The following is a 62,484-nucleotide window of genomic DNA, read 5'->3' on the forward strand; positions in this document are numbered from 1 at the left end:
GACAATTTGGACCCGACACTGTAAAAAATAGAGTTTCATTAACATTAAGACTACTTTTTTGTAACACGTCAGATCCAAGTAATGAGTGATAAATACAAATGTATTTAAAATTTGATTCATGCATTTTAAATTTATTCCATGTCGAATTCAAATTAACATTTAACACCTAAGTTGATGACTAAACTAACAGAAAAACCTAACTGATAGCTTAAGCGCTAGTTTAAAATTTGGACCATAATTTAAAAACATCTAATATAATTAACCCATGATATTTGTTTACACCTTTTTGGAACGTCACTTAAATCAATAAGGATAAAAGAGGAAATGGAAGATTTAAAAGAAATAGGGAAATGATCAAATAGTAAAGAATGAGTCCCCAAAACATTTCCTTTATAATTGATGTTGGCCTTCGGACCTTAAGTTATTTTTGAACTATATCATCTTGCATTAGAATGCATGGTCCCCTCCTGATTAGTTGTGCTCTTATCTATCAAGATCATACTCTTATAATGAGATAAAAAATGATTACAAAGGACGCGGCAACATATAAAATAAGATTGAAACTCATTTTTAATCTCGATGGTAGTAAACCTTAGAAAGGCAAGATTGGTGATCCGGCTTAACTTGGGTGAAACTTTAAAGTTTCCTATTATCTTTTTTGGTAAAATAAAACAGACAAAATAAAATTAACTACACAATAATGCTCTGAACAAGACTAATATTTGCTTGAGCAATAGGAGAAAGAGCTAGCACTTCCTTTGGAATCTCCTAAAAAATCTTCCATCTTTGGTTTGTATCAAAAGCCATTTTGGACAAGCAATCAGTTGTTTTATTACGGTCCCAAGGAAAATTTTGAATGACACAAAATCTTACGTTCAACAGTAGATGATGAATACATCTAATGAGGGCAGAGTTCGAACTTGTCAGAGAGGAATCTTGAATGGCCTTAACCACCTCCAAGCTATTGATTGAATCATCACACCATCATATTTCCTGTTTTAGATGAGAGCCAATCCATCAAGAATACCTTACAATTCAACATCAACGACTGAGCATTCGCTTAAATATCTGTTATATCCCATAATTAACTCTTAATTTCCATTTTATATGACTCCTCCCACTATAGCATTTTTAGAAATAATCTGAACCGCCCCATCAGTATAAAGACTGATCCGACTTTTCGATACATAGGCTGTTGAAATTTGTTCCTTCTGTCTAAATACATCCTTGTAATATCTCAAGTCAACGTTCAAGCGTGACCTAGGTTGACAATGGATAAATTTATTTTGGGGTTGTGTTTTGTTGGAATTAATTTGGGTGAATTTTGGACCTTTTTATAAGAAATTAAGGATGCTAGGAAACTTGTGTGAAGTAGGGAGAATATGGATCGCTAAATGGTGATTTTACCATTTTTGAATAGAAGTCATCTCCCAATTAATGGGAAAAGATGGTTTGGCAGATTGAGGTATGGAATAAAGTAGGTTTGTCCCCATTTTTTTCCTATACTATAATCACCCTATTTTTTTCTTTCTACATTTCTTTATTTTTTCTTCTTTTCTCCATCTATTTTCCTTAGCAAGCAGTGTACAGGGAGAGAGATTTGAGTGAGTTCTCATCATTTTTCATCTTTCAAATCTCAAAGAATGTAAGGGTCTTGACCTAGCTTTTTTTTAAAGTTCTATGGAAAAAAAATCTATGTTCTTCAAAGATGAAGGTGGAGGTTATTGGGTGTTTGGGAGGGTTTGAGTTTGAGGAAGTCTCTACCGATCTTGTTATATTTTATTTATTTATTTAAAACATGTATTTTTGCATTCTATCTACTCTCTTTTTTTTTGTGGGAAATCTTGTGTGTTACATGATTATTAGTTTAAGAGGGTGGTGAATCTTCTAAAGCTAAGGGTAAAGGCAAAGTGGTGAAGAGCTAGGCAAGAAACTTTGGTGGTGCTCTTCTATCAATGTAGTACCCTCTAACTTTCCTATGCTTCTTGATAAGTAATATATATTATGCTTGAGTGATAATGCATGCATGTTATATGTCTTTGGGTGGAAATCATGTTTGGATGATTTAAAATGAAGCTAAAAACTTAGTTGTGAAATCTGTTAGAAACAAATTATTACATGAATAGTAAGTTTGAAAGTTCTCCATAAATTCTGTAAAAGTCATTAAGAAGTGATCTATCCATCGTTGTAATCGTAAGACAGTCTAGTTTTGTTTAGAATAAACAGAGATTGATTTTGATTTGTATTTTAAAAGTTATTATTTTTTTAGTGTTGAAAGGACATAAAAATCTGGCAGCAGAATTCTTATAAAATAGATTTATCAGTGACTTTGAAAAATCACCAAAAATTTCACAAGATAAAATAGGAAATGAGCCTTATATCTATATAACCATGTCGAAACCATTTTTTTATTTGAATAAAAATGGGGATCGACTTTTTGAAAACAAAACATGGAGTCGCCACCAATCCTTTTTGTTTAGGTGTGATTAGATCACCTAATAAAGTATTTTATTCTATTTAAACCAATTTTGGCCTACGGGTTCGGGAGTCGGTTACGTATGAGGAAGGATTAGCACCCTCACTATGTAATGCCCCTAACCCGAATCCGTCACTGGAATAGAGTTACGAAGCATTACCGGAGTTACCGATTCATGTATAAGATATTTTATTAATCCGATATCTTTTCTTTTCCACGTTCAAGTCTCGTATTCAAGTCATCCGGATCTTTATAAAGAAATTTGATCGTCGTTTTCATTTATTTCATGTTATAATACATTCAACTAATGCTCTAAACAAAATTATCATTTTACCCCTAAACTTTTAATTAATGACGATTTCATCCTTAGGTTAAAATAAAATAAAATTATTGCAATTTAATCCTTATTTCCAACCGTTATTCTCACAAAAATTGATAAAAACCTATGAATTCTATAAAATGTCAGAATTTTCCATAATTTCAACACTTTTCAATTTAATCCTTAAAACATGTTTTTCCCTAATCTTGAGCTAAATTAATAATTTCATTCAATTTTGTAATTTAAATAATAAAATAATCCATTTCATGCAAATTGGTCATTTCTAACATTTTTTTACAAATTTCCCATAAATTTTACTTTTATTCAATTTAGTCCATGAGCCTAAAACATACAAATTAGCCATGCTAGCTGAATATTCATACATATTTTCCTCCTCCTCCTCTCCATTCCACATCCTTAATTTATATAACATGCAACAAGTAACATTATCAATAATTTCACTACTTACTTATGTATATTCAAAACTATCCATTTGCGTCATAGTCACTAAATTATTTATATATTAAGCTAAAGAACTCGAAATTAAGATCCGCTAATTTTCCCTAAAACTATACTTACTTATCTTATTACCATAAAATTTTCAGAATTTTTGGTTTAGCCAACAAGTACAGTTTATTCTTTAAAGTTTCCCCTGTTCTGCTGTCTAACAGTTTCGACCCTTCTTCACTAAGAATTAATTATCTCATCGTACGAGATTCGGATGATATTCCTGCTTATTTCTATTGAAAATAGACTCTTTAAGGATTTTAAAAATATAAATTTAATCCCTTAATTATTTTTCTCCAATTTTTTATGATTTTCCAAAGTCAGAACAGGGGAACCCGAAATCATTCTGACATTGTCTCACAAAACTTATTACATCTCCTGATTTATAATTCCATTGCTTACACCGTTTCTTCTATAAGAAACTAGACTCAATAAGCTTTAATTTCATATTTTATTCATCCTATAATTATATTTATACAATTTTTGGAGATTTTTCAAAATTAGACTATTGCTGCTGTCCAAAATTGTTTTAGTGCAAAATGTTGATTTTCATTTTGCCCCAAATTTCACAATTCATACAATTCAGTCCTTACTTAATTAACCCCTCAATTAAACTAATTTTCTCAATTAATACTTTTCCTAGACACTATAAGTTATTTCATAACTATTGAAATTCAGAATTTCCACATAAAACTCTAACTTCAAACTCTTTTACAATTTAGGTCCCAAACATTCACTTTCTATTCAATTGTTTCAATAAAATCAGCATATAAACAATTTAAAGCTCTAATTCTATATCAAATCATCATATACTTCCAGCACATATTCATAGAAACTTTCAATTTCTTTCATAGAATCAAGAACTAATGAATTCAACAAATGGACCTAGTTGTAAAAGTCACAAAAACACAAAAATTTCAAGAAATAATCAAGAATTGAACTTACTTGCAGTAAAAATATGAAAACCCAGCTTAAGGGAACTCTTCCATGATGTTTTTGCTGATGAGAATGCAGAAAAATAAAGAGAAATCTAGATAATTCCACTTTAGTCCTAGCTTTATTAAGTAAATTTTGCAATTTTTCCCTTATTTTCTTGGTGATTTCATGCTCTTGCCGTCCAGCCCAAATAGACCTTGGGTCTATTTGCCTTTTAAACCCTCTTTCTTTTATCATTTAAGCTATTTAATCATTTCCCACAATTTTACATTTGATACAATTTAGTCCTTTTTGTTCAATTAACTATCAGTACTTTAAAATTTCTTGACGAAACTTTAATACTAACTTATTAACACTCCATAAATATTTATAAAAATATTTATGGCTCAATTTAAAATTCCCGAGGTCTCGATACCTCGTTTTCAATTCTAATTATTTTAATATATATATTTTTTGTACATTTCACTATTTCAAATTTTTTCCTAACTTCACATTTAACTTATACTCACTAAATTAATAATATTTCCTACTCATTTTTCGGATTTAGTGATCCCGAATCACTGTTCCGACACCACTGAAAATTAGGCTGTTACACACTACGCCCAAAATTGGTACCAAATTGATTAAATTGTAACATCTCGAATTAGGGCCTAATCGGAATAGTGGTTTCGTGACCACAAATTTGAGATAGAAATAATTATTTTATAATTATTTTGATGTTTATGATATGATTGCATGATTGTGTGAAAATTTCGTGATGAAATCCTATGCCTAAAATGCTTAAATTGAAATTAGGGATTCAATCGAATAATTTGCAAAACTTGCATTCTAGGAGTTTTTAGTATGAAATTGTTTTGGAATATTAATGAGGAGGTCTTAAATAGAAATTTGACCAATTTCTAAGTCTATGGACAAAAATTGGACATGGATGGAATTTTTGGAAAGTTTAGTAGTAAGGGCATTTTGGTAATTTAGTTATTAAAATGAATTAAAAACAAAATTAAAAGCCAATTTTTGTCCATCTTCTTCATTAGGCCGAAATTTCAAGGGTTCTCCATAGTTAGGGTTTGTTTCAACCTTTCAAGCTCCATAGTAAGTGATTCCAAGCCCCGTTGTTAATGTTCTTTACGTTTTTGGAATCCTGGTAGCTCGATTAAGCTTATACTAGCAATAATTCAACCTAGGGTTCATATTTGGAAAACTACCCATAGGTGAAATTTGTGTATTTTGGTGTTTTATGATAGAATATGAGGTTTTGAATTATGTTAGACAACTTGTACTACTCGGTTTTAAGCGAAAACGAGTAAAAGGGCTTAATTGGTAAAAATACCTAATAGTCATAAGTGCATGTTAGAGTGTGAATTTGATGTTGCCATAGAAGGGAAAAATGATCAGCATGTCATAAAACATAAGAATAAGGGATGAAGTTTAATTCCTGAGCCTAGGGGCAAAAGTGTAATTATGCAAAAGTTTAGGGGCAAAAATGTAATTTTGCCAAAGTTCGTATTAAATGCTGTTTTGATGAATGTGTGTATTAAATAAGATTAATTTGGCATTATATATCAAGAGAAACGAGATTTAAGTCGCGATCAAGGGAAAAACAAAGTTTACGAAGAATAGGCTCGATTGCTAATAATTTTGTACCGAGGTAAGTTCATGTGTAAATGTAGTAACAGAATTGTCATTTTAAGCAATTTAATGTTGTTTATATGATATGATGCTGACTATTATCATGAAATATTATGCTTTGTGGTTATTGTTGAATAATATGTAATTATGTGAATTACTTGATGAGTATGAACTATCACCGAAGTATCGATTTCGATATTCCGTGGAAGACGGCAAAGATGTGTGATTGAGGAAAACGCCCGTTTGAACCTTGGGAATAGATTAGAATACAAGTGACATGTCACTAGGATATTTGAGTTCTGAACTCGTTGAGTTGAGTCCGAGTTCGTGAGATGTAACTAGGCATCCGAGGTCGTTGAGTTGAGTCCGAGTTCACTTATGGATGCGAACGCCCGAGCTCGTTGAGTTGAGTCCGTGTTCACTTATGGGCGGGTTACATGGTAGCTTGGCTACATAAGTTCCGCAGGCTATTGAGTTTGTCTAGCTGCGGGTATGGCTCTTATGTTCATGAGATCCGCGTATTCGAATTATATTCCGATGTGTTCAACGGGTGAATCTTACGTGAATAAGAAGAAGGCCTAAAACGAAGGTGACATGTTGGTAAGTATGGTAAATGAGAAAATTTGACAGGTATGTGCTTAAACCCTCAAGTTGAAAACTTGGTATGATGAAATCGTAGAAAGATATTAAATACAAATCAAACATGAATGTCTTGGTGTTGTTTATGCAAATGATGTTTTATGTGGGATTGTGTGATTATGTTACTTGCTATTTGCATGTGAACTTACTAAGCATTTGTGCTTACTCCCTCCTTTTCTTTCATTGTAGTTTTGACCAGTCGGATTGAGAATCGGGATAGGTCGAAGACTCGTTCACACTATCCGAATGCCTAAATTGGTAAAATGGCTTGTGTGTTTTGAATGTGGCAGGTATGGCAAAACACTCACTTTGTGTAATTGATCTTATGATATGGCTATGGTTTGGTAAGAAAAGGGTTTGTAAATGATTAGCCATTGGAATGACCAATCTAAGTCATATTTGATGTTATGTATGTTTAAAATGCTATTTAGTCCATGAAAATCTTTAGTAAAGTGAAATTTGCCATAAAACAGAATCTGACAGCAGCAGTGATGTAAATTTGAAAAATCACTAGAAATAGTAGAAATAGAATTAAATGATGAGTAAGTTATGAAATTGAAGCTTAATGAGTATATTTTCATATGGATTGAAAAAAAATAGGTATATGAATTATATTTTATGAGATATTTGAATTTTTGTGAAACAGGGCTAGAGTGATTTCTGGATCCCCTGTTCTGACTTTAAAAATTCATCATAAATTGAAAAAAAATAATTAGAAGTCATTCTTTATATGTACAGATTCCTTATTTAGTCTAGTTTTAATAGAAACAAACTTCATAGTCATTGAAATTCTATACAGAGAGATATCTGATTCGTAATATACAGAGGTCAGAGCAGTCGAACCCTGAAACAGAGGAGACTTTAACTAATAAACTGTACTAATTGGATTGACCAAAAATTCTATAAAAAAATTAGTAAATATATATATGAGTCTAGTTTCAGGGAAAATTTATGGAATTGGATTTCAAGTTTCGGAACTCGAGATATGAATTTTTAAGCGACTTTGACGTAGATTGCTAGCTTGACTGGAAATTTTAAAAATAAATTGTTTGAGCTGTTTAAGTAATGAATTAAGTCTGTTAACACCTCGTGTTCGACTCCGGCGATGGTCCCGGGTACGGGGTGTCACATTTGGTGGTATCAGAACAGGTTTAGTCAGTTCTCGGACTAATGTGTTGTATGTACGGGTTTTGCTATACATGCCATATATATATTGTGATAGTGTGACGACTTCTGACCTTTTAAAAGATTTTTTTTATAGTAAATGGATCCCGATCCAGTTGCGACTGATGATGTAGAGAGTAATGCACCAGCTCCGGCTGAAGGGGCGGTGCCAACTGAAAATTCACCTCCTACTGTTGGTCAAGGAGGAGGAGAATGGGCTCGGGAAGCCTTTCTCCAGATGATGAGTGCCTGGTATACTGAGTTCGTTCGTACGAACCTGAATGCACAACCTCCTCTACCTCCCCCGATTCCTCAACCTGTACCCCCGATGCCTCAAGGTGTAGATCTGATGAAATTTCACAGAACTTCAGTTGACAGAATCCGTAAACAATGGGCCGAAGAATTCAGGGCAAATATTGATGATGATGCCGAGAAAGCAGAGTTTTGGCTCGAGAATTCTATTCGAGTATTTGATGAATTGTCTTGTACACCTGAGGAATGCTTGAAATGTGCTATATCATTGTTGAGGGATTCAGCTTATCGTTGGTGGAAGACATTGACTTCAGTAGTACCGAAAGAGAAAGTAACTTGGGAGTTCTTTCAAGAAAAATTTCGGAAGAAATATATCAGTGAAAGATTTATTGATCAGAAGCGTAAAGAGTTTCTTGAATTAAAGCAGGGGAACATGACAGTTACTGAATATGAAAAGGAGTTTGTCAGGTTGAGTAAGTATGCTAGAGAATATATTCCTACAGAAGCTAAAATGTGCAGACGATTTGAAAACGGACTCAATGAAGACATCAAAGTATTTGTTGGGATTCTTGAATTAAAAGAAATGGTAGTACTGGTTGATCGAGCTTGCAAGGTTGAAGAACTACTTAAAGAGAAGAAAAAGGTAGAGGCTGAGACTAGAAATTGGAAGAAAAGACCGACGAGCAGTTCATTCTCACAGCAATCCAAAAAATCTAGAAATATGAATCCTCGTTCACAGGTTTCGGCTGGACAATCATATGGAAATTTTAAGAAGCAAAATGTGGGTCCTAAATCTCAGACTACTTCTACGGCTAGTATGGGAAATACGAGCTTTGTTAAGCCCGAGTGCAAGCGGTGTGGCAGAAATCATTTTGGCCCATGTAGAGCGAATGAATGTTTTCGGTGTGGTTCTCCGGATCATTTTATTAGAGACTGCCCAAAGAGAGCTGAGAAAGAAAAATTTCAGAATGTAAAAGCTAGTGGTGCAGACTCGAAGGGAAGATATTCGAGAAAAGATGGAAATGAAGCAAGCAGCAAAAATGTAGTCAGAGATTCAACAGCTAAATCTGAAGCAAGGGCTCCAGCTAGAACTTATTCTATAAAGGCACATGAAAATGTTTCATCACCCGATGTGATTACTGGTATATTTTCTCTTTATGATGTTAATGTTATTGCTTTGATTGATCCCGGTTCTACTCATTCATATGTATGCATGAAACTGGTGTCTAGTATGAATATACCTGTTGAGAACACAGAATTTATGATTAGAGTGTCGAATCCGTTAGGCAAATGTATGATAGTTGATAAAGTATGCAAGAAATGCCCTTTAATGATTCGGGGTCATTACTTTCCGGCCGACTTGATGTTGTTGTCGTTTGATGAATTTGATGTTATTTTGGGTATGGATTGGTTGACATTACATGATGCTATAATAAATTGCAAAGAAAAGGTTATAGAATTAAAGTGTGAAAGTGGTGAAATTCTGCGGGTTGAACCAGACAAATCAGAGGCATTATCTAGTATGATTTCTTCGATGTCGGCTCAGAGATATTTGAGAAAGGGTTATGAAGCTTATTTGGCTTATGTAATTAATACAAAAGAAATTGAAAAAAAAGTTGAATCAGTGCCGGTTGTGTGTGAATTTGCAGACGTATTTCCAGAAGAATTGTCGGGTTTGCCTTCAGTCAGGGAAGTAGAATTTGGTATTGATTTGATACCGGGAACAGCTCCGATATCGATTGCTCCATATAGAATGGCACCAGTAGAGTTGGAAGAACTAAAGTCGCAGTTGCAAGAGTTGACTGATAAAGGCTTTGTGAGACCAAGTTTTTCACCTTGGGGTGCTCCCGTGTTATTTGTGAAAAAAAAGGATGGTCCTATGAGATTGTGTGTTGACTATCGGTAGTTAAACAAGGTGACAATCAAAAACAAGTATCCGTTGCCAAGGATTGATGATTTGTTTGATCAGCTAAAAGGAGCGACATGGTTTTCAAAGATTGACTTGAGATCTGGGTATTACCAGCTACGAGTAAAAGAGTCGGATGTGCCTATAACTACTTTTAGAACAATGTACGGTCATTATGAAATTTTAGTTATGCCATTCGGGTTGACAAATGCTCCTACTGTGTTTATGGATTTAATGAATCGCATATTTCGGCCATACTTGGACAAATTTGTTGTGGTGTTTATAGATGATATTTTAATTTATTCAAAAGATGAGACAGAGCATGCTGAGCATTTGAGGATAGTTTTGCAAACTTTCAAAGATAACCAGCTGTATGCTAAGTTTAGTAAAAGTGAATTTTGGCTCCGGGAAGTTGGATTTTTGGGTCATATTGTTTCAGGTGATGGTATACGGGTTGATCCTAGTAAGATTTCAGCCATTGTTGATTGGAAACCACCGAAAAATGTAACCGAGGTTAGAAGTTTCTTGGGGCTAGCTGGGTATTATCGGCGATTTGTAAATGGATTTTCTATAATTAATGCTCCTATGACTAGACTACTCCGAAAGAATGTTAATTTGAATGGACGGAAGAATGTCAATAGAGTTTTGAAGAATTGAAAAAGTTATTAACTGAAGCACCAGTGTTGGTACAACCCGAATCAGGTAAAGAATTTGTTGTGTATAGTGATGCTTCTCGAAATGGCTTAGGATGTGTACTTATGCAAGAAGTAAAAGTGGTGGCTTATGCTTCGAGGCAGTTCAAATCTCATGAAAGAAATTATCCGACTCATGATTTGGAATTGGCTGCTATAGTGTTTGCTTTGAAGATTTGACGACATTATTTGTATGGTGAAAAGTGCCGAGTATATACCGACCACAAAAGTCTTAAGTACTTGATGTCACAAAAAGACTTGAATTTGAGACAGCGAAGATGGTTGGAGTTATTGAAAGATTACGAGCTTGTTATTGATTACCATCTGGGAAAAGTGAATGTGGTTGCCGATGCTTTAAGCAGAAAATTGCTATTTGCTTTGAGAACTATGAACACTTGGTTAAAGATATCAAATGATGGTTCAATTCTAGCAGAGTTAAGAGCAAGACTGATGTTTTTACAAGAGATTTCTGAAGCTCAGAAAAATGATCAAGATTTGCAAGACAAGAGAAAGCAATGTGAAGTTGATATGGGATCAGATTTCAGAATCGGTTCTGATGGTTGCTTGATGTTTAAAAATCAGATTTGTGTACCGAAAAATGATGAGTTGATTCAAAAGATTTTGCATGAAGCACATAATGGTTGTTTGGCGGTTCATCCGGGCAGTACGAAAATGTATAATGACTTGAAGAAAATGTACTGGTGGAGTGGAATGAAAAGAGATATTTTCGAGTTTGTATCAAAGTGCTTAGTTTGTCAACAAGTGAAAGCTGAACACCAAGTACCTTCGGGATTACTCCAGCCTATCATGGTTCCTGAATGGAAATAGGATCGGATTACTATGGATTTTATATCAGGGTTGCCATTAACTCCAGGGAAGAAAAATGCCATCTGGGTAATAGTTGACAGACTGACTAAATCGGCTCATTTTATTCCAGTACGTATGGATTATTCTCTTAATAAGTTGGCTGAATTGTATATCCGTGACATTGTTAGACTTCATGGAATACCTTTGTCAATCATTTCGGATAGAGATCCGAGATTTACTTCACGGTTTTGGCAAAAGTTACAAGAGGCATTAGGTACAAAGTTAAATTTTAGCACTGCCTTTCATCCACAAACTGATGGACAATCAGAGAGAGTAATTCAGATTCTTGAAGACATGCTCAGATGTTGCGTATTGAAATTTCAAGGTAGTTGGGAAAGGTACTTACCGTTGGTAGAATTTGCTTATAATAATAGTTATCAGACGAGTTTGAAGATGGCACCTTATGAAGCATTGTATGGTCGTAAATGTCGGATGCCATTGTATTGGATTGAACACGAGGAAAATCAAATTTATGGAGTTGATCTAATAAAAGAAACCGAAGAAAAGGTGAAAGTGATTCGAGATTGTTTGAAAGCTGCTTCAGATAGACATAAATCTTATGCAGATTTGAAACGAAGGGAAATCGAGTTTCAAGTTGGTGATAAGGTATTTTTGAAAGTGTCTCCATGGAAGAAAGTCCTTAGATTTGGACGGAAGGGCAAGTTAAGTCCGCGTTTTATTGGACCGTATGAAATAATTGAAAAAGTTGGACCGGTAGCATATCGGCTAGCATTACCACCTGAATTAGAAAAGATTCATGATGTGTTCCACGTATTTATGTTACATCGGTATCGTTCAGATCCTTCATATATAATTTCACCGACAGAAATTGAACTACGACTGGATATGACTTACGAAAAAGAACCAATTAAGATTTTAGCTCGAGAAGTCAAACAACTAAGAAATAAAAGTGTCGCTCTTGTGAAAGTATTGTGGCAAAAGCACAGGGTAGAAGAGACTACATATGAACCTGAAGAAACTATGAGAAACCAATACCCACACCTGTTTACCGGTAAGATTTTCGAGGACGAAAATCCTTAAAGGGGGGAGAGTTGTAATATCCCGAATTAGGGCCTAATCAGAATAGTGGTTTCGTGACCACAAATCTGAGATAGAAATAATTATTTTATAATTATTTTGATGTTTATGATATGATTCCATGATTGTGTAAAAATTTCGTGATGAAATCCTATGCCTAAAGTGCTTAAATTGAAATTAGGGACTCAATCGAATAATTTGCAAAACTTGCATTCTAGGAGTTTTTAGTATGAAATTGTTTTGGAATATTAATGAGGAGGTCTTAAATAGAAATTTGACCAATTTCTAAGTCTATGGACAAAAATTGGACATGGATGGAATTTTTGGAAAGTTTAGTAGTAAGGGCATTTTGGTCATTTAGTTATTAAAATGAATTAAAAACAAAATTAAAAGCCAATTTTTGTCCATCTTCTTCATTAGGCCGAAATTTCAAGGGTTCTCCATAGTTAGGGTTTGTTTCAACCTTTCAAGCTCCATAGTAAGTGATTCCAAGCCCCGTTTTTAATGTTCTTTACGTTTTTGGAATCCCGGTAGCTCGATTAAGCTTATGCTAGCAATAATTCAACCTAGGGTTCATATTTGGAAAAATACCCATAGGTGAAATTTGTGTATTTTGGTGTTTTATGATAGAATATGAGGTTTTAAATTATGTTAGACAACTTGTACTACTCGGTTTTAAGCGAAAACGAGTAAAAGGGCTTAATCGGTAAAAATACCTAATAGTCATAAGTACATGTTAGAGTGTGAATTTGATGTTGCCATAGAAGGGAAAAATGATCAGCATGTCATAAAACATAATAATAAGGGATGAAGTTTAATTCCCGAGCCTAGGGGCAAAAGTGTAATTATGCAAAAGTTTAGGGGCAAAAATGTAATTTTGCCAAAGTTCATATTAAATGCTGTTTTGATGAATGTATGTATTAAATAAGATTAATTTGGCATTATAGATCAAGAGAAACGAGATTCAAGTCGCGATCGGGGGAAAAACAAAGTTTACGAAGAATAGGCTCGATTGTTAATAATTTTGTACCGAGGTAAGTTCATGTGTAAATGTAGTAACATAATTGTCATTTTAAGCAATTTAATGTTGTTTATATGATATGATGCTGATTATTATCATGAAATATTATGCTTTGTGGTTATTGTTGAATAATATGTAATTATGTGAATTACTTGATGAGTATGAACTATCACCGAAGTATCGATTTTGATATTCCGTGGAAGACGGCAAAGATGTGTGATCGAGGAAAACGCCTGTTTGAACCTTGGGAATAGATTAGAATACAAGTGACATGTCACTAGGATATTTGAGTTCCGAACTCGTTGAGTTGAGTCCGAGTTCGTGAGATGTAACTAGGCATCCGAACTCGTTGAGTTGAGTCCGAGTTCACTTATGGATGCGAACGCCCGAGCTCGTTGAGTTGAGTCCGAGTTCACTTATGGGCGAGTTACATGGTAGCTTGGCTACATAAGTTTCACAGGCTATTGAGTTTGTCTAGCTGCGGGTATGGCTCTTATGTTCATGAGATCCGCGTATTCGAATTATATTCCGATGTGTTCAACGGGTGAATCTTACGTGAATAAGAAGAAGGCCTAAAACGAAGGTGACATGTTGGTAAGTGTGGTAAATGAGAGAATTTGACAGGTATGTGTTTAAACCCTCAGGTTGAAAACTTGGTATGATGAAATTGTAGAAAGATATTAAATACAAATCAAACATGAATGTCTTGGTGTTGTTTATGCAAATGATGTTTTATGTGGGATTGTGTGATTATGTTACTTGCTATTTGCATGTGAACTTACTAAGCATTTGTGCTTACTCCCTCATTTTCTTTCATTGTATTTTTGACAAGCCGGCTTGAGAATCGAGATAGGTCGAATACTCATTCACACTATCCGAAGGCCTAAATTGGTAAAATGGCTTGTGTGTTTTGAATGTGGCATGTATGGCAAAACTCACTTTGTGTAATTGATCCTATGATATGGCTATGGTTTGGTAAGAAAAGGGTTTGTAAATGATTAGCCATTGGAATGACCAATCTAAGTCATATTTGATGTTGTGTATGTTTAAAATGCTATTTAGTCCATGAAAATCCTTAGTAATGTGAAATTTGCCATAAAACAGAATCTGACAGCAGCAGTGATGTAAATTTGAAAAATTATTAAAAATAGTAGAAATGGAATTAAATGATGAGTAAGTTATGAAATTGAAGCTTAATGAGTCTATTTTCATATGGATTGAAAAAAAACAGGTATATGAATTATAATTTATGAGATATTTGAATTTTTGTGAAACAGGGCCAGAGTGATTTCTGGATCCCCTGTTCTGAATTTAAAAATTCATCATAAATTGTAAAAAAATAATTAGAATTCATTCTTTATATTTACAGATTTAATATAAACAAACTTCATAGTCATTTAAATTCTATACAGAGAGATATCTGATTCGTAATATACAGAGGTCAGAGTAGTCGAACCCTGAAATAGGGGAGACTTTAACTAATAAACTATACTAATTGGCTTGACCAAAAATTCTAGAAAAAATTGGTAAATAGATATATGAGTCTAGTTTCAGGGAAAATTTACGGAATTGGATTTCGAGTTTCGGAACTCGAGATATGAATTTTTAAGCGACTGTGACGCAGATTGCTAGCTTGACTAGAAATTTTAAAAATAAATTGTTTGAGCTGTTTAAGTAATGAATTAAGTCTATTAACACCTCGTGTTCGACTTTGGCGACGGTCTCGGGTACGGGGCGTTACATAAATACTGTCCTTATGCCCGAGTTTTAAAGCTATTTTTGAGATATGGTTCCTTTTGAAGCATTTGAATGGCTCAATTTGGTCGTCAAAATTCTCTTGTTTCAGAGGAATATAGCATCACATCCAGCACAATAGGACACAATCCTTTATACCCTTGAAAACACGATAAATTTTGACTTCCAAAAGTTTATATGTTGAAAATTACAAAAGGATGTCCGATTATTTAGTCAAACGAAAAACCGAAACCCAACACAGTAGGGCACGATTCCTTAAATTTCTAAACTTTGAGCATTGTCTTATTTTAAGATTTAGAAGACATGAGTGAAATTCTAAAGGAATATTCGGTTATTTTGAACAAACGAGAGATTGCAACCCGGCACAATAGGGTACGATTCCCCGAATTCCCAAACATCGAACATTGCCTTCGTTTTAAATAATTTTTAAAACATGAGTGAAATTCTAAAGAAATATTCGATTATTTTGAACAAACGAGAAATTGCAACCCAGCACTATAGGGCACGATTCCCCAAATTCCCAAACACCGAACATTGCCTTCATTTTAAAGAATTTTTAAAACATGAGTGAAATTCTAAAGGAATATTCAATTATTTTGAACAAACGGGAAATTGCAACCCAGCACGATAGAGCACGATTCCCCGAATTCCCAAACACCGAATATTGCCTTCGTTTTAAAGAATTTTTAAATGAATAATCACAAAACCAACTTGAAACGTATTAATTTGACTTGAAACAAAATGAATACTTAATTTTAAAGAGTTGGACATTATGAAACAACATTCCGTAAGCCAAAAGGAAAACGATGATCATAGCATAATACACACATAAGATACAATGCTCTATGAATGTAGGAAATATGGCCTTATTTAATCGGCTAGCAAAATACATAATTAAATATAGCTAACCAAAAATATAACCCAATTTCAATCATGCATGGAGAATAATTGATATAACAAAACAAAACAATGAATAAATAATATGCAACGACAATGTATATAGTATAATATAGGAACCATTAACATAAAATACACAAAACAAGATAGAAATTAGGAGCCAATGTGGTATAAGTCAATTCTAAAACAATGACGATCTAATGAATCCATAATTTATACGATATATGAATTACTGAATTGATGAATTTAAAACTATTTGTAAAAAAACAAACTAGAGATATACACGTAAATATTAAAATATGTGTTATAAAATCAATATTTTGAAATCAAATAGTATATAAAGTGTTAAAGAATATTGGTTAAAAATTGACAATTTACATGCAGCAAAGGAGAATTTAATTTATTTATAAAATATGAAAAGATAATAAAAATATATAATGAAATATAATCTTAGGAGATAAACCATACACATAATAGATTTACAAATCATATATAAATTTAAAAATAATTATTTTTAAAAAAATAACATGGAAATGCATACAAGATTAAATTAATTTGGCTATATATGTACAAATATATAAAAACATTTAAATGGGACACCATCTAATGTATTAAAAGAATACGATATAATGACTTTCAAAATGTTGATTTTATAAACAAAAAAATGAATTTTAAAAAAATGATTTAACCATTAAAATAATATATGTACAAATATACACAAGAATATCTAAATGAGACATTGTATATATAATATGATAAAACCAACTTCAAAATAATAATATGAAAAAATAAACAAAGTAAAGTTAATACAGTAGATAAAAATATTAAAAAATAAACTTAAAAATGAAAGGGATAATTTATAAATAAAAGAAACCAAAATAAGGACAGGCGCGCAATACGCGCGAACGCATTTGGACCTAAACTAGAAATATTACAGATCCCAAAACACCTCGTTGAGGCGTGGACCCAATCGCAAATAAGCACTAATTACAGGGCTAAATTAAAAAACTAAATAAAACAAACAATATGTGATTGAACGACCGCGCAAAGGGGAAGGACCTAGTGCGCAATTAACCCTTTCAAATAAAGAAACGCGGATCCGTCCTACCTATCGGGTCAACCCGCGGATCCTTCCCCTTTTGGACGGCGTCGTTTTAAACAAAGGTTTTAAAACCCTTTTTCCATTTTCTTCAAATGCAGCCACATTTTCTTTCCCTTTCTAAAGAAATCAGAGTAAAAAGAACCCTAAAAGCCATTACCACCATTCGGCTAATCCCAAAACTTGAGCAAATCAACCGCCACCACTGCGATTCGATGGAGATTAACATGCGCGCACTTCGACTAGAGTCTTAACTCAAGACCTATCGATTTCAGCCCTTAGTAATCTCATCCCAAACTTCGATTTCAGCGAGGGAGACAAGAATCCCGATGGCCCATTTACGACAGTAAACACTTCTCTTCTTTTATTTTCTTATATTCGAGCCACATGCAAAATCAAAAGAAAGAAACACACACATAAAAAAAGGATCGAGAATCACCTTTCCAATAATTTTTAATTCGATTTTGTTGTATTCAATAAGTATATTTCAGTGTGCGTCCCCATATAATGAGAATGTTTATGGCTTTATAGCCAAAAATAAAAAAGGAAAAATACAAAGAATTTATTTGTTGTTGTTTTTCTCTTTGCTGTGCTGTCCTTTTTGCATCTGTGCGCAGGTACGAAGGTACGAAGCTCGGTGGTTGTACGGCGTTGTGCTGGAGACGAGGACGAGGGGTTACGACGCCTAGCAGCTAGGGTTTTCGCCCTTCGGCTGAAGCTTGTTTAAGTTTTAAGCCGTTTGGGCCAGGGGTATTTTGGGCTACTTGGGTTAATTGGGTTAGACTTAGTTTAGAATTTGTATTGGACTTGTAATGGACTGATGGAATTTTATTTATTTTTTGGTTTCTATTTTCTGTTTGTGTTTTCATATGGGCCCGGGTAGATTTGGGCCTGTACAAACCGTACAGAAGCCTAGTTTTGTTTAAAACAAACAGTGCTCAATTTAGAGTTATCTATTAAGAGTTATTAATTTTTGAATGAGAAAAGGCCAGAATGCCAAGGTAGTAGACTGTCACATCTCATTAGTTAATATTTTAGCTGGAATGATAAGCAAGTTGAAATGAGTATCAGGTTCGAATTTCATGGTTGTATTTTTGTGATTATATGTTTAATGCTTTGTTTGTGCTCAGCCTTCGGGCTCTAACCTAACTAGCGGACATGAATGGCACTCGAGATAATCCTATGGACACCTGAGATTATTTGAATAGCGTCCATGAGTGGTACAGGACTATCCGGATACCCGATTATTTGAACAGTATGTGCAATCTAACAAGTTTGACAAGTTTGATATGTAAGTGATTTGGTTATTTAGATTTAATGACTCATGATTTAATTATTAGATACTCATGTCATGTTTCTATGTATACATTTGATTTGCATGCTTATATTTATGAATTGCTTGAAATATGGTTGATTTGTTGTGTACCACTGAACCTGTAAAGCTCAGCCTTCAAATTATCTTCATGTTCAGCTGAGGAACATCATCGACGAGAGACTTCTAGCATTACGAATTCAAAGTACAATACCTTATCTATTAGTGGGCATTGTATTCTTAAAGCATTACTTGTATTTTATTTTTGTAAGTCTATAACTCATTTATCCTTTTTGTTATTTTGACTATTTTGATATACGATGATATTGGAACTCCACATATTTTGTATAACTACTTTTATTACTATTTTTAGTATAACTATGTATGGTATTTTCTTTTATATAAAATGTATTTCAATGTTTTAAATTATTTGAAAATTTTGTTGGGTTGCTCTGGTAACCTGATGTAGCGCCTTAGCATTTCAGTACACACTGAGGAATTTGAAGTCGTTCCATTTTACCTCTGAGGGTTACTTAGAGTGCATCATCTCATTGTTGAAGGGTGATGCATATGATTGGTGGGAGACGGTCGAGATGGTTTTACAGCCAGAGCTGCCGATGTGGGATCAATTCTTGTATAAGTTTCAAGGGAAGTACATCGGTTAGGCATATATAGATGACTTGAGGATGTAATTTTCATGACTAGTCTAGGGCAATCGATCGATGTATGAGTACGGGAGAGATTTTCTGCGATTGAGTTTTTTTGCCCCTGAGTTAGTTGCTTCTGAGAGTCTTAGGTAGAGAAGATTCTGTGAGGGGCTGTACATTGATATTCACACTTATTTGGCGGTAGACTCGCCCGAGGTATTTTCAGAATTGGTACGACAAGTTAAAGCTATAGAAAGGGTTCTAGGTATGAGAATGAGCTCGTCAGCCAAGTTTAGTATCTAGAGTAAGAGGGCTTCTGACACTGCAAGTCCTTCTCAAATAGTAGTCAAGAGAATTCGAGATTCTAAAGGATTTAGGAGAGCTCCATCGACACAGTCTCAGAGATCAGGTCAAGGGTTAGGACCAGGGGCTCGTAGGAGACCGTTGACTTCCTCGTCGCTAGCGAGTTCATAAGGGTCAGTCAGGACCCTGACTTTTCTAGTTTGTAATTTCTGGAGACATCCAAGGGAGTGTTATTGGAAAACTAGAGCTTCTTTTCAGTATGGGGCCACAAAACATTTTGTCAAAGATTGCCCTAGAGCTAACGGTGCTTCGCCTACTCAGACTCAGAGATCAGCACATTCTTTTCAACGTGGTAGAGGGTCAACTTATGGTAGTGATAATGTTGCCTCAGGCTAGCAAAGTAGAGGCACGGTTAGATCTGCAGCCGTATCTGATATTTGAGTTCTTTCTAGGCAGTATGCTATGAAAACTCGAGAAGACTGCAACACCACTGGTGTGATTACATATATTTTCAAATTTTTCTCTATTCCTATTACTGCATTAGAGGACTCCAGGTCCATGCATTTATATATATGCAGTTAAATGTTGGGGTTCGAGTATCCAGCCCATTAAGACTTGATGTGTTGGTGGATAAGTGTATCGGAGATGTCTAGTTGAGATTTAGGGTAAGCTATTTTCGGCAAACTTGATGGAGTTGCCCTTTTGAGAGTTTGATGTAATTTTAAGCATGAATTGGTTGACTGAGCATGATGCAACTTTAATATGTAGAGTGAAACAGTTTAAGCTCCGTGGGTTAGACGGAACCAGAGTCCTAGTGACTAATGATATTAGTGAATGCTCATCTTATGTCATTCCTGCGACTATAGCTCGGAGGATGATTAGTAGAGGCTGTAAAGCCTTCTTAGCTCGTGTGGTGGATATAAGGGTCCAAAGTCCGGCATTGGAGGACCTACGGACTGTGAAGGAGTTTCCAGATGTTTTTCCTAAGGAGTTTCCGAGATTACCTCTAAACAGAGAGTTAGAATTTTGGATTGAGGTATTCCCTAGTACGATTCTAGTATCCATTGCCCCGTACCACATGGCATTAACTGAGTTGAAAGAATTGAAGACTCAGTTGCTAGAGTTGCTTGAGCGCGGCTTTATAAGCCCTAGTGTGTCGCCATGGGGAGCACCAATGTTATTTGTCTAAAAAAAGATGGGTCGATGAGATTGTGCATTGATTATCGTCAGCTCAATAAGGTGACAGTGAAGAACAAATTTCCACTTCTGAGGATTGATGACCTGTTTGACCAGTTGAGATGTACTTGCGTGTTTCTAAGGTTGATTTGAGATGGGGGTACCATCAGTTGAAAGTTAAGGAGGGGATATCCTGAAGACAGCTTTTAGGACTAGATATGGCTATTATGAGTTCTTGGTGATGTTGTTTGGGGTAAAAAATGCTTCTATAGCCTTCATGGATTTAGTGAACAATATTTTTTAGCCCTACTTAGATTAATTTGTAGTGGTTTTCATTGATGATATATTGGTGTATTCGCGATCTGAGGATGAGCATGATCACCATCTTCGAGTTGTGCATCAGACCCTTCGAGAGAGATGACTTTTTTTTTAATTTAGTAAGTGTGAATTTTGGCATTCTAAAGTGGCCTTTTTGGGTCACATTGTCGCGGTGGATGGTATCCAAGTGGATCCGCATAAGATTCAAGCAGTGGTTGATTGGAAGTCACCGCATAATATTTTTGAAGTTCATAGTTTTCTAGGCCTCACCGGGTAATGTAGACAGTTTCTTAAAGGTTTTTCCATGATCGCTGCTCTTTTGACCAATTTGCTGCATAAGGGAGTTCCATTTGAGTGGAATGAGAAGCGCCAACAGATTTTTTATCAACTTAAGGCAATTTTGATAGAGGCACTAGTTTTGACTCATATGAAGTCAGGTAAGGACTATGTAGTGTTCAGTGATACGTCCTTGAATGGACTTAGTTGCATTCTCATACAGGAAGGTAAGATAGTTGCTTATGCATCTAGGTAGCTTAAGCTGCATGAGCGTAACTACCCTACCCATGATTTAGAGTTAACAACAGTGCTTTTTGGATTGAAGATTTGGAGGTATTATCCCTTTGGAGAGAAGTGTTACATCTATATTGGTCACAAGAGTCTTAAGTATTTGGTCACTTAGAAGGAGCAAAATTTGAGGCAACGTAGATAGATTGAGCTGCTTAAGGACTATGATTGCGTCATTGACTATCATCCAAGTAAAGCTAATATGGTAGCGAATGCATTGAGTTGTAAATCAGTGCCAACGTTGCGAGCAATGTTTACGAATTTGAGATTGAATAGTACGGTGGTTTATTAGCTGAGCTTCAGGTTGAACCGATATTGGTGTTAGAGGTAAAAGAGGAACATAAATTTGATGATAGTTTGGTTGCCAAAGAAGATAAGGTGAGACGAGGAGAAGTATCAGGCTTCGAATTACAAGATGGCGATGTATTATATTTCAGAGGGCGACTTTGTGTTCCAGCAGGTGAACTGAGGGATAAGATCCTGAGTGAGGTACATAGTAGTCCATTTACTATGCACCCAGGTAGTACCAAGATGTATCAAGAGCTTCGTCCATTTTATTAGTGGCCAAGGATGAAGAAAGATGTGTCAGAGTTTGTAACTCGATGCTTAGCTTGTCAACAGGTGAAAGTAGAGCATCAAGTTCCTTTAAATTTTCTTTAGCCTATCCAAATTCGATAATGGAAATGGGATAGAGTCACTATGGATTTTGTGACTAGGTTACCTATGTCTCGGTGCAGACATGATGCAATTTGGGTAATCGTGGATAGATTAACGAAGACTGCACATTTTTTGCCAATGCACATAGACTTCACTGTCGAGAAGTTGGCCAAATTGTATATTAGTGAGATAGTGAGTTTCATTGGGTGCCGACTTTGATTATTTTAGACAGAGATCTGCATTTCATATCGAGATTTTAAAGAGCCCTTCATGAGGTGTTGGGTACTTTTTTGCACTTCAGTACAGCTTTTCATTCGCAGACTAATGGTCAGTTAGAGTGAGTCATTCAAATTCTCAAGGATATACTTCGTTGTTCTATCATTGAGTTTGAAGGAGGTTGGGAGGAACACCTTCCCTTGGTCGAGCTTGTATGCAGCAACAGCTATAGTCTAGCATTCAGATGGCTCCTTTTGAGGCATTATGTGCAAGACTCCATTGTGTTGGACAGAACTTAATGAGAGGAAGATAGTTGGCCTGGAGTTGATCAGGGAGACTGAGGATAAGGTTCAAATGATCCAAGATAATCTTAGAGTAGATTTCAATCGTCAGAAGTCATATTCAGATTTGAAGTGTAAGGAGATAAAGTTTGCAGTGGGCGACAAGGTCTTCCTAAAGGTTTCACCTTGGAAGAAAGTTTTATGCTTTGGACACAAAGGGAAATTGAGTCCCAGGTTCATTGGACCTTATGAAGTTTTAGAGAGAGTTGGCCCAGTGGCATATCGGTTATCCTTACCTCCAGAATTGAAGCGTATTCATAATGTGTTTCACGTGTCCATACTTAAGAGGTACCGTTCTGATCCTTCCATATCTTAGCGCTTAAGCAGATTAAGGTGAGCCCAGACTTGTCATATGAAGAAGAGCTGATTCAGATTTTGGCCTGAGATATTAAAGAACTTAGAAACAATGAGATCTTTAATGAATGTCCTGTAGAGGAATCACGGAGCTGAGGAGGCGACATGAGAGCTAGAGGAGTCCATGAAATTACAGTATCCGCACCTTTTTTATTCAGGTAAATTTCAAGGACGAAATTTCTTTTAAAGAGAGAAGAGTTGTAATGACCCCAAATTCTCGAGTCAACATTCAAGCGTTGACCTCGGTTGGCAATTGATAAATTTATTTTGGGATTGAGTTTTGTTTGAATTAATTTGGGTAAATTTCGGACATTTTTATAAGAAATTAAGGATGTTAGGAAGCTTGTGTGAAGTAGGGGGAAGATGGATGGCTAATATGGTGATCTTACCATTTTTGAATAAAATTCTTCTCCCAATTAATGGGAAAAGATGGTTTGGCAGATTGAGGTATGAGATAAAGTGGATTTGTCCTCATTTTTCTCTATATTATAATCACCCTATTTTTTTCTTTCTATATTTCTTTATTTTTTTTCTTCTTTTCTCCATCTATTTTTCTTAGCAAGCCTTGTGCAAGAAGAGAGATTTGAGTGAGTTCTCACCATTTTTCATCCTCTAAATCTCAAAGAAGGTAAAGGTCTTGATCTAGCTTTTTATTTAAAGTTCCATGAAAAAAAATCTATGTTCTTTAAGGATAAAGGTGAAGGTTATTTGGTGTTTGGGAGGGTTTGTGTTTGAGGAAGTCTCTACCCATCTTCTCATATTTTATTTATTTATTTAAAGCATGTGTTTTTGCATCCTATCTACTCTTTTTTTTGTTGTTGGAAATCTTGTGTGTTACATGGTTATTAGTTAGAGAGGGTGGTGAATCTTCTAAAGCTAAGGGTAAAGACTAAATGGTAGAGAGGTAGGCAAGAAACTTTGTTGGTGTTCTTCCATCAAGGTGGTACCCTCTAACTCTCCTATGCTTCTTGATAAGTCATAAATACGATGCTTGTATGATAATGCATGCATGTTATATGTCTTTGGATGGAAATCATGTTTGGATGATTTAAGATGAAGCTAAAAACTTAATTGTGAAATCTGTCAGAAACAAATTATTACTTGAATAGTAAGTTTATTAATTTTCCATAAATTTTTTAAAAATAATTAAGAAGTGATCTATACATCGTTGTAACCATGAGTCAGTCTAGTTTCGTTTAGAATAAACGGAGATCGATTTCGATTTGAATTTTAAAAGATATGAATTTTTGAGTGTTGAAAGGTCATAAAAATTTCGCAGCAGAATTCTTATAAACCAGATTTAGTAGTGACTTTCGAAAATCAGAAAAAATTTCACAAGATAAAATAGGAAGTGAGCCTTATATCTCTATAACCGTACATAAGTCTAGTTTCGTTTAAAATAGGAGATGAGCCTTAGAGTTATATATTAAGAGTTATTAATTTTTGAATGAGAAAAGGTTAGAATGTTAAGGTAGCAGACTGTCACATCTCATTAGTTAATATTTTAGCTAGAATGATAAGCAAGTTGAAACGAGTATGAGACTCAAATGTAATGTCATGGTTGTATTTTTGTGATTATATGTTTGATGTTTTGTTTACGCTCAGCCTTCGGGCTCTAACCTAACTAGCGGCCATGAGTGGCGCTCGGGATAACTTTACGAACACCTGGGATTATTTGACTAGTGGCCATGAGTGGCGTGGGACTATCCGGATACCTGATTATTTGAGCAGTATGTGCAATCTAACAAGTTTAACAAGTTTAACAAGTTTGATATGCAAGTGATTTGGTTATGTAGATTTAAAGACTCATGATTTAATTATTCGATACTTATGTCATGTTTCTATGTATACATTTGATTTGCATGCTTATATTTATGAATTGCTTGAAGTATGGTAGATTTTTTGTGTACCACTGAGCTTGTAAAGCTCAACTTTCGAATTTTCTTCATGTTCAGATTTGTAGACTTTTGTTCGTGTCCGATGAACATCATCAATGAGAGACTTTTAGCATCACATATTCAGAGTACAGTTCATTATCTATTAGTGGGCATTGTATTCCTAAGGCCTTACTTGTATGTTTTTTTTTGTAGGTTTGTAACTCATTTATCATTTTTGTTATTTTGACTATTTTGATATACGATAATATTGGAGCTCTACATATTTTGTATAACTACTTTTATTACTATTTTCAGTATAACTATTTATGGTATTTTCTTTTATATAAAATGTATTTCAATGTTTTAAATTATTTAAAAATTTTGTTAGGTTACTCCGGTGACCTAATGTAGTGCCTTAGTATTCGAATAGTCTGTATTCAGAATTAAGGTGTTATAGTCCTGCCTATTAAAAGAAACAATCTGTTTTGCCCATATATATGATGTCTTAACAATCTCACTTATGATTTTTTTCAAATTTTTTTTATTAATAAACTAAATAAACATGAACAATTTACCTAACCGATAATTAATTTAACAGGACTCTCCAAATTAGACTTTAACGTTACGCTGCAAAGGAGCGCCCACTGATGATGCATGAACATACGGCTAATTGGAGATACAATAATTATAACATTAAGATGATGACGTATAATAAATTACTGTTTTAACATGAAAATTCACGTGGTCTTTTTATTTTTATTTTTATTTTTAATGAATGAAAGAAAATTCACGTGTTTGGAGACTGATTAAAGGAAAGGTTTATTCAACATTCAAAATGCCTATTTTGATGTCAACCCCGCACGTGTACTTAGTTTAAGTGTTTACCACTTTTGATTTTATACTTAAATCAATTAAGGAAAATATTTTTTTACATGCTATCTGTATAGATAATATTTGTAATATATTTAAGCATAACATAAAATTATAATATGTAAGAGCTTTTGTAGATTATTGAATTGATTCTCTACAAAAAATTTATTATATCATGAACTTCATTTGATAGTTTAATAGTTACATGTATTCATCACTTTAGGTACGACTTGAATTTAAATTGTGTTGTTTGCATTTATTGTTTAAATTTTATTTTGTTATTGCAATTAAAAAAAATCAATTTATTTTTACATTTTCCTGATTGCCTTAGCCCATCAGTTGTTAACTAAACAATACACTATCCATCATAAATCTAATATATATATAGATATATAACATCGTATATACCTAGATACTCAAAAGGAAAATAAAATAAAAGATTAATTCAATATGTCTTTAGAAATCTCTTCCTCCCAACAATCATCACAATCATTAACAGCATGATCGTGTATTTGATCATCATCTTGATTGACTTGGACGAGTGTCTCGTTTTCTTCGCCAAAGATGACTTCCTTCGGAGCAACCTCCGATCTTCCGAACGACGGGTCGGGGAGCTGGTGCCGATGATTCGGGTGCCTTGTTCCACAACCCTCGCCGGTTCCTCTTCGTTCTCTTCGGCAAGTAAATGCGGAGGAGGGCATTGCGAATCATCATCGTCTTCCCACTTTTCGATATCCAAACCCCATTCATTATAATCAACACCTGCCATTGCTAAAGCGTCAATTGACACCGTCATGATTAATTCATCAACTTCTGCTATGTCTATGAGTTTTTTTCCCTCTAATTTCACAACCGAAACTCCTATTTATATCCCAACAAAATTGAGTTCGACAAATAATTTTCTTGCTTAAATTTGAGTTCACGGATGCAGCATACAAATCAATGGGAGGAAGTTTTCTCTTCTGATGAACTCTGAAGGTTGAAAAATGAATAACTGAGAACATATAAGAAATGACATTACATTCCCGTGAATCATTTGATTGACCAAACTATGTGTTTCAATTTACAACTATCATTGATGACGGATATTGCTTTCATGGTGATGTTGCAGATATGATTTAAGCTATGATGCAACCTTAAATCTTTACTTTCCTGACTTGTATGACCCTGAAATCCAAGTCAAGCAAACCAATTATTTTGGGCTCAACACTTTTTGTCCGGTGTACAGTAGCATCTATTTATTCAAATATTAGAGTCAAACTTTATCTATAATAAATAATAATTTTATTTTCTCTTGAAATTTTAGATATTATGAAGATGTAGTCCATATACATCTATAATAACATCTAAATTACCTATAACAACATTTAATATCTTTAATTTTGAATGCTTAAAAAATTTTAATTAAAAAAACTATAATATATTATTATTAATTAATTAATGAGATTTAAATAGTATGTTGAATAAAATTTACTAATATCTTAATTAAAATTTATTATTTTTATTTGGGATAAGCTTAAAATTATAAATGAATTTTGATTTAATGCGTAATTATATACATAAACAACTCGAACTATGGTTTAAATTTATACTCGAAACTTTAATTTTAATTTAATCATATGCATTTAAAGCAATAAATACATCAATTTATTTTTATAATGAATAAATATATGAACATAAAATAATATTATATCAATAATTATATTAATAATTTATAAAAAAATTAAATAAATGAATACAAAGGATTTTTAAAGTTATGATGGTTCCAACAGATCTTGCATGAAAACCGTCATCTTCTTCCTCCTCCTCTGCCACTGCCGGCATACGCCCTTCGAACAAAGATAGGTGTCTAAAGAGCTTGTCTTTCCTGCAAAAACTATTCCCACAACTACACTTCCATTTCTTACTCTCTTCCCCGCCGCTGCTGCCGGCACAGTGCTTCAAATGGCTCTTCAAATCAGCCAAGACCGAAATTTTCTTCTTATGGCACTTATTGCAGCCGTACCTTTTCGGACAATGGTTTCTCTTCAAATGGTTCCTCACACAAATAACCGATTTCAACGGCCTAAATTTGTCTTATTTCTTGTTCCTACTACAGCCACCGTACGGGCATGAAAACCGGGTTTTTCGACCCGATTTCTTGACTTCCGATCCGTTTTCTGGTTTCTTTGCTAATGCCTCTGGAGTTTTGTATTGATTCCCGTGAGCCTTCATATGCATCCGTAAATTTGCGTCACGTTTGAAACCTTTCCCGCAAATTTCGCAGAAATGTAAATGTTCCGACAGCAACTCCACCGCGTTTAACTCGATTATCTCCGACTATCCTTCATCGTCATCCTCGAGATCGGGTTTCGTTTTTGGAGTCGGGTCCGGTATCGGGTTCGGGTATTGGGATTTTGGGGGCGGAAGAGAGGATGGCGGCGCCGTTGACGATAACTTGATGGACGGCGGAGCCGAGTTCGGAGGACACAAGATCCATATGATCTTTGGAGATCAAAGTGTTGGCGTCAAGCGATTGAGATAAGAACTGATGCAAGGTATCCATTCTTTATTTCACCGTTGAGAGGTTTGAAAGTGGAAAACTTGGACCGGTATAACCAATCAGATATTGTCGCCGATTGCATATTTCAGCGGTATACGAAACGGTTCTCCGAAACTCGACATTTCTTTTACGGAAAATTGAAGCTTGAAAATATATTTTAAGAAAAGGATTAAAGAGAAATTAATTGAATTGCTTTTGTCCTTTTTCAAATATATCTGACTCTCAAAAAAGATAAAAAGAAGTGCAAATTGAAAACACTTTAATACGTGTGCTATGTTGACACGTGCGGACTTCATATTAATCTTGACCGTGGCTATAGGCTGACACTAAAGGTGAGTTTGGGGCGGCAGTACAATACGTTTAGTTTACTTTTTGTCTCACGCTACAATATCGTTACAGTATTTAATTTTATTTACCGCTATTTTTATACTAACTGCAGGTAAACGTACCGCCCATCCAAACTCACCCTAAGTGACATCAGGATAGCTAGGTGACATACTATTTTAGTGACATTATAATATGAAAGAGATGATGTCATGATGTCAATCTTAAATTTTTAAAATTTTAAAATTTGATCTTATTTGTGTTCGAGATGATAAAGGGAATTTTATAAATTTAAATAAAACTCAAAAATGATATATTAATGTAATTTAATTATGATTAATTTTAAATATGAGAAAATGGTTATTTTATTATGAATATGATTATAATTATTTCGAAAATAAATATAATAACCTATATCTTGAACTCAACGGTTGAGTTGGGCAAAAAAATGTTACATACATCAACAACCCAAAACCTGATGAACAGCCATGCATTTGAATATCTTCTTTCTCCCCTTTTTGTCAAAAAGTCAAATTTTCTCCCCCTACCACCAAGACGAGTCTAACACTTATGGCACGTTTGGTTAACTGGAATAGAATAGGACTGTAATGAAATAGAATTGTAATGGAATAGATTTCAATTGTTTATTTGAATGTAATGAAATAGAATTGTAATAGTATTATTGTGTTTGGTTGAATGGAATAGATATGTGATAGCATAAAGAAAAAAACTAAAATGACCATAATACCCTTAGTAAATTTTTTTTATATATGGGTATTAAATTTTAATAGGATTATTATTAAATATAATTTAATAAAAATAAAAATAAATAATTTAATCATATTTTAATATAATAATTATTAAATATAATTTAATAACATTCTTAATATAATTATTTTTATATTAAATTATACTAAAATGTTTTTTATTTTTATATTTAATTATATTAAAACATTTAAAAATTTTATTTACTATATTTTAAAATAGTACACTATTATTTGAATGCATTGCTTCTCAATTTATCTCAATTTTATGATTTCAACTAAAGTTTCATTTGTTATTTACCTAATATTTATATAAAACTTTTTACCTGTGTTATAATCTAAAATTAATTAATTGTATTAAACACAAAATTTTTATTACAAATAAAAGAAAAAGTCACAAAGTATCCAAAAGAAAAATAGCATCTTTTTTTTTTCTTTTTTCAACTAAAAGAAACAAAAAAATATTTATTTTTCTAAATTATAAAATTGGAAAAGGCGATGTTAATGAAAAAGTTTTGCATTAATGATTGCTTTAAAGGAAATGATTAAACAAATTATACCAAATGATATAATCTCAAAAGGCGCAAGATTTGGCAATTTAAGCTTCCCTGGAATTGTCAATTTATATGTTTAGTTACTTTGTCCACCAAATCCCAATACTCCATAATAATACTTTCTCAACAGTTTTGCCAACCGATTCGATATCAGAGAGATAAATATAATTTATTCTAATTGTTAAAAATAATACAAAAGTCATTCAACTCTACGCATCATCAATAATGGGAAGATTATTATACCATAACAGTACCTTTAAAAAACTCAGCACCAAGGTTTTGCACAGCAACACTTTGCGAAACACCTGATCCTTCACATGTTGGGACAACAGGTGGAACAAGAAAGCAACAAGAATAAGGTCGTTGACCCGACTAGCCTTAAAGGGCCTGCTTGAAATCTTGAATGTTTTAGAATCCTCCATCAACACATCACTCTTCAATTTATATGTGATCTTAATCTCATCATATCTATATATTATATGTGTATTTCTTCCGATTCTTTTTAACATATTGTGCTTTGTTTTAATTTAATTTTACATTATAATTGTCCTAACATATATTTTTACTTATAATTATATTGTATTTGTACTAATAAACTTAAAAAAAATTAAAAATTATATTCACATGTAAAAAAAATATTATAAGATGTCACGAATCACTCTAAACATCATTAAAAATAACCTTTTATAATTATAATGGTTACTTTTTACAATAAAGTGTGCGCTTTTGAAAAAATTCACGACTACGCCCATAATAATTTCTGTCATACCCATAATTGCTATAAATTAATACAATGTGACCGAAAACGTTATCCAATAGAAGGGTGCTGGAACTAGAGGAAGGACTAACTCCTTGTAATAATTTACCTAGAAAGCTTGCTCAGAGAATGAATATGGAAGAAGCCAAGAAGGGATGTGACAGCTAGATGATATAGAAGGAGAGATTACAGATGAAGATGATGAGGCAATAAAATCGAGTCAATGCTTAAATATTTTCTAATTTAAGTTCAAACATTTCTCATAAATGTCATAACTTCTAGTGCTCAAAATAAATTCGACATTAACTGTCTTTCGTGACTGCTTTATGTTCCAAACTTCATGAAACGTACTTAACCTTTGTCATAAAAATATTTACACAGTTTCTTTCCTTAAACCCTATAAAAGGGACAGAAATTAGACTCTTGATAAAACTCAACTCAAATTACAATGAAGTCCATGGCAGTAATTTTGATAATCCTCTCCATTGTTCTCGTCTCTTTCCATGGAGGTTTTCTTTTTATTTCTCAAACATCATCATTGTTTTATTATATCTCAAAACATTTGGTTGAATTAACCCTAACTGTTTTTATAGGTGAAAGTTTAACAAAGGTATGCCGGGAAGACAATCCTTCACCACCATTGTCACGTTCTCTTTGCAATCAACCAGAATGTGAGCATCATTGTGCCTTAAGACATCCAAAAACAAAGGCTTGGGGCAAGTGCAAATTCAACGATGATCGCTTTGTTTGCGAATGTTGTTATCTTTGTGATCATCACAGTCTTGAGGCTCCATCTTATAATGCTCGCAAACTCTCCTATGCTCCTTCATATTAGGTTCTTTTGGATTTCTATTATCTCATGCTTTCTGGGTTTTGGGGTTAATTTTATCAGATGTCTTCAAATTATTTCCCAGTATTAATATTCTATAAATAAAGTTTATTTGTAAATTTAAACATTAAATACCAGTTCGAATATAACACTAAAAATCACTTGAATCATATTATTAACACGTGCACTAATTAGATTATATATAAACTGTTAACAAAATATGTAAAACGTAAATTAAAGATTTACAAAGCCAAATATTATACCATAATAAGCTAACTTCAGGTACTTCAAAAAGAAAAAGGGAAATAAAACCTCACTGATGATATTGGGCCCAGTATATAACCCACTTTTCTTTTAACAACAAGATCCATTGGATAGTTAAAGAATATTATATTGAAAAATATTTTTTTAATAAATTATAAAAAAAAGGAAAAAGTCTTAATAATAATCTGATTAAACTCAAATCATATTTGAAATGATTAATTGTTGAACAATAAGAGATTATGACAACATATGTATCCATTCATAAACGTAGCTAACCATGCAGATGGCAAGCACTAGTTGTTATATTTTTAAAGTGCTCAATAGCGATTATTAAATTATTCCTATTCGCCTCTTCATCCAAATATATTAAATTATGCGACGTTACGGTGGGAACAAAAATAATTATATAGAAAACATATCAAATCGTAAATGGAATTGTAAAAATTGTGTATCAATTTTTTATCAATTTTGAGTTCGGTTTTTAAATATTTCGTAATTTTAAATAATGGTTTCTCTTTGTTTTATTTATATAAAAATATGAAAAAAAAAACTAAAAATATTATTATAATAATATTGATTGTTTTTCTAAAAGTGGTTTTTATATAATTTCTTAATTAAATTGGTTTTATGTTAACTTGTGACACTAACTTTAGCATATATGTATATGTAAGAAGAGATTCACTTATACTATGTAAAATTTAAATCGTTTTAAGCACTTCTATATTTTTTCTATGATAAAGATATTGGATAAATTTAAAAATTTATATTTATGGCAAATACAACTATGTCAATAAATTCAATACTTAAATTATTAAAATATTAATCATGAAAGCTTAACTTTTAACCAATTGAACGTGTCGTTATAACCATACAATCTTAAATTGATTTTGAAAATGTAATGCCGAAATTGATTGAAAATTATTTAATCAATGAAAATGATATCAACACGAGTGGAATGAAGTTCACCTAGCTGAAAATGTTGGTTGAGGAGCTGCCTGCCACCAAATAATGTGACCATGCATACTTTATATCATTGAAAAGATATTAATGTCAAATAAATCTAGCAATTTTTGCTCTGCGTATATTTGCTTTGCTCAAAGACCTTAGTCTTGTCCCCACATACAACTAGTGACTTGTGTTATTGGCATTCATGTACTGCGGATTTAGTATGGCAACTGATCGAGATGTCCTCAAGTTAAACTATTGTTGTAATTAAAGGTGGTTATAGGTTGGATAATTCGTCCAGCCTAATCATTGTTGTAAATGAGTCTTAGATTATTCTTAGTGTTTTGAAGTTATTTTTAGTACTTTTATATGTTTTTTAATTTATTTAATAAGCCTTTTCAAGGTGTTTTATACGCTATTGGACCGAGTTTGAGGGGAGAAAAGCAAAGCCGAAAGATGTGGAGCGGAGAAAAGAGTAGAAAAATGGAGAGAAGCAAACTGCTTGTAAAGGTCGCGGCTTGGCCAATCTGTGCTGTGGCCTTGGCCTGAGGTTTGCACTTCAAATTTTGACTTATATGTCAACTTATGATAAGTTTCATAATACTAATACATTATTTATGAAAAAAAAAAGACATTTACATGATAAAATTACTAGTAATAAATTTCGAAAGTAATTAGAATGGTTCAAGGTTTGTAGATGTTTGAGAGAATTTTGAAAAATTTTAATTTTTAATTTTGTAAAATATATATATAATGAAGAGGAAGGGGATCGTGTATCTTAAAATAGCATGACCTCAATAATGTATAATAATAAAAAAGTCCAATCTTGATATCTATGGGAATCTTAAATAATATTCACATGAACCTTAATATCTATGGGTGAACAATAAATGATTGAACAAATTTTGCAACAACTATTCTAAACTAGGTGTGTCCATTGGATTAATTTTAATAGTCCTAATCTTACTTTCCATTCCAATTTTTTTATAAAAAAAAAAAAGTTAAATCTGAAAGTAGAGATTATTTTTTTTCACACAAAAACCTCGACTATACGGCGAAAAAAAAAAGAAAAAAAAAGTTCGGATGTTGCTTATTTTATTTTAATAGCTATAGTTGACAAAATTCAAGTATATAAATAACAACATATTACTTAAAATTACTGCAACGCAATTGGTTAATTATAATCTTACTTAATTTTACATGAAACGCATGAATTTAAGTGATATTAAAATTCTTAATTTGAACCTGGTGAGTTGACCTGTTAGTCAAAGTATTTACCACTCTAAGTGTGACCTAAGTTTGAATCGTACTAATCGCGTTGTTGTTAGAGGTTTTATTTTCATATTGTAATTTACCAAAAATAACATTACCTAATTTTGTATTGTAGTTGAATAGTTGTAAAATTATAATAAAAAGAATTACAGCTGTAATGCTCTAGGGTATATATATTCTAAATGTAAGAACAGAAAAAACATTAATTAGTAGAATTGGACTAGGGTTAAAAGCAAGCAATTATTGAACATCCCTTTCTGATTAATTTATTGATCTACAACCATCAATTTTCAGTATCAGGTAATAAGAAGAGGTGTTGATGGTTGTATTACAAACTTAAAAATAAGTCAGCTAAAGCTTTGAATTTTATATCTCAGCTTTATTCATATTTTAATTAAGTTCAATTTTTTGTTTAATCCTATATTTTTAGTCTAATATTTTTGTTTAAACATTTTTAAATTTAAATTAAATTTTCGGTTTTAAGCAAGTAATCCAATCATGCACGAAGTCTATTTACAAATAAAATTCTACATATACAATGTACATTGCAAACACGATCGAATTAATAATCAAAACATATTCAAATCTAATTTACATAAAATAAAACCCCAACCTAATATATAATTTTATTATATATGTGTTTCTTGAAATTTAGTTAGAAAAAGCTTAGAACAAAAATAAGACTTGTTTATAAGCAAGTTGCATTAAATATTTGATTCAATGGATCCATTAGTCTTAAAGTAGAGCTTGCCATGCATCTTCTTAGAAGAAAAATATAGCTTATCTTGTTGTCAAAATCATGAAATCTGTGTTGGATTTTGGTCAAATCTCACACATCAATTTCCTAGTCAAGGGGTAGTTGCTGTCGATTAATCAAGTCTACTGTCTCCTTAATTACAATCTTTAATTCGAGTATTTGAGGGCGAGAGTGAAGAATAGAAGTGTTCATAGGTCGGGTTTAATAAAAATTTTAGGCTTGTTTGTTTAGTTTTGGGCTCATTTAAAATTTTATTTAATCCTAGTCTAAATAAAAATGTTAAAATTCAGGTTTGATTGGGCCCAGCCGTATCAATTCTTTTTATATTGTTTTTAAAAAAATATATAATACATTAAAAATATTAAAAATATTAAAATAAATATTTTTAAACAAATTAAAAATATATGTATACTTAAATAATACTAAAATAGGTACAATTTAACAAGTAAATGCATCTAAAATAGTAACAAAATTAACAATAAAACAAGAGTTATATAATAACAACATAATAGTGAAATAGTAGTAAAATAGTAAAAAAACAACAACAATTTTTCTTTTTGCATATTCAAGTCAAGCCAGGTCAAACTTGGGGCAAAAAAAGCCTTACCCAAAGCCCAATTTATTTTTTAAATAGATCTTATTTTTTGTTCAAATCCATTTTTCAGACCTATATTTTTACCTAAACTCTCCTATAAAATTAAGAAAATATATATATATATATATATATATAGTGACACACATGTGTGTTATATTTCTCCAAAATGAACGTCACGTTTTCTGACCTTCCATTTCTAGTATTAATATTAAAGAAATCAAGATTAAGATATAATGATAGGTGGAAGTTTGGATGAAGTAAATACACTTGTCAAGTGACAAAAAATCAAAAAAGTAAGATGAGAAAATATGAAAATTGAATTGAATTATTAACAACATTCTTCAATTAGATGAAATATTATATTTGTTAAATGTTTAGGGAGGACGGCTATGGAAAATTAAGAACTATATTCCTAGCTATATCACCTAATTTTGAATGTAATTTTACCTAACCTCTATATTTTTAATTATAAAACTTAGCAGGTATTTTTGTTTGGGTATTTTATGATTTTATTTGACTATTCTCTAGTTTATGTATTGTTTTTACTGAACTATCTTGTGACAATAATGAATGACAAACAAAGCTTCTCCTTATCATGTCATTTGGAATTTTTATTATTATTTGGATCAATCTAATTAAGCAACGAACAATTAAAAATAGTGGAAGAAATTAAAAAAATTAAACACACAAATTTAACGTAGAAAAACCTTTCAAAGAAGATAAAAAATCATGGGTAAAAATAATTATACTATAATAGCAAAAGAACGAAAAGTACAAGATGAAGATAAAAACTAAACCTTAAAACCCGAAAACAAAAAACAAGTGTTTTGAGTTCTAATTTTTTAATGGATGTATTTCTTAATGTTGTAAAAGAGCCTATTTATAGGCTAAATAGATTAAATAATAATAAAATAATCTAAACAAATCAAAGTTCAACTGAAATAAATAAATAGAGTTTAACTAAGAGATTATCTCTCAAATTTGATTGAGATATGAGTCATACTCAACACTTGTCATACTCATATCTCAAATCATCCTACACGTAAATGTTGAAATTTTGAATTTCCAAATATTTAGTAAATAAACATATATTTTTTATTTAAATTTTTTTATATGTGATGTCTTTCTGAATATATTTTAATTATTAGTTTAATTTTTTTTTGTAATGATTGATTCTGATTATAATTATTTAGATGTATTATTTATAATTAAAATTGTAGTTGTAAATTTCCAAAAAAAAATATAAATTTTAATTTGATCATATATTTTTTTATTTTTTATTGAAATTAGAGGTACTTGTGGGTCAGACCGAATCAAGTTTGAGCCAAGCCTCTGTATTGTATTATTGTAGTAGTACACTTCTTACTATGCATAAAGTCGTAGATTTAGTTCATGTTCTTTAATTTTTCACCTCTTTTAGTTTTTAAACTTGTGTTGTTTGTCAAATCAATCTCAAAATGGATGAAAAAATTGTTGACATGACATACACATAGATTGCCATATGGATACCACATCAGCAATTAAGAATTTTTTTGAAATCTTAAAATTCAAAAAATTTATAAATATATATTTTTAATATTTTTAATTTTAAAAAATCAATTAATTGCTAACGAGCATATACATGGACTACCACGTGGATGCCACGTTAGCAAAGCTAACAAACATTAACTTTTCCATTCATTTTAGGGTAATTTTACAAAAGTTCAAATACTAAGAGAGGCCAAAAAAATTAATGCTAAATGCTCAAATTAGAGCTCAACCTTTTAGGGGTTGCTCACATAAAATGACCTTTCAAAATACTCATATAAATGCCCAATCTTTATAAAAATATTAAAATAAGGACTTTTCACGCACTTCAACCTAATTTGAATAAAATCTAGATGAATTCTAACGTATTTAGAATGAAATAAATGACAGTTGAATTAGATATTACTTGAAACTAAAAGGAAATAATAAAACATAATTTGAGACCTGATATACAACATTTGAGAAGCCCTTATTTGAACACTTTTAAAAAAGGTTTGACTCTTATTTGAGCACTTTAAAAAAAGTTTAGGTCCTTATTTGAGCACTTCAAAATATTTGGATTTCATTTGAGCATTTTTGTAAATCTTAAGTCCTTATATGAGCATTTCGAAAGATTTAACCTTTGTGTGAGTAACTCCTAAAAAGTTAGACCAAATAGAGAGCTAAAATATTTTTTTTTATAAAATTAGAGGACCGAATAAATTTTTATACCCATTTTAAATGGGTATAATTTCTTCTATCTAAACCCATTTTTCAACTCTACCATTTCAATCAAATTCTTCTAAATTTCAAAACACTTTTACACTTGAAACACAAAATTAGAAGAGAGAACCTTGTTTCCAAGCATCCTCCGTTTTTTTTTTAAATATATACATTCCTACAGTTTCATAATTAAATGGCCAAATTTAAGAATAGATTTGGTTATGTGGTGAGGTGCGTTTAGCTTATTTTTTATTTCACGGTATAGTATTATTATAGTATTTAATCTTATCATCATTGTTGTTTTTACACTAACCACAAATAAATATACCACTCACCCGAACCCACCCTAAATAACTAATTATATCATTTACAGTTTTTTCCTTTTTCTTGAGAGAGATATTCTTTCTGAACAAATTAGCCTACTCTTAAATCTGAATTACCCTTTTCGTCTTCAAAATTCAAAGTATTGGTCTTCACTTGCACAATTTTTTCTAGCCTACTCATCATCTTTCTACATATTGATATATTAAACAATTAATTAAATATTTAAAAATGGCATAAATTATCGATCTCAATTTTCGCTTTTTTTAGTTTTACCATCCAAGTTTTTCAAATTCAAAAAAGAGAAGAAAACTAAGAGAGTATATATCATGATTTCTTTGGTTCTACTGCGTAAAAATATAAAATTATCGATCCGAATGGTACTAGTTAAATCTGTTTGGTTCAGTTCTACTATTAGTCTTATACTATGCATAAACTCGTAGGTTTAGTTCACGTCCTTTAATTAAATTATTCTTAGTTCTTATGCTTTTCAAAATTTGAAATTTTAGTTTTGACACAAACAACAACGGCTAAATCAAGGGGCGAAGCAAAAAAAGAAAAACTACAATGGGAGCTGAAATTGAATTGTAAAATTTTGGGGTCAAAACAAAAAATCACCATTTTATTATAAAATTACAAATATTTCAAGCCTAAAAAGCAAATCACCAAATCAAGGGGGCCAAAACAAAAATTTTACCATTTATTACCATAAAATTACAAAAATTAAGGACTTAAAAGGCAATTACACCAAATAAATTCTAACTTCATCGGGGTTTGTTAAGTGTTAACTACTTGTGACCCTTTATCATTGAGTTGAGAATCCTTTTACGTCACTTTATATATTTCTTTTGACATTCATGTCTTAGTCAACCCTTCCTCCATCTCTAAACTTAACTAAGCTATTATTAACCCAAAGGGTCAAATCATCTCATTAAATCAAATTTTATTTGATTTTGGTATTTTCTCTGTACTTACTTCAATTATATTTAAATAACTATAATTAATATTAATATAATGTAAAATAAAAATAAACTAATAATATGCATATATTCGAATAATATTTTTTGATTTCTCAAGATATCTAATGGATTTAGTCTAGAAACTAATTTTTCACATTCTGTATGCCTATTAAGAAGTAGATATTGACCACAAATTTTAAAACTACTCTAGACTCAAGGCAATGATTGAACCTTCGACCACTGACATTAAGATAAGAGAGACTTAAATATTTATATATAATGGGACTTAAAGAAATGATATACACATAATAAAATTAAATATAAAATCTCAAATATTCAATTACAATTACTTTGAAAATTGAAATATTTTCTTATTTCATACGGCAACTTTCTTCGGACCGAGAAATAAAAAATGGAAGGAATATGTTCATATCAGTAATTCTTCTAGAGTGGTTAGATCATAACGTTTGGTCAATGTCTTGGTTCTAACTTATGAATGAAAATGATACGTAAATGTCAATAAGTTTCTAAATTCTAAGAAAAAGAACTTACCAAAACATTAAAAAAATTGTAATAAAAAATTAGTGTGAATTTGAAGCCAATATGAACATAAAACTAGCTATTATTGTCCTTTTGGTGGTTGAACTAAGTAAACTCCAAGCTCGTTCGAAGGAAAGTCGGTAATGCTAACCGGAGGGTATCGGAATTACTTCTCCGGAACGTGGTATTATGCCGAGTCGACTCGGGCAGTGTTACTGCAGCTTCAAACATGCATATCTATAGGGATGTGTGTATATATGTAAAAAAAACATGCAAGGCGAACGTATTCTATATATGTAAAACAATGAAGGGTTTGATGTTTTAGAAAATGGATTATACATAGAACCAACTTACATAATAAACAGTGTATGTGCAGAAACAGATGCACTGAAAAAGATGAGAAACTGCAAACCTTTTTTCTCAAGATTTTCCGTATCAACTTATTTTAATAATAATAAAAAAAGGTCTAAAGCTAGGAAAGTTCATGAAACAAAGGGTCTTCAAAGATAAGGTGATGATCATCATGATGAGGCCAAACTGAAAGATGATCAGCTTCTTTATAGCTGCAAGCAATATCCCCTAAATTATGGGTCAACGTCTCTGCAACATTGGGAACCATAGATGAATTATCGAGCTTTTCGACATCGGTTTTTGTCGATGGGACTTGATGTAGGTCTGGTAAACGAGGGAAAGGGATTGAATCATTGAAACCTTGAAGAGAAGCTGCGGCGGCTGTTGCTATGTTGGTCGATGAATCCTTGTTGATAGAAACCGGGTTTAGGAGAGTATTAATGGCGTCCATATCAGTGAAAGTGTTGATGATGGTAGAGGTGGATGAAGTGGGAACCGAGGTTAATTGAAGAAGATACTGTAAGCTTTGAAGATTAGCCATTTGAACAGCCTCTGCTTTAAGTCTTAAAGCTTGTTCCTCCCATGGTTGATCCATAAGCTCTTTTAAGTTAGCCAAAGCTATTAAATAAGGCAAGCTCGAAAACATATCAGTTCGAGGCCTATGAGTCATGGGATCAATCCCCATTTGAATGAGTTTTTTCTTCAAATGAGTGTTCCAAAAGTTCTTTATCTCATTATCTGTTCGCCCAGGTAAGTGGCTTGCAATCGCTGACCATCTTTATGAACAAGAACCAAAAAACCCATCATTCACAACACAAAATCTTAATCCCAAATGAAATTAAAAGAAAAGGGTAATGAAAATCATTACTTGTTCCCAAGGATGGAATGGAGATTGAGAATGGTTTGTTCTTCTTCATGAGAAAACTTGCCTCTTTTAATATCAGGCCTTAAGTAATTAGTCCATCTTAGCCTGCAACTTTTCCCGCATCGATTAAGACCTGGAAAAAAAATCAATGATTTTAGATAGAGAAAGAAAAAAAAAGAAGACGGTAATAGATTCATGATCATTAGATATACCAGCAAGCTTGGGGAGGGCTCTCCAGCTACCATGGCCGTTTTCATGGATGAATTTGACAAGCTTTTGATCTTCTTCAGGGGTCCAAGGACCTTTCTTAAGACCAGTATTTTCATCACAACAAGGAGACCTTCCCATTTTCAATAATCTTTTGGCTTGGCTCCCTCCAATCCAACAAGGAAATGAAGTTTACTCGTATTTATAGAGTTTTAATTGTGCTGGTTTCCTATTTGCTTGGGGGAAAATAACACTGCCCTTTGTTGTCATTTGTAAATGAGGCATCACTTTCCCTTGCATTTCCAAATAAAATGGGTTTTATTTCAATTTAACCCCTGCATATTCCTTAAATTGGCATCTAATAGCTGAACTTGATAATTTTTTTAAAATTTAATCTCTAGACTTAACTGCTATATGATACCTTGTTAATGAGGCAAATTAGATAAATAAAACTTATAAAAATCTTAAAAATAAATATGAATCATTTTATTAATAAAAAATAAAATTATTAACCACTTGTTAATGAACTGTCAAAAAAATTTATTTAAATCTTGATTGAGTTAGTGTCACGAGTTAACTAGATACTAACTTGGTTAGGAAATTACTAGACTTCCTTTACATTTTTGAAATAAATTATATTTTTACAAAGGTACTTTTATCTTTTTTATATTTTAATAAAACCAGTATAAAATTTACATATATTGAGATTTGAACCCAAGCCACTAGCATATATAAAATATGAGAAATTTTTTATGAAACTATGATTCTACGTCATCCTTATCCCTTTTTAATGGGAGAATGACAAATCAGATTTTTTCTCCTAATTTTTAGTTTTTTCCTCCTGAAAAAAATTTAAATCCAACTAAAAACACTAAAAATTAGAAGGAAAAATATGATTTGTCATTCTCCCATTAGAAATGGATAAAGATGACGTGGAATTACAGTTTCTTACAATCCTTTCTCTATAAAATATTATTATGATAATACTTTTGTCTTATAATATGGTCAATAAAACAAATAAAAATCTTACACGTGAGAAGATTTGAACCCATGCAATGCAACTAGCATTTGCAAAACTTAATTTACCTAGCTACTTTAACAAAAAAATTATTTTAATTTATTTTATATTTTAATATTATTGCACAAAATTTTTCACCCGCATCGTGTGTATCTTTACTTGCTATTAGTTAAATCCCTGATTGAGTTAGAGTCACAAGTCAACTAGATCGGTTGGGAAAATTACTACAATGCCTTTCTATATTTAAATAAGTTATATGATTACGATAATACTTTTGCCTTTTTATATCTATACTATTATTTAAACTAGAGTTGTCTATGGACTATGCCAAAGCTCAGTTCCAAAAATTTTTCATGCCCAAGCCTGTTTCGAGTTGGCCCAACTCTCCCAAAAGCCCATTTTATTGTTCAAAAATTAATAAAATATTACAACTATATATTTTAATTGATATTTTATATATTTTGTAATTAAATATAAATATAAATTTTATTATTATTTAAATTGAATTCAAGTTAGGTCGAGGCACCCAACCTCTGAATAGGTCTAATTTAAAACATTGATTGAGTTGGTGTCACGTGTCTTTTGGACAACAACTTGGTCAGAAAAATTACTACAATGTCTTTTCATATTGCAGATATGTTATTACTACTTTCAAATCATATGTTTTATTTTTTTATATTTGATGTTATTTGTAAATGTACCCTCGTATTTTAAATACGTAGTGTCTACATACATACATGTGTGATAAAATTAGTATAAAATAAATAACTATTTCATACTTGTTGGCAGTGTACAACAGGAGAAGGGGTAGGAAGGAGATATGGAAGAAGTAAGGAGGAGTATGAGGTGGCATTAAGGAGGTCGGTTCACCTAGAGAGGTGGAGATCCAAAATGGACAAGAGGACAGATTGATTCTTGATGGACAAGAGGACAGATTGATTCTTGAAAAAGAAGTAGATTGCTCAAGGGAAGTTCAGGGCTCAAAATGTCAAACCTTTCTTCATTATTGAGAGGGTATTTATAAGAGAAATCCTCTTGTCTTATAGTGCGACATGCTAGGTCGTTACAATGGACAATGATTGTACTAATATAATATATGTTAAGTGTAGACATAGTGGTCCCAAACAGTAAGAGATTATTGTTACTTTCTACTAAATTCTACTCATCGTTAGAGACCTGTTCACACTTAAGTCTAACCTGCTCACACTTAAAGGAGGTACTTGTACTTAAAAAAGGAAGTGCTTGGTATGATAACTTGCTAAACGGGTGAACTTGTCATGAGAACCGGTGACCAAGGCCTCGAAAGACATCCGGATAAAGGGGACTTACTGAGTGTCTAAGGGGGATATTAAATATACTATATATTTATTCGTGATCAAACATTTAATAATATTTATATATGTATGCAAAGTGGTACACTAATGGAGCAAATAAAAGGTATTAAAGCAATAATCTAACCACTCCTATATTTGATAAAACGAATATTTTTTTTATTATCAAAATTGATAAAAATGAATATTAATTAGTTAATAAATATAGTCAAAGACCAAATCAACAAGGAGCAGTCAGTGGTCAGCACATATAAAGATGAAAAAACAAGTGGGTGCGTCACCAATGATCTTTGAAACCCATCCCATGCACGCAACTCGGACTTCATATTTCGTCATTGATTATTGCATGGATCATATATTATACTATTTCACGTATTAATGATAATGTTTTTATATTATGAATATGGAATTTCTTTTGTCATTTTACTATACATTCGACATTCCTATTTAAATATTATACATTCCACACTTGAAATGCCATACATATATAATCATTTTTACTCTACAGATTCGACACTCCCAATGTTGTACACATATAGATATTTCTTTCATTGTACAAATTTAAAAATTCCATTAATAAATAATTTCGTAATATCATATTATAAGTTTAATATCTTATTTTATTTCGTAAATTTAATTAATAATTTGAGCATTTAAAGTATTTATATTAAATATAAAACATATTTAAAGTATTTATATTAAATTTTAAATATATGAATCTATTACCTAAATAGTTTTCAATATAACATATTAATGAAAACACTTAATTTACTTTAAAATTTTAATTAAACAATAATTTATAATTTAAAGAAATGCATCACAATTAAACATGTATAATATAATAAAGTATATGGTTAATTTACACGCTAAACAATGCAATGATTTGCCGGTAGTCCAACTTCCAAAGTAACACAATTTCATATTTAATGTGGTAGGAAGGAATAGCTAGGTTAAGATTCAATTTGGTGGTGTAATTACAAGGTTAGGGCTTTGAAGATCAATGTCTTGATTGCCTGTTTGTACTGCATAAAGAAGTTGGGAGTATTAACTATTTCTTAGAGTGGATTCGGATGGGCGGTGGGGTGTGGTGTGTTTAGTTTATTTCTTTGTCTTACGTTACAATATTGTTATAGTATCCAATCTCACTATTACTGTTATTTTTACATTAACCATAAGTAAACATACCATCCATCCAAACTCACCCTTAAGCATTTTAAGATTCTTTTCACGTTTACAGTATTCTTATGATTTTTCATGTCAATATATAATCTCGGTACAAGTTTGTATTAATTACTAGATACAATATATATGTATATATTAGATCTGTATTTAATACACAATTAGTGTGTATATATATTAATAATTAAAGCATTCTTAAAAATATTTTAAATAAATAAATTTTTTACAATGAATTAAAATATTTAACATGTGATGTCTCATCATTCATAATTAGTATATGAAAGTATATACTTTAACAATGCATGACATTAAAAAAAAACATACATAACTACATATCCGAAATGAGAATGGCAATCGCAATATAGAACTGCCCATGAAAAACTCAGTTTGATTAAGGAGGAAAAAAGGGGTTAAAAAGTTAGATATCAACTAAAGCGATGGTGACACGTTTGACCCAATAGGCAGATAGTTAGAGGAGGGGGGTTGCACCGTCGCAGCAAACTCTTTCAAGTTTTCCACCATGTTTTTTGAAACCCTCCAAAATCATTCTTCTAAATTAACAACTCCCCCCCCCCCCGAAAAAAAAGAAAAAAAAAACACAAAAGTAAACAACACGTCATTGCTATTGGTACACCCTGTCCTTTCTCTTCTTTGTCTTAGCATGTATCATTTTAATTCGAAATTCAATGCTAAATGCGAGTATGTTCGATTTAGGTATAAGGCGGAAAAAAAAGGTTAAATACAAATAAATTAATAAAAAAGAAAGCATAAGGTCAACCAGCTCTTGTAGCTCAGTTGGTTAGAGCACCCGTTTAGTAAGCGGGAGGTCTTGAGTTCGACTCTCAACAAGAGCATAACAATGTTTTGCAAGTAGAACAATTTTTCCAACTTTGACCGTATTGTTTGGTCAAATGCTGCTATTAGTCCTTATACTTTGCATAAGTTATGGATTTAGTATCTATACTTTAATTTAGTCATTTTTAGTCCCCGTACTTTTAGAATTTCAAAATTTTAATCCTAATCAAATGATAACAATTAAATTCATTAAGTTAAATTTTGCTATTTTTAAAATTTAATGTGTCAAACTTATTATCATATGTATAATTTTGTGTCTGTTTGTTCACATATTACTCACAGAAAATTAGTTAATAGATTTAGCACTAAAATTTTAAAATTCAAAAAATATAGATTTAATAAGTATTCAGACTAAAATTGATAATTTTATTATTTATAATAAATCATTAAACCCATATCTTATTATTATGATTAATATAATCAATTAAAACAATCAATAAATAATAAAAAATATTATTATAATATATTATATTTGTATTTTATTAATTTATAATTTAATATAAACATGATTTTAATAATTTAGATTATTAAAGTTGGTAATGAAATTATAAATTAAGTACAAGATAGTAATTATATTGTTTCATAAAATTAATCTTGTTTTTCTAAAATTATTTATATCTTAAATTCAATCTTATTAATATATTATTTTATTTTGTATAATTTTTCTTAAAAATTAAATATAATAATTTAGATTATTTTTAATTAAAAAAAGAGAGAATTTATTTTTTAAAATAAAATCTAACTTAATATTTTCAACCTTTTATGATGCCCACTTATCTTATTAACATTTTTTAATATATATATATATTAATTAAACCAGAGATTATCAAACACATTCAAAAAATTAAATATAAAAATTTCCTATTTTCAATAAAATAAAAAAAAAGTTTCAATGGTCATGAAAATGATAGTGCATAAAATTCTGGAAGACAAGAAAGAAAAAAGTAGCTTTAAAAAGCTTCTAAAATCTAACCTTACTTGGATTATAATATACATGTACACACCCAACCTAAACTATTGAATTATAGATACACCCTTCATCCCAGATATTGTTAACATTAATGGCTGCTCATGGTATACAGACAAGAACTCAGGGTGTTTGGTTTGTCCAAAGTCACTACTTTCTTACTTTATAAGTTAACTATTTTTCTAACCTAAGCTCGTTATAAAGCATTACATCAATGGCTGCCAAGAGTCAAACCCTAAAAAGGAGATTTAAGAACCTTATGTCTTCTATCTCTCAACCCCTTTTTTTTCTTTTCTCCTTCACTTACCTCATTTTTTTGTCTGCAAAATTTTTAGCCTTAAAAGAAACAAAGATTTTTTTTCAGAGAAAGACACAAAGCAGATTAGTTAATATCTTCATCAAGAAGATTTTTTATAGATTGCTTCTTCAACTAGGGTTCCTTGTCGGGTGGACCATCTCCTCACATAGGGTTTTAAATTTTAAAAAAATAAATTAAAGAGTTAACTGATATCACCTAAACAGCTTATTAATTCTTTTATCCTTATAAAAAAACCATACTTGAAGTGTCAGTTAAACAACTGATTTGCTAACTCAGTTAAGTTTCTACCCAATACCATCTAAACTCAAAGACTTTCTTCACTTCCTTTGCCACATTTATGGGTTTGGGGTCTTTATTTTCCATCTCTCATAAATGGAACACAAGTTGGAATCCCTTGTTGGGAGGGTTTTACCTTAATTGCTCTCTTTCCTACTTTAATTTAATCTTAATGTACATCCAAATATAATGATGTTATTGAGTATGAACATATGAAGGTTGACTTAGAAAAAACGTACCACCAAGATTTGAAATAAGCTTCAGTGGACCTAATTCTTGCAATCTGCCATGGAGGTCCGTCCAGCATCTTCCATCAGCACAGCGCATTTTCTCTGAAACTTTCCAGGACATGAACTGATAATAATCAATGATCTCTCTCAATCATGATTTATTGGTCAAAGCCTTTCATCACTGCAGTAAAAGCCTTACTCCACATTGTTAATTCAGTGCTGTTGTATTAAACAATTAAAAGAATAGGAATAGAGTGGTCACCACAATGAGCTAATTTGAATACAGTACACGTGAATTGTAACCACGAGTGTTCATGGCTCACCAACTTCACCCTTTTCAACCATTCATAACCCAACAAATCTAATATAAACCACAAAAAAAAGTTAAATGTGGGGTCTGAAAATCTATGCTAATTTCATCATATCTTACACCATTTCAATGATAATTACTTGTAGAGGGGTTTACTTTCCCTAACACATTCATGCATTGCATCCTATTGGCCTTGTACACAAGTGCACTCACTGTTATTGCCCATATATAAGGATTTTTTATAATGCTTTATAACAATGACTGAATGACACTAGAAATTAGGGTTATTGATTACTTACTCCTTGTTGTCATTGTTGCTATTTGGTATAGTTTTTCTCAACTGTTATGCTCAATGATAGGAGAAATAAAGTAATTGTGAATTGATGAAGTGACCTATATCATAGTTAGCTCAAATATTTATGATAAAGTATGATTTGTAACGCTAGGGATATTAACATATCATTGTTAGCTAGCATCTACCATGTTTTGTTTGTTGGCTCAACTCTCATCTGCAATGACATCAGATTAACAGCTAAGGACCGTGAAAGAAAGTGACACTGAATATTACATATTTTAATATAACACATAAAACATACCAACTTTGTAAGAATAACCTAAATTTGTTGATGATTCAAATGATTCCACTACTTAATCAAGCTCTACTTGGCGTTTAGGGTTTAGGATATGTGCTAGCTATAGTATGGGATGCAGCAAAAGTGAGAAAAGCAAGTTCAGTTAATACACCTTACAGTGCTAGGGTTACCCAATCCATATGTAGAAAGACAAACATCAAAGTTTCATGTCATGTATATGGTATGCAGTGAAATTAACAGCAAAACAAGCTTAGCATAATATAGTAACATTAACACTCGATCAACTAATTTTTACAGAAGTAGCACATATAATATGTACACACATATGTTCTTAAAGTTTTTCTAAGAGAAGAAATAGTACATACTTTGACTGCTATCATAAGCATTAACATAGATAGTTTTAATATAACAAGTTACTCTGAATTGTATACTACATATAAACCTGTATCCAGCATTATAAGTAAAAGATTTATAATCTCAAGTTACAAACTAGATAGTTTTTTAATTAAAGTCTCTTTTCATCAATTGGCTGTTTGTAACTGTAGAGATAGAGTTTGAGTTTTAATAAGTTGGTAGAAAATATAGGGTTTAGCTTGTTGATTAAAAATTTGAAAGAATGTATCAGTATCTTTTACCAGTTCTTTTTCTAAAGGCAAAAATTTCATTGAAATAGCAGATTTACTGGGTGCCAACAATCTTATAGAGAAACCCTAGAAGCATAGGTTCATAGGCAATCAGAAGACAGAACACCATGCTGTATATAGCCAACAATCTTATTTTTTCAAGTTTTAACAAGTTAGTGGAAAACATTAGATTTAGGGATTAGGGTAACATTGCATTAGTCCACATTCAAAGGTTTTGGTGGAAATTGGTTAAAGTTTGCACACAGTAAAGTTTATCTTAATCTTTGTAAAATCTATTAATAACCTAGACTTACATAACTGTAGATATATTCATCCAAAGAATAACTGCAACCATCTTCCTTGACTGAGCTGCACTTATAAACAAGAACCAATCCCAGAACGGCTGTTTAGAAACCATTATGTGGGGAACCAGTTGATTATCAAAAACTAGTATTTCATACTCCACAAGATCCCCATGGCCAGTCATAAAATTTCTGTATGAGGTATATAGGAATATCTATTTCCAATCAAATAAAAAAAATGCAAGAGCATGGAGAATAAAACTTCTTTAAACAAGCTTATGGTGCAATATCCACTCCCGAAGCAATTTTGTTATGGTGTTTTGTGTTACAAGACTTTGTAATGTTGTGAGAGTTCTACTCTCCTGCATTGTTAGTAATACTCCATGATTTGGCCAAAAACAAAAACAAAGATAGGGTAGTGCCCACTACACATTATCTTACAATGAACACATAGGGAGTGTCTTATTTTAGTGCTTTTTCAACAAATTCTGAAGAAGGCCAAGCAAAATGGGCGAAACAAGCTACTTTTTGAAAGACTTCTAGCATATATAAAGAGGCAGTTGCAACTTGCATTACTAGTAGTCTGACCAAAAAATAGTTTTATTTCTTTCTTTCAGTTTACTTTTTCATTGTCCTAGGAATTATAAGTTGCATGGCATTCTCCCTTTCCAAAGCTTTACCTCTTTTTTGCTGGGAAATATAAGTTTTAGAATATCTTGGAGAATGATAGTTGTTTTCCTAGAAAAATGAAAAAGACTGAGTAAACAAAGTGATCCCTTCCTGCTTTTTAAAAAGAAATAATAAAAAAATCTTCCACTGAAAGAAATGATCTTGGATGTAATTTCAAAGCCTTTACTTAGAACAGATGTGGGTTTAAATCATTTCATCCTGGGCCCAAGGTTAATAATATAAATAGAAGAAGCTAGGTATAATTATACTTTTAAACTTAATTATCCCCACTTCACTCCTTCCAAGGAGCTAACAACAAAGGCTCATGACCACACCGAAATTTAATTTATATTGATTAACACTAGCCCAGGTCCTAAATGCCTACCATATACAAAAGTTATTAGATGAGACTGAGATATATAAAGCAATTATTGCAATACAAAAATCCATATAAAGTCAAAGGTCGGTGACAACATGATCTGTTAATTTCATTAATAAAGGGAAAGGTATATACCTTTTGATGCTAGTGATCTTAGAAGCAGAAAGTGTGGACATTATATAGAATATGATCAATATTAAGATGAATACCAAGCACCAAAACAATCAAGAAGTGCCCCCATAGAGAATTTGTACTTTGATATTGTCGACATTTCATCATAAGTATTGCTTGCCTCATGCTAAAACAATATACTTTAGTGCATTCAGTTTATCCTTCACAAGTAGCCTTTGAACTTGGAAAACATAACAAAATGAAAGAAAAGTGGGAAACATACCTCAGAAAAATTGTAGTTGCAAAACCCTCCACAGTACCACCATGAAACTGGGAAAACATTAGAGATCAGACCAGTTGTGAGCTGGAAGAAAATGATACTAATTGCATGAGAAACCTGCAGATGTGGCATATAAATAACTAGTTATGGAATCTGCAAGAGTCAGAGAAGTTAGTTCATGAAATCTGAATAGCTAAGATAAAGTAAAAAAAGAATCTAGTCAAAAGTTGAGATAAACGTTGCATGCAAAAGCAGGTCACATGGTTGGAACAGGAGATCTAAAGAACAGCTTTATCAAATGTCTTGTAAATCATGTCAAAGCTGGGGGGAACAAAAAAGGTGCATGGAGATCACATGGTGGGAGTTGGTAAGGAAGCATATGATTTTTCTATGAGTCAATATTCAAGAGAAGTGTTGCTCTGACTTTTCATTTTTATTTAAGTATTTGTGTTGAACACTAGAAATTTTTTTCAAACATATAAAAAAAAACTAAAAAAACTTAACCCTACCCTTGTCCAACACTCATACCCGAGTTCGAGTATCTTAGTTCATTGGCCTTGCTAAGTTCACCTTCTGTTGGAACGTGAGCTAAGCATCAAGGAACCAGCTCAGCCTGTAAAGACCCACAACATGACCCATATATACAGATAAAAGCTCGAACTTCATAGTTAAAAGCAAAAACATTGGGTCGAATCATGCTTCAGAAAGCTAGCCAAAAGAGCTTTATTCCTTAAAATAAGAGCTGATCACTAACTGGTAAGTGCTAGCTAGTGCCCTGCTGACATTCATATTTTATGAAAGACTTTGAAATAGGTGTCAGATCAAAAAGGAGACTTTTTAGAGTTTGTGTTGCGGAAAGGATCGATTCGAGAACTCCGATATGACTACAAGTAAATTGACCGAAACGAAAAATAAAGTGAACACAAGGATTTACGTGGTTCGGCTTTAATGCCTACGTCCACGGGCAGAGGCGAAAAGAAATTTCACTATAACAAGATGAAGATTACAAGTGTTTTACACTCAAGACACAACCCGAGAACCTCACAACTCTCAACCCCTATAGAAAACCCGAAAGCTAAAATCCTAGCTTTCAAAGAACAAGCTTTGCTCTCTCTTGGTTTGGGATGATAAATATGGCTAATGAACCTCTCTATTTATAAGAGAGTTCAAGGACATAATTGTCCAAAAACTTTGGCAAAAGATTTGTGGTTGAAAATGGACACCAACAACCATCCACTAATCCACTACCACCAACAACCCACTACCAACAACAACAATCCACTACCAATTTTAAGCCATTTCTTAACAAATCTCCACCTTGGCTTGAAATTTACCAAGCTGAACATCATAGTGAATTCCTCGAACTGGATCACCTCTTCCAAACGCCTCTCTGGCGCTAATCAATCCCGAATACCTATCAAGTCCAAGCAATGCTTGAACTTATATGCAGGGATCACCTTAGTTAACATATCTGCAGGATTCTTCTCGGTAGCAACCTTGCTGATAACAATGTCACCTTGCGTAACATGTTCCCGAACAAAATGATATCTGACATCAATGTGTTTGGTCCGTTCATGAAACATCTGATTTTTAGTCAGATGTATGGCACTCTGGCTATCGCAAAATACAACAGTGAAATCCTGTTGTAAACCCAAACTGCTTACTAGACCTTTCATCCACAATGCTTCTTTCACTGCTTCTGCTAACGCCATATATTCCGCCTCAGTCGTAGATAAGGCTACGGTAGACTGTAACACAGCTTTCCAACTAATGGCTCCTCCAGAATAAGTGAAAACATAACCCGTCAGAGATCTTCTTTTGTCCAGATCTCCAGCATAATCAGAGTCCACATAGCCCGTGACACTGCTAGTGCAGTCACTCTGATCATATACCAAGCATAAATCTGCAGAACCTCTCAAGTACCTGAGAATCCATTTCACGGCCTGCCAGTGTTCCTTGCCAGGACAACTCATGTATCTGCTGACCACACTAACTGCATGTGAAATGTCTGGACGAGTGCAAACCATTGCATACATCACGCTTCCAACTGCACTCGAGTATGGAATGTGAGACATTTGCTGCTTTTCTTCATCAGATTGTGGTGACAACTCTGCAGAGAGTTTGAAATGTGGTGCCAACGGAGTACTCACAGTTTTCGCTTTATCCATGCCGAAGCGTTGAAGAACCTTTTCAATGTAGTTCTTCTGCGACACACGAAGCTTGCCCGCCTTGCGATCTCTGTGAATATCCATGCCCAAAATTTTCTTGGCAGCACCCAGATCCTTCATCTCGAACTCACCACTCAACTGCGACTTTAACTTGTTGATTTCCGACATGTTTTTGGAAGCAATTAACATGTCATCAACATACAGCAACAAATAAATGTGCGAACCATCTGAGAGCTTCCGATGATAGACACAAGCATCATAGTCACATCTTGTGTAACCATGCTGAATCATGAAGCTATCAAACCGCTTGTACCACTGCCTTGGGGATTGTTTCAATCCATATAAAGACTTCTTTAATAGACAGACATGGTCTTCTTTACCAGGAACTGTAAAACCCTCTGGTTGACGCATGTAGATTGTTTCCTCGAGCTCACCATGCAAGAACGCCGTTTTTACGTCAAGCTGCTCAAGTTCTAGATCAGACTTGGCCACCATGGCAAGTAATACACGAATGGAAGAATGCTTTACGACTGGGGAGAAAACTTCATTGTAGTCAATCCCCTCTTTCTGAGTGAAGCCTTTAGCAACCAATCGTGCCTTGAATCTAGTTGCTTCAACCCCTAGGATGCCTTCCTTTTTCTTGAAGACCCATTTGCAACCAACTATCTTCTGGTTACTTGGCGGCTTAACCAACTCCCAAGTATGGTTCTTGTGAAGAGATTCTATCTCCTCACTCATAGCAATTGCCCACTGTGCCGACTCATCACACGTGACAGCCTCATTATAACTGGAAGGTTCTATACCAATGGACTCCGCCACACTGAGCGCGAAAGACACCAGATTAGCGTAACGCGGATTTGGTTTGATTTGTCTCTTCGTTCTTCCAGTGGCAATGCTATATGGTTTTTCTTGAGGTGACTCATCTTCATCGGAATCTTGCACCTCAACTTGATCATCCTGGACTGAAGTACCTTCCGTAGGAATTGGAGCGTCCACCTGACACTCCACCTGCTTCTCAACACCGTGATCTCCCATTCTATCTGACTCCTCCTTTTCCCGGGAATTTGTGGTGGATCGAAGCATGGATGACTCATCAAAAGTCACATCTCTGCTGATGATGAACTTGGACGAAACCGGATCAGGACACCACAACCTGTATCCTTTCACCCCTTGGCCGTATCCAAGAAATATGCATTTCTTCGCCCTCGGTTTGAGTTTTCCCTCATTTACATGAGCATACGCAGGGCAGCCAAACACTCTTAAACCAGAGTAATCAGCAGGAGAACCAGACCATACTTCCTCAGGAGTCTTCAGCTCAATAGCTGTTGACGGAGATCTGTTAACCAAATAACAAGCAGTATTAACAGCTTCAGCCCAAAATTCTTCACCGAGCCCAGCATTTGATCGCATGCAACGAGCTCGCTCCAAGAGAGTTCTATTCATGCGTTCTGCAACTCCATTTTGTTGTGGTGTTCGACGAACAGTGCGGTGTCTCACTATTCCTTCATTTTTGCAGAACTCATTGAATTCACCTGAGCAAAACTCCAAGCCATTATCCGTCCGGAATCGCTTGATCTTCTTTCCTGTTTGATTTTCGATCAAAGCTTTAAATTGCTTGAAGTTGATGAGAACCTCATACTTGCTCTTCAGAAAATACACCCAAACCTTTCTCGAGTAATCATCGATAAAGGTAAGCAGATATCTGTAACCACCTTTAGAAATTGTCGGAGAAGGCCCCCAAAGGTCAGAATGGAAGTAATCCACTGTGCCTTTTGTCTTGTGAATCCCAGTGCTGAACTTTACCCGAGTCTGCTTACCGAAGACGCAGTGCTCACAGAAATTCAACTTTCCTGTACACTGCCCAGACAATAATCCTCGTTTGCTTAGCACCGATAAGCCTCTCTCGCTCATATGCCCGAGCCGCATATGCCATAACTTCGTGGTGTCAGAATCTAGATCATCTGATGATGACACTCCCGCAACACCTGTAACCGAGGAACCATCGAGGAAGTAAAGGCCCCGCTCCAAATTACCACGTATCACAGTCAAAGCACCCGAGAATACCTTGAGAACTCCACCTTCAGCAGAGTACCGAAAGCCTTTCTTGTCCAACGTACTCAAAGAGATCAAATTTTTCTTCATTTCTGGAATGTGCCGAACATCAGTTAGAGTTCTAACAATACCGTCAAACATCTTTATACGAACTGTGCCAATCCCCATGACTTGACATGCGTGGTCATTTCCCATTAGTACTGAACCAGAATGCTTCTCGTATGTTGAGAATGCATCTTTCGAAGTACTTATATGAAATGTAGCTCCCGTATCAAGAATCCATCTCCCACCAGCGTAAGAGTCGGATACTGCAAGAACGATCTCGGCATCACTTGAAGAATCTGCATCAGCTACATTCGCACGATCATTTTGTTGCTCCTGTGATTCTGATTTCTCCTTCCTTTTCGGACAATCTACCTTCATGTGCCCGTACTTCTTACAGTAGTAGCACTGTATTCTCTTCTTGGACTGCGATCTAGGATGGCTTTTACTTGAACTTCCACCCTTTGCCTTGGATCTTCCTCGAGCAACCAAGCCTTCGCCTTCATTGTTTTCGACCACCTTACCAGTGATTTTCTTCCTCAACTCACTGGAACTTAAGGCATTTTTCACCTCCTCTAGAGTCAGGTCATCACGACCGTACATCATTGTATCAACAAAATTCTCATACGAGGGAGGCAAAGAACACAAAACAATTATTGCTTGGTCCTCATCATCGATTTTGTTATCGATATTATTCAAATCCATGATAATGGAATTGAATTTATCCAGGTGCTGGGAAACAGGTGTACCTTCCTCCATCTTCAGGGCATAGAGTCTTTGCTTGAGGTAGAGCCGGTTCGTCAATGACTTCGTCATGTACTTGCTCTCTAACCGGAGCCACAAACCGGACGCGGTTTTCTCATCCGCTACTTCTCGTAGCACTTCATCTCCTAGACATAGCAGAATAGCACTATGTGCTCTTTCTAGCATGTCATCCTTTTGCTCTTCCGAAAGCGTGCTTGGTAATTTATCTTTACCAGACAATGCTTTTAGCAATCCTTGTTGAACCAGCACTGCCCGCATCTTGATGCGCCATAAACTGAAACTATTTTTCCCGGTAAATTTCTCGACATCATACTTAGTCGATGAAACACTTGTAGCCATAATTTGGAACCTTTGAATGAATGATAATATTTTCTTCCTGATGTGAAAGATCAGACAAAGCTGCAGTCACAGGGCAATTCAGAAAATATTATCACTCCTTCAACTACGCTCTGATACCAATTTGTTGCGGAAAGGATCGATTCGAGAACTCCGATATGACTACAAGTAAATTGACCGAAACGAAAAATAAAGTGAACACAAGGATTTACGTGGTTCGGCTTTAATGCCTACGTCCACGGGCAGAGGCGAAAAGAAATTTCACTATAACAAGATGAAGATTACAAGTGTTTTACACTCAAGACACAACCCGAGAACCTCACAACTCTCAACCCCTATAGAAAACCCGAAAGCTAAAATCCTAGCTTTCAAAGAACAAGCTTTGCTCTCTCTTGGTTTGGGATGATAAATATGGCTAATGAACCTCTCTATTTATAAGAGAGTTCAAGGACATAATTGTCCAAAAACTTTGGCAAAAGATTTGTGGTTGAAAATGGACACCAACAACCATCCACTAATCCACTACCACCAACAACCCACTACCAACAACAACAATCCACTACCAATTTTAAGCCATTTCTTAACAGTTTGGAATTCTAATTGCATATAATAAGTGTCAGTTGCCAACCCATCTTGGCAATGATCAAAGAAAACATCACTGTAACATTTGACAAATACTGGGTTTTCTCACACCTAAAATCTGCATATATTAGGTATCAATGACTTGATCATACCTTGAAAAAATATTTCTTTTATTTAGGCTTTCAGAAATCCATATTCAGACTGTATTATTTAAGAAGAGGGAATTCAATTACCTGGATTTCCAAACATCATATTCCTTAATTTCAACTGACTGCAATTAAAATGGTGAGGCGCCCTTCATCTTTAATAAAGTGAACCGACCAAAAAGTCAAGTGTGATTAATCTTTGGCTTAATTCATAATTTAGCCTTAAAAGTATACCTGTTTTCCACATTGATACTTAATTTTCTTTTTATCCCAATTTAGTTTCTGAAGAGAAAAAATGTTTAAGTTGTTTTGACTAATCACAAAATGTCGTGTGGCGTTTTTTTTATAAAAAATATAATTTTCCTTTTATCAAAATATAAATCTTAAAAAATTATTAAAAATAAAATTAAATATATAAAAATTCAGAAAAATGCAATTTTATATAAAAAAATCTAAAATACCTTTAGAAAACTCTAAAATAAATATGAAATACATAAATATATATTAAAATAAAAAATTGATTTTTTTCCTTTTTTGAATTAGAAATATATTTACTAAATTAAATTAATTAAAATAAAAATTCAATTCAATTCTTTTTCCCCACGTTATTTTTCTCTCTCACTCCACTTTCATCTTTTTCCCCAATCTTCCTTCTTCTTTATCATCTTTTTACAAAAAAAATAAAAAAACATTGTTAAAATCTTCTCTATCACCACATAACCATATCCATATCACAGCTATCATCATAATACACCCAAAAATAAAAAAGTAAAGACATGAAAGGTCACAAATTTAATTTTCTGCCTAAGCAACTTGGATTATATTGATGATAGAGAAGTTTATGAAGGGGAAGAACATAAAAAAAAATTACAAACAATCAATGGTGAAAGTTACTCAAATCTTGAGTTGAAGCTTTGAAAATTAGTTTGTAAATCTAATTTTTTTAAGAAAAATGAACATTGGAAATGAATAGAGAATGATGAAAATAAGAGAATGGTGAAATTTGAACTTAAATAAGTGTGAAAATTAAATTGATACTATATAAATTTACATTATATATTTCTAATTTTTTATATTTTTATTTTTTATTTTTGAAAATTTTTATAAAAGAAGTTTTATATATTTTTATTTAAAATGCTAGGTATTTTTTTAAAACTTTAAGTATCAAATCGGATAAAATTATTTTAAGTACTAAAGTGGAAAAATAAGTATACTTAAAGAGTAAAATTATGAATTAAGCCTTAATCGCATGAAATCACATGGTGCCTGTAGAAGAGAATAGTGATCCAGGGGACAGCAAAAAAAGTGCCCAAATCTTTAGAATGGATCTCAATAGAACAAGAGACAAATAGTTGGTAGGCAAAATGCCAATGTCCCAGTCTAAAAATTTAAGTTCCATTTCCATAAAGCGACCTTAAACTAAACACATGCGACAAAAAGGTTCATTACCTGCATCAATCTATGGACAATGGCGGCACTGGAAGCAAAGATAGGATCCAACATTTCAAACTCAATTTCTTAATAGACATCTTTTCCTGTTAAAAAGAACTTCCTCTATGAAACATATAAAGATGAAATGGAGTCAATTTTTAGCAACTGGCATGAACCTTTATATAATAAAAAGTAATTAAGAAACAAGAAGTTGTGCACAATTTAATACTGGGAATAAGCTAATCGCACCATTTTTAATGTTCAAACCCCAAGACTTGGACTTTCGTGAGAGCTACGATCCTTAAATGATGGGTAAATGCTGAAGCTCCGAAAAGTTAAAAACACTAGTCTTTTTGGAAGGCACTGTATACATAGACCTGGACAATGACTCAACAACAAAATCATGCACAAAGATGGTGTAAAATAGAAAGTGCAACATGTTAAAGAGCAGATGCATCTTCAGCTGCCTCTTGATCTTGCAAATTGCTCAAAGAAAGGGGTGGTTTTACAACAATGCTTTTCAAGCTTTCTTGACAGTCACTTGTTGATGCCCTCCTCAATCTCCCTTTCCCGTTTAAGAGAAAGTATGCAAGCGATCTTTCAAGAACACTTTCTTCTTTGCGGGAAAAAAGAACGCGAATGATCCCAATAACATGTGAAAGGAGCTGAGACATTAGCTAGAGATTAGACAATACAATCATAGGGTAAAAAAGTTAGACATGAAATTTTTGGACCAAAAGCAGAACAAAAATAAGAAAGTTTCCAGGTGTGGCTTTTGCATCATCAATCACCACTTCTTGTCTCTTTCTTTTGCAACGTAACCATAGAACTTGTATCACAGTATGTAAAATACCTTAATTGGGTTCAGCACATTTGTTGTAACCATGAAGAATTATACAGACCAGTCATCGAATAATACACACAAATTGATCAGAATCAACCCCTTTTAAATACCATTTGGACGGGCATGCTACAAGCACTTTTAACAGTTGAAGGAATCCTATAACAACCCCCCCTGTCCCCTGCAACCACAATAAAAGAGAAAAGAAGAAGAAAATAAAGAAAAAAACATGCAAACATGATAAACTACATTTAACGCAACGCCTCTGTCCACCCTCTAGCAACTGTCAATAAGTGAAACTAGAACAAACCTAAACGGCTAATGATGCTTGTTTATCATCATAATTTTATTTTAGGTAACATGAAGGCAAGGCAAACATTTCAGGTAATTGTCATATGTTAGGAACACAAATTTTAAGGAGTTTAATTGTTACCAGCTTTCTAGTTTACAGCTCAGTAATTCCTAGAGTGAATTGTTTAGCCGTGGTATGGGCCACAATTTGAACTGCATAACATTGTAGAACACAGAGGATTCAGCATAAGCACTTTACCGCTTAGGTACCCAGGAGTACCATTGGTGACTAGAATACTTTGTAAAAGTTTCAAAGAGAGCTTTTAATAAAACTGTGCTATTATTATTAACTAAAGAACTGAACTTAAATAGAGAAAACAGTCTTAATTCTAATTAGAAAAATAGTTCCCTTATTCTAATAAACTACTAAAACATAAGGGAAAATAGTTCCCTTGTTCTAATAAACTACTAAAAGATAAAATAAAAATATTCTTAGAATATGAATAAAATTTATCTACCTAAATAAGATTTATCTACCTAAATAAATTTAAAATCAAAGCTTACAAGAAAATCAAAGCTTGCGTTAGAGAGTCTTTGGTGAGTATGTCAGCAATCTGTTGTTTTGAAGAAACAAACGGCATGCACACTTGGCCTTCTTCAATCTTCTCCTTGATAAAGTGTCTATTAATCTCAACATGTTTAGTTCTGTCATGTTGGACTGGGTTGTGAGCAATACTAATGGCAGCTTTGCTATCATAGTACAACTTCAATGGTGAAGTTATTGGTTTCCTCAGCTCTTCCATAATTCTTTTTAACCACATCATTTCACAAATGCCTTGAGCCATTGATCTAAACTCAGCCTCTGCACTACTTCTTGCTACAACACTTTGTTTTTTGCTTCACCAAGTCACAAGGTTTCCCCAAACAAATGTACAGTATCCTGATGTAGATCTTCTATCTGTTATTGAGCCTGCTCAATCTGCATCTGTATAAGCTTTAATTCCTCTTTGTTCCGATTTCTTGAAGAATAAGCCCTTTCCAAGTGAACTCTTTAAGTTTTTTAGAATTCGAAACACTGCTTCTTCATGTTCTTTCATTAGAGAGTGCATAAATTGACTCACTAAGCTCACTGCAAAAGTTATGTCTGGCTTTGTACGTGATAAGTAAATTAACTTACCAACTAATCTTTGGTACTGCCCTTTGTCAACTAATCGACCTTCTTTATTTCCGATTTTTACATTTGGATCAATTGGTGTGTCAACTGGGCGGCAACCATTCATCCCAGCCTCTTTTAAAAGATCAATCACATATTTTCTCTGAGAGACCACAAAACCCTTCTTTGATCGAGCAACTTCCATTCCAAGAAAGTATTTCAAAGGACCCAAGTCTTTGATCTCAAACTTCAATGCTAGATGCTCCTTGAGACGCCTTATTTCATCCAAATCATCTCTTGTAAGAATGATATCATCGACATAAACTATAATAACTGCTATTCTATCTTTTTGTGAATGTCGATAGAACATTGTGTGATTAGCTTGCCCTTGTGATTAACCTTGCTTTTTAACACTTGAGTGAACTGTTCAAACCAAGCTCGAGGAGACTGCTTTAGACCATACAAAGATTTCTTGAGTTTACATACTCGAGTTCTAAATTTTTCTTCAAAACCTGGAGGAGGATCCATGTAAGCTTCTTCTTCAAGTTTCCCATTTAGGAAGGCATTCTTCACATCTAGCTGCTGTAAAGACCAATCAAGATTAACAGCAATTGATAAAAAAACTCTAACGGAATTTAATTTGGCTACTGGAGCAAATGTTTCAAGATAATCTATCCCATATGTTTGAGTGTACCCTTTAGCCACCAATCGGCTTTGTATCTATCTAAAGATCCATCTGATTTGAATTTGGTTGTGAACACCCATTTACAGCCTACTGTTTTTTTTCCTACAAGTAATTCCATTGTTTCCCATGCACCTATTTTTTCAAGAGCACGCATTTCCTCTAAAATAGCCTCCTTCGACTCAGGAACTTGTAAAGCATCTTTCATATTTTTGGGTATTTTTACAGTATCGAGACACGAAACAAAGGTTGAGAATATCGAAGAAAAGGCTTTATAGGATACAAAGTTAGACATGGGATATTTGACAATATTTCTAACACATTTTCTTTTGGCAATTAGAATATCTAAATCAGAAAATACATTGGCTGGATTATGAGCTTTACCTGGACTTTTGACAGGATCTTGCGGGTCGGATTCTTGGTGATGAATCTAGTGGATTCCACTTTCTTGATTTCGATTTCTTCTTGACTAAACAATTAAATCCTTTGTTTGTTCTTTATTATCATAATCAGACTCTACACCTTCATACTCATTTTCATTAATATTAACATCATTAATTTCTGTGTTAATCATAAATTTGCCTTCCCCATTATTAGAATCTCTATGTTGTATATTCATAGTCTTTTCTTGATCAATTATAGAATCTTCATTAGTATAATTCCTCCCTCAAGATTAGAATCAAAATAAGATTGTGTTTCAACAAATGTGACATCCATGGTAACAATAATCTTCCTATCAATTGGATCATAACATTTGTAACCCTTTTTATTAGAAGCATAGCCAACAAAGACACATTTTTTTGCTCTAGGATCTAATTTACCTTGGTTGTGAAGATGAACAAAAACACTACACCCAAAAATTCGGAGAGATAAATCTATGATCAATTTAGAGTTAGGAAAGTTATCTTTAAATAGACGAAAAGGAGTTCTATAGTTTAGAGTTTTACTGGGCATTCTATTAATAAGATATGTAGCTGTTAACAAGGCTTCACCCCAAAGATAACGTGGTACCTAACTAGTGAACATCAAGTCTCTAATTACCTCCAAAAGATGTCGGTTTTTTCTTTCTGCAATGCCATTTTGTTGTGGTGTATTTGTACAAGAACTTTGGTGGACTATTTCGTGTTTGGTTAAGAAAACACCTAATTGGTCGCTAAAAATTTCCCCACCATTGTCAGTCCAAAATACTTTTATTTTCACACCAAATTGTGTTTCCACCATAGCATAAAAAGACTAAAACACATTTTTAACTTCAGACTTATCTTTTAATAAAAACACCCAGCAAATTCAAGTATGATCATCAATAAATGTGACAAACCAACATTTTCATGAAAAAGTTGAGACTCTTGAAGGTCCCCAAACATCACTATGAATTAACGAAAAAGGTTTAGAGGCTTTATATTTTTGAGGTGGAAAGAATGACCGATGATGTTTAGCTAATTCACAAAATTCACAATGATATGAAGAATGACTTTTATTTTTAAATAGATTAGGTAACAAATATCTTAAATAGTAAAAATTAGGGTGTCCAAGCCTATAATGCCAAATCATAACACCTAAAGTAGTTGTTAGTTGACTCATATGGTCTTCTTCAAGAAAGTAAATTCCACCAAATTCTTTAGCATTGTCAATCATCCTTCCCTAGA

General features: G+C 32.9%; 1 protein-coding gene, 1 long non-coding RNA gene, 1 other non-coding gene and 1 pseudogene across 3 annotated transcripts; 2 read left to right on the forward strand and 2 right to left on the reverse strand.

The window, feature by feature from the left end:
• Window positions 1–16,965: 16,965 nt before the first annotated feature.
• Window positions 16,966–18,264, forward strand: LOC107937223 (uncharacterized). Its single transcript, XR_001694627.2, has 2 exons — window positions 16,966–17,543; window positions 17,815–18,264. It is a non-coding gene; the product is annotated as an uncharacterized lncRNA (long non-coding RNA).
• A 9,234-nt stretch (window positions 18,265–27,498) lies between these two features.
• On the reverse strand, window positions 27,499–28,535 carry LOC107937228 (zinc finger protein STOP1 homolog; annotated as a pseudogene).
• Window positions 28,536–39,747: 11,212 nt separating this feature from the next.
• On the reverse strand, window positions 39,748–41,260 carry LOC107937230 (transcription factor MYB93). Its single transcript, XM_016870079.2, has 3 exons — window positions 40,913–41,260; window positions 40,704–40,833; window positions 39,748–40,611 (listed from the first exon to the last, which is right to left on the reverse strand). The coding sequence occupies exons 1-3, from the start codon at window positions 41,046–41,048 to the stop codon at window positions 39,957–39,959; spliced, it is 921 nt and encodes a 306-aa protein (XP_016725568.1). The 5' UTR covers window positions 41,049–41,260; the 3' UTR covers window positions 39,748–39,956.
• A 3,955-nt stretch (window positions 41,261–45,215) lies between these two features.
• On the forward strand, window positions 45,216–45,289 carry TRNAT-AGU (transfer RNA threonine (anticodon AGU)). The gene has a single exon. It is a non-coding gene; the product is annotated as a tRNA-Thr (tRNA).
• Window positions 45,290–62,484: the final 17,195 nt, after the last annotated feature.

The sequence above is a fragment of the Gossypium hirsutum genome, chromosome A02, assembly GCF_007990345.1.
Source record: "Gossypium hirsutum isolate 1008001.06 chromosome A02, Gossypium_hirsutum_v2.1, whole genome shotgun sequence".
In the NCBI taxonomy this organism is placed as follows: Eukaryota; Viridiplantae; Streptophyta; class Magnoliopsida; order Malvales; family Malvaceae; genus Gossypium; species Gossypium hirsutum.

What these genes read in the sequence shown, in the direction of transcription:
- LOC107937230 (XM_016870079.2), bottom strand. Translation starts at nt 41,048, where the DNA reads ATGGGAAGGTCTCCTTGTTGTGATGAAAATACTGGTCTTAAGAAAGGT. An exon ending in AGCCCTCCCCAAGCTTGCTG is followed by an intron (nt 40,834 to 40,912) that starts GTATATCTAATG and finishes TTTTTTTTCCAG; the next exon opens with GTCTTAATCGATGCGGGAAA. An exon ending in CATTCCATCCTTGGGAACAA is followed by an intron (nt 40,612 to 40,703) that starts GTAATGATTTTC and finishes TTGTTCATAAAG; the next exon opens with ATGGTCAGCGATTGCAAGCC.